Source organism: Pempheris klunzingeri, chromosome 11, assembly GCF_042242105.1.
Source record: "Pempheris klunzingeri isolate RE-2024b chromosome 11, fPemKlu1.hap1, whole genome shotgun sequence".
NCBI lineage: Eukaryota > Metazoa > Chordata > Actinopteri > Acropomatiformes > Pempheridae > Pempheris > Pempheris klunzingeri.
Genome location: NC_092022.1, coordinates 24424134 through 24496222, shown reverse-complemented (window position 1 = coordinate 24496222; position 72089 = coordinate 24424134). Strand labels below are relative to the sequence as shown.

Sequence of the window (72089 nt, the reverse complement as noted above, 5' to 3'; positions counted from 1 at the left end):
CCTTGCACAGCTAACATTGTGATCGGTGTTGTGTCCTTGGACTTAGCTGGTGTGTTAGCTAGCAGGCGTCACAGAGGTCACTGAGGGTAAATAAGGGAATGCAGAGATGGCATGGAGAGAGTTCAGGGATCTCTTGGGAACACAAGTTAATATACTTAAACAACTGTTGCTGTTTCGGTGCAGTTTTCCCACTCGTGCTGTCCCTTTTTTCACGTCGAAGTTTGTGACCCTGTTGTCAAGAGTTTGTTGAGTTCAGGTTGACAGGTAGTGCTGGTTCTAGGAAGCCTGAGTGTGTGGCGTAAACACTGCCCAGCCCCCCACCTCTCTCTACCCTGGGGGTTGTGTGTGTTTCTGTGTTTTCCCAAGGATTACAGGAGCCTTATCCAGTTTCATAACAAGTACATACATGTACACATATTAACACACACAAAGCTGTCTTTGTGCACCACGCTGTCATCTGAAGACACACATGATGAGGGATGAGACTGTGTAATTACTTTCTGTCTCCACGTATGGTTATACAAGTTTAGGTAGTGTGGTGTGGCTATGATTGAGAATCATCATTCGCATAACAGTTTTTGCTAATCCTTTGCAGTTCCTGTCGTGTCCGTCAGGCTTGTCGTTCAGCTCCCCCTATTGAGCTCAGAGGAAAATTGCTCTAAACTGGAATTTGCAAGTGACATATTATGATTCAACTCAAGCCTGTTGAATTATGGACACGCTTGGATTCTCAAGTTGTAGTCTAGCACAACAATAATAATAATAATAATAATAATAATTATGCATAATGCAATATTGTCAAAGCTTTAAACTAAAAGGAATCTTTTTCTCAACTTACCTTTATATTTATCGTGTTTGCTCTCTCCTTGCAGGACAGTAAAAATGCAAAGCAGCCTTTCCCACTCACCGCCAACCATAGCTGTTGGGACTGGGTGAGGAGGAGAGAACAAGAGAGTGACAGAGAGGAGCAACTGAAGAAGAGAGTGAGAGAAGGAAGGAAAGTGCAGAGACAAAAGAAAGTAGAAAGTAGGATCATAACAGGTAAAAATTAGGCTTGAATAAAAAAAAATATGTTCAGCATCACCACAAACTTGAAAGAGTGCTTCAAAGATTATACCCTCTATCTCACCACAGATTTTGGAGGATCGTCTGCCTTTCCTGTCAGCTGTCGGTCACCTTCTTTTTCGGCAACTCCTCCCCGAAACTTCCCACGTTGAGCCTGCAGGGCAGGGGAGCCAAAGGTGAATTTTCATGGCAGCGGCACTCTAGGGCTGCCATGGCAGCTGCTGCCGCCGATGCCTCACACCATATTACCGCACTGACACCGGAGGAAGAGGGACGACGGGCTGCCGCCAAGCTGTTTGGTAGCACCGCCCCGCTGCCACGGACAGAGAGAGAGAGAGAGCGAGAGAGGGGGAAAGAGAGAGAGAGGGAGAGGGAAGAAGAAGGAGAGGACGTAGGGAGAGCAAGTGGGAACGAGTGTTTGGTGTGCGGGGCCCTGTTCGCCTCACAGGATAAGCTCCAGCTCCACGCCTTAAGTCACACAGGAGAGAAACCCTTCCATTGCTCACAGCCACACTGTCTCAAGGCCTTCAGCTCCAAATACAAACTCTTCAGGTACTGCACATGAATCACTTCACATCCTTTTAAATGCAGAATGATGCATGGCTTCTTTAGGTTTCCCAGACTCCCCAAATGAGCCACTTCAGAAAGGATATCATTTGTACTTTTGCTCAGAATGTGTGACCCAGAAAAAGTAGTAACTTGACCTTTATGACTGAAGCGTGTCCAACATTTTTATATTAAGAATGGATCACATTACTACTTGTGTGTGATTGGCATTGCTGGTAGTAACCACTCACAAACAACCATCACAGTCTTAGATTTAGTGTCTTTCAGTCCATGGTTTTCGTTTTACAGCCTGCAGCTTTTCTAGTTTACTGACGCTACCCTCATTAGCATCATTTACAGACAGCGGCATCCATCAGGAGGCCAAGAACCCGACTCCAAATGAATTCTAATGTCGCTCCAGAACTGCTGGACGCTAACGCATTTACTACAACAGCTTTACAAAGTGATAAAAGGCCTCAAGTAGCCAAAAATCAGTCAGGGCAGGCTCAAGTTACTAAATTTCACTTATCAACATACTTGGGTCTTTGGAATCTAGTGAATCACAGGAAGTGGTTACAAAATACATTTTGGGTCCTGACTGGAAACCCTTGTGAGTCATGTATATAAGGACACAAGGGATTTGACTGAAAGGAATTCATGCCTCACCTAAACAGGCACACTACTGACACACTGCATAACAAACATGACAATGAGAAAAGGAATGTGTAACTTCTCCCAAATCACCTTTCACCTAAATCACCCTTACCATGTTTCTCTTTTTCTTGTGTTCCTTTGCAGGCATATGGCCACACACTCTCCGCAGAAGACCCATCAGTGCTCGTTCTGTGAGAAAATGTTCCACCGCAAAGACCACCTGAAGAACCACCTACAGACCCATGACCCCAACAAGGAGGCCTTCAAGTGCGAGGAGTGTGGGAAGCACTACAACACCAAGCTGGGATATAAGCGCCATGTGGCCATGCACTCTGCCACAGCAGGGGATCTCACCTGTAAAGTGTGCATGCAGACCTACGAGAGCACACCTGTGCTCTTGGAACACCTCAAGAGCCACTCCGGGAAGTCCTCTGGTGGCACCAAGGAGAAAAAACACCCATGCGACCACTGTGATCGACGTTTCTACACGCGGAAGGATGTGAGACGGCACATGGTGGTCCACACGGGCCGAAAGGACTTCCTGTGCCAGTACTGTGCCCAGCGCTTCGGCAGGAAGGACCATCTGACACGCCACGTGAAGAAGAGCCACTCGCAGGAGCTGCTCAAGATCAAGACGGAGCCTCCTGATATGTTAGGCCTTTTAGCGTCAGGGTCTCCACCCTGCCCTGTCAAGGAGGAGCTCAGCCCCATGATGTGCGGCATGGGTCCCAACAAAGACCCCATGATGGGCAAACCCTTCCCCAGTGGGGCTCCTTTCCCGATGAGCATGTACAACCCCCACCATCTCCAGGCCATGTCTAATTCTGGTGTGGGTCACCCACACCCGTCCCTGATGCCCAGTTCCTTGTCTGCAGCTATGGGCATGGGTTGTCACATGGAAACCCCTGGACCTCTTCACCCACACTCCCATCACCACCACCATCACCACCACCATCACCACCACCACCATTCCCCTCCGCTGCCCACACACCACCAGCCTCCGGCTCCCCAGCAGCAGCACCAGCCCCAGCCAGGCCCCAAATACCAGCTGGGATCTACCTCATACCTGCTGGACAAGCCCTTGAAAGTGGAGATGGAGAGCTTCCTCATGGATCTGCAGAGTGGCTCACCAGGCCCGGTTCCCTCTGCAGAGCCCCACGCTGCTGCCTCGCCCCCAAAGGACGGACTGGAGCCCACCTCGGGCCTGGCGGATGAGCTTTGTGGGGATCACCTCCTGTCCAAGAGCCCTGCGGTGATCGCTGAGTCTCTGTGTGCTGCTAACATGGACTTCTCCCATCTGTTGGGGTTCCTGCCCCTCAACCTGCCTCCCTACAGCGCCCCCATGAGCACGGGAGGGCTGGTGATGGGCTACACCTCATCTGCGACCTCCTCCTCTTCTTCCATCTCCTCTTCCTCATCTCTGCATGCTGCCGAGCCCCATGCCGCAGCAGTCGCCGCGGCAGCAGCTGCCGTCGCCATGGCACCTCTTACCTCTTTGCAACCGCAACCTCAGGAGCAGCAGAGCTCTAGCGGGGGTCTGGGCCTCGGACCTCTGCACCCACTCCCATCAGTGTTCAGCTCCAGCCTTAGTACCACCACACTGCCTCGCTTCCACCAGGCCTTCCAGTGAGAGAGCCAGCCTTCGGCCCAGCCCTGCCCGGCCAAGATGGCCTCCACACCAGCTTCAGCTCAACTCGGCTCAGCATGGATATTCTGGGCTGTGGTTCTTTACAGGGCCTGATTAGAACGTTGGAGAATTAGAGTAAATACATACACAGATGAACACTTAGAAGCCTTAAATGAAAGCGCACAAAAGCTTTTGATTGAGCCTTAAAAGGAAGTTAAACCCCTTTGAGCAAAAAGGAAAAGGTGAGAAAACAAGTTGAAGCAGCTTTTATTTGGGCTTTTTGTTTCTCCTATCCTATAGTTATAATGATGTATTAACCCACCTTTTTTTATTTCTATTTACTTCACCTTTTATCCCCCCTCCATCCCCTATTTAGTAGTATAGCGGGCAGGATCAGTAGGCCAAAAGGCGTGGTACTGCATACTTTCTAAAGTAATAATATTAAAAAAAATCAAAGATAATTTAGTGAAGATTATCTGTCTTGTTGTGACCCAGAAAGAATATAGTTTGAAGTGGATATTTTGTTTTACTTTATTTTTCTTTTCCAAATGTAAGAAAATGGTAGAATGTGTCCCATCTTGAGTTTTGAACCACCCACTCTAATAACCTAAGCTGCCATTACTGATATGTGGAGGAGAGAGCTCAGTGAAGGATTGAAGCAAATGCAGACATTGAACCTTAACTCCCTCTAGATGGCTAGGCTAGAGCCGCAAAAGCAACCCTGCCTCGAAAAAAAAAGTGCTCTACAAACAAGAAAAAGAATTAGACGGATGTCCCTTTTATTTTCTTTGAACTCTTAACTGATGTGCTCCTAGAGTTCGCTCAGTTTGAGTGGAAATAGCTCATGAAGTAAAAAAAAACAAACTCGTAATATTATATGATTGACAAGAACACGTTTGCTGCCAAACAAAGACCAGTCACACACACATTTTAAAGACAAGAAAAGCCAGAAAGAAATGTGAAAGTGTGTGAGTTGGTTGGAGATGACGTTATATCACCCCTTTTGTTAACTGTTCCTCAAGAGAAGCACTTTTTTTTTTTTTTTTTAGCAGAAGGCACTTGACCTTTAGGAATCTCCTCGGAAACCTTTTGTCTCCTTCCTTCTAGAGACAGAGACTTTCTCCTCACTCTCCCTTCCTTCACCTGTCTTCCTTCTAACAGTGATCTTTAAAAGCTCCCATGCTAACGATAACTGCAGCTGTTCCATGGCTGCCCAACACACCTAAATATATATATTTTTGGAATAAAATACAGACACAACTTTAGGCAGTCTTTTAAAAAGATGCATCATCATGGTAATGATGAACCCTGACATATGTGAATGGCAAAGAACAAGAATTACAGTGACAGATGAGGAAAATGTGTTAAAGAATGTTATTGCAGTGTACGAAATATCTCAAAAATGAATATTATTATTATTGCTTTTATCTCAGTAAGGTGTATTTTAGGTAGACGTATTAAAAATAAGTGATGATGTTTTTGATGTCTGGCAGGTTTACATTTGTGTGTATCTTGCATTTTTGATCAAACAAATGGATGAAGTATTAGCTTTTTCCCTTAAGCTTTCTCTGTCATATCCGATCTTTACTTTTACATGTACTTGAGTTAGTATAGCAAGATCAGAACTGTGGATGGGAAATATCTATAGAAGGCTGTTAGTGGCTTAATAATCTATTAGGATTTAAACTAGATAGATTGTGTCGTAGGGATGCTGACATGGATGGCCTATGGAGCTAAGACTGTAGGTCTTAATCCAGTGGAATATGTAACCCCTGCGCTGTGGTGGAATCCAGGCCCATTTCACTCCGAGCTCAGTGCTTTTGGATGTTTTAGAGTTTAGATCCTTTCTAATCTTTCACCACCAGCCTATAAAACCTGAGCCCAAAGTTAACCTAAGCCTCAAAGTGAAATAGGTGCTCTTTATCTAATGTTCTGTCTGTGGCATGACCAACACAACCGGCATATCCGTAACTTCACACAGGGCTGAGCTCCTGCATCATCTGTCACAGCCCATTTAGTGCATAAATGTCGTCCCGGTCCCACAGAAGAAGACCCGTTCACTTTGATTATAGCAGTCGTCATGCCACGGGTGGCCCCTACCACCATTAAATGTTGAGTGAAAAAAAAAACAACAAAAAAACAGGAAAAACATAGCACATAAAAATGAAAAATAAATGAAAATAAAGTACATATTGCTGCTTTTAGCTACGGTTGCTGATGGACAACAACTGTAGACCACTAGAACATTTCAATTTTTTTGCAAGATGGAACGCGATCTCAAAACATGCACAAACCGAACCGACAAAGTGTTCATCATCCCCGGGCCCCTTCCCCTCTGTACTCCTCCTCCTCCTCTCTCAGCTGCTTTGTAGAGTCAAAGGAAAAGGGTCTGAAAATATGGCGATATCCAGAAGAACGCAGTCACCGAGTTCCCGGGCTTTGACATTCAAAGCACACATGGGGATGCATGAATGACTGCACAGATTGGGGTATTGCTCATAGTCATATATTTGTTTTGTTTGTTGTCATATGATATATTATTTTCTGTTTGTATAAAACAGGACCTCGAAAAACAACACAACACATCACCTCATTTTTATTTGTTTTTATTTTTCTTACCAAAACCTGGGGAGAAGAAACTACATTTTTGCACAATTGCTTGTTACAAAGTGCTACAACTGCAAGTGTGATTTTCGATACTGTAGGATATGAAACCCCCGACGATGAGCAGCTGATGGCCCCTGTTTGTCAGACAGGTGAATATTCCCCTTGGAGGGTAGGAGCAGCTGAAAATTCAGAATCAGCCAGCACTGACACAGAAAAAGCTTTCCTACAGTCTGACTGTTAAATCACAATTTAACAACTATTATCCAAGTTCTGAACTAATTTGATAAATATTTTACACGTATCAGTGCCCCCCCCTTCCCAGAAAGTTATTTTTTAATGATAACTCTTGTAAAATGATCAAACTTTTTATTGATCCTAAATAAATTAGCTGTCAGCACCTTTGTGAGAATTTACAGGATTTATTAAAAAAAAGGCAAATTGGCAAATTTGATCTTTATTATGACCTTAAAATAAGGTAGTTTTTAAGAAAAACCCTTTTGGCTCTAGCCAAATTTGTAGCAATCAAATTGAGCATTTATATTTTTATAACAAATATTCATTTAGTTCTAAAAAAAAAAAACAGAGTTATGAAAAAGCTTTTGGCATGTATTAAGTTTGTCCTCCCTGGGTTTCTGTGAGCTAATCTGAATTCTAGCACTTTCAACCTTTAAAAAAAAGAGTATTTTTTTCTTTTAAATTTCAGCTTATATGTTCTTATGTTTTTAATTTTGTATTGATCCTGTATATGTATGTGCCATTAGTTTGGTGTGTAGACTTTATCAACCTTTGTGTATTTCTCTTCTCCAAAAGAATAACAGTATTTTTGATAGACTTTTCACTAATATCCTTCTACATAAGAGCCTCCTGCCCCTTATCGTTTCACACCCTTTTGTTTTTGGGTAACCAGCTCGCCTTCTCTCGCAGAAACCGATCTAATCAAACTCTATAGCCAAGCGCTTGAAGTGAACAGCAACAACATATCTGTTATTCTGAGGCGGCGAGAGACGAGGCCGTTGTCAGTCGAGTGTCAAAGCCACAACCCGACCACAGCCTGCAGATGAAACGCTGCTGCGTCAGAAAAGCGTCTGCAGGCCGTTTTTAAACCATGTAACTGAACAAAAAAGATGTCAGGAGTGACCCCAAGATATAGCACTTATCGCCATGGTTACTGAACTGTTTGTCCCTGGCAAAAGGAACATCAGTAACTCTTGTGTAGGAGTAGTGACTCAGTATTACGGCTTCTGTTTCCCATAGTGATGGTGGCATTTGACTATCAAATATGAATTAAAGTTACTAAACATTCAAGCGGTTGAAAAAGAGTGTAGAGTAGTTCAGCTGCTCTGTGACGGAGGTCTTAGTTGTTGAAGGAGGAAACGTGGTCAGGCCTCAGAGAGCTTCACTCATTATTCATCCGTCATCATTCATAGTGGGATGATTCTGGACTAATCTGACGTAGTAGAAATGTTGAATTAAATATTCCAACTGACTACACAGTGATTACTTAAAACAGTAAGTGGAAGTTTGATTTACCGTCTCTTCTGACTTCCTGTAGTACATGAAAATCCTTATTTACTACCACGAGTCTGACTTACTACAGCATCACATCACTTTAACTCACTATTGCTTTTCTTCTTCGGAGAAAATGGGCTTCCGTAGTCTGAGCTGACACAAAAAGCTGATGCAGAATCAGTGTGACTCTGAACCACTTGATGTGTGAAGGCCCCTCCGCTGACCTCCGACAGTCATGTTGTTGCGCTCCCTGGACTGGCTGTAGCTCCATTACCTCGACCTGCACCTACTAGGGATGCACTTATCCTCCCCCTCTCCTCTTTACTACTAGGTGTACAACACAAACATTTTAAGGGAATTTGTTCATCAGTTTCAGCCTGATGAAAACTGATTTGATTTAATAACGCTCTCTCTCTCTCTCTCTCTCTCTCTCTCTCTCCCTCTCTTTTTTTTTTGCTTTTAGTAAGAAACTGGGTACTGTCTGATGCAGGCAACATCCACATGTAGTTTTATATATTTCTAGCTTAATGTAAGTCTTGCATTCCAACCTCTTTGTGTATCTCGTTTAGTGACATAGCCCATTTTATTTTTTATCACTTGCTATTACAGCCACCTCTGGAATAAAAAAGGTGAAAAAGGTGAACGAAAATAGAATATTTGCATTCACTTACACTATTTTATATAGCATGGAGTTTATCAACTACAGGGAGAATTATATAAATGATGTGCTTCAGAGAAAGAAAGAAAATGAGAAGTCTTGCTTTTTTTGTTACATATCTCACATGCAATCAGTTGCTGCAATGTAAAAGTGACAGATTTGTATATTGGTTGATCCAAAGAGATGATGAACACAACAACAGAACTATTGACTTATTGTACAGTACAGTGTATCTTTGAGTTGTCTTGTGTTATGTTGAAATGATTAAAAGACGAACCATCGGTTTCATACCCTCCTTGCATTCTTTTTTCATTTTGTAAAATGTAAAAATCCATTTCAAAAGAGCAGTATGAACATAAAAGTCATTATTCAGGACTATTTAAACTGTTACATGGCCTAAGCAGGTGTGGAGTATTTCCATTTTATGCAACTGATTTTTCATCGTATTCCTTTTCTCTGATCTGACTTTTCAGATTACAGAGAAAATCCAGTGAACCCTGCATATCTCTGAATTTGGTTTTGGTGATTTGGGATGTTTCTGTTAAACTAAAGGATGAAGTTTTTCCTGTACGGGCTGAGAAAATGATCTTCCTTCCCAAACAAAATGAACAAATTTGAAGCCTTGGATCAGCTGGAAAACGTATCGTCACAACTTGTAAAAAGTTGATTTGATCTTTTTTGCAACAGAGCTGTAGAGGAAACTACCCAACAGTCTGTGAAGCAGTTAAATATCTACAGTATGATACTGAGGACTTTTACTCGTGGTGGAGTACGTTCACAGTTTTAGATTCGTACTTCTACTTAAGTAAAGGATGGAAATAGCGCTTCCATCACCGGGCCTAAGCCCTTACCAGGCCATAACTACCACGGAGCACACTGTGGTCGGGTCTTCTCTGTTTTCTTCCGGCCATTCGGGGGCTTTAAAAATGCAGGAGTGAAAAATGTAATGTTCAGGTGGATCTGAGGGTTGAAGGTGTCTCGGTGGAACTGTAGTGTTGGTTTCAGTGACCGTTGATTTAAGTTGGCTTTGGCCTTAAAAGGTTCCTTCAGAGAACAAAGTAATCTGCTAGTTAATGTGGAGAAAACAGAGACACAGTTTCCTTAATACAGCTTCTATTTAACTGCATTGTATTAAAATGCTCCTAATGTATAGCAGTTGTAACGTCGGCCATTTTCACCATCTTGGGTCAGTTTAACGCGGACGGTTAGCTCTGAAGTACAGCTGATCCAAATGACTGTGAGCATAATCCTGCTCACACACTTAACTGTAGGAGTCATTTGTGTTTTCAAAGCACCGATCAAATGAAGCTGCTGCGCTGGCTGTTTGGAGAGTGATCCAGTAGGAGCTGGTAGGAGCAGCCCACGTTGTTTTCCTCCTTCCTCCACTCCATCCATCACATCTCATGCTCCCTCTGTAGGCAGTCACCACATGACAGGACACATGATCACAAACATGCTCAGAGTGAGACTGAGCAGCAAACAAGGGCTGGATTATTATCACTATGATTCTCATCAGATTGAGACCGGATGATGACTGAAGACAGATGGAACAGCAATAAGATTTGAAGTGAATCACGCTCAAAAAACCCCTTAAAAATGCCATCCAAGAATATCTCGGGACTATCTGACGGCTGGGTGCCGCTGTGTGTCTAACCCTAACACCGGACCAGGGTCTGGATTATGTCTCAGAGGGCTGCACCAGTAAGCCTGCCCGCATAGCTGAGTGTCAAGACTGCCCTAATTATAGTAGTATAGAGCTAACCTATACTTACATCAACTGAGTGGACTCTCACATATACACTTACGGGATGCCAACTGTGCCATAACACAAGAATAGAAACTCTTTTGGTTTTGTAGAATTTTCTTCGGAGGAAGCAGGAAGGCTCTTAAAAGGATTTGAGAGGATGGAGACACCACAACAGAGACTTTGTAATGTGATCACAGCTTTCCAGACACTGAACTTTCTGGAAACACGGGAATTAACACCTTGACAGACGCACATCAGACATCCCAGTTATAAAGGGCGCTTCAGTGTTGGGATATTTCAGAACAGACACCACTCTGGTTAAAATGTGTCAAGAACACGGCTCAGAGGCTGATTTTCATATTCAACTTGTCTTCACTTTATTGTTTTGTCATTGTACATGTTGTAACTGGACATTCTGTAAAAGAAACCGAGAGAAAAGTAACAGAAACGAGTTCCTTTGAGTCATCGTGAGCATCATGCTTTTGGCTAAAACGATGACAGGATCATGACAGAGAGCGCCACCAACAGCCAAACGCAACAAATACAAAGCTGTTTTTTTCTTTTATTTACATTGTAAACCCCTCCGTCATACATACGCACGCATGACTCGGGCCTCTTAAAAGTCCGTCTGTAAAAAAATCTGCCCTGCCATGTGCACTCCAGCAGCAGGAGAGGAGTGTCTGTCTGTCTGTCCTGACGTGAGACAGCAGCCAAGTGTCAAAGCTCAGGGACTCTGACTGATACAGAGGGCAGAGGGTGGGACAGTGAAAAGGAAATCAGATCAGTGTCGTAGAAATAAGTTAAAGAGCAACGGTGATAAAAGAGTACTGCGTGAGCACGCTAATGAACTGGGACGACCTCTGAGGCTTTACTAGTGTACTAGCTACTATGTTTTCTCACTCTCTTCCAGCAGCTCATAGCAGCGTTGGGGTTCACGTGGTTATAATGACGGAAGGAGAGGTTCATTCAGCTGTTCTGCCCCCCTGGATCCTTCCAGGCACCCATCCCTTCTCTGTGCGGTCCCACGCTCACAAGTCACCTTCACTTCTGTGCAAAAATGCCACCCACTAAAAACAAAAGTCGCTTCAGTTGTCCACTAGAACCCTAACACCTCCAGGAGATAGTAACCTGAAGGGCTGCATGGATCTACTTTAGTGTCCTTTAATCTTTGTTTACAAGGAGCTTCATGTATTTTTGGGTCTCTGCTGCTTGTTGGAATTCAGTGTTTCAAATAATCGCTTTGGACTCAAACGTGTCCCCCAACAATCACCCGTACGGTCATCACGCCCCAGCGCTCTGCTGGACTTATAACATACAACAGGGTTCGAGTGATGTTCGCCCGCCTGTGCTGGTCTGGGAAAGAATCAGCAGTTTGTCACTTGGTGAAATGCACTCGTTCACTTTCTTGTTAACCGTGAATGGAATCTTCTCATCAAACTCTTGGTAAGGAAGCAATCAAGTGCATTTCACAAAATGCCAAACCGTCCGTTTAATGTTGTGATTATGATGTATTGTGACTGCTGTACTGTGTCTCATACAGTGGTTGTCTATGGGAAGCCCTTAGATTGAGTTGCTTGTCAGGGTTCCGCCCATGTTCTATATGCATTTTTAGTTTTAGCTGAAAAACAAAACCACATTTCTGTGACCCCCTAAAACGCCGTTTGAAAAGAAGGGGAAAAAACATGAGCTGTAATTAAACAAAAAGAAAAAAAAAAAAGGGCATCAGTCCACACAAAACATTGACTGTACAGATCTAATAAGAACACTGTGGATTACATTTCAATGCTCTGCACTGTCATCATGGTATCTACCACCGTCTGTAGAAACACACAGGTGATCTTGCTGGCTTCCAAAAGTCAATTTTCATATTATACACAAAAACGTAGCATACATTAGATTCACTCATATCTCAACAAAAATGGTCCTTTGAAATAACCTTCACAAAACAGCAACTTTGCACTTTCTTTCCATTACTGCATAGTTCAGCAGGCGTCCAGCACTGCTAAGGCTACACTGACGGCAAGTTAATGAGCAGAAAAATGTCTACTTTTTGTAAGATTCTACTGGAAAAAGCTTCTAACACAGATTTGTGTTGCAGACTTCCAATACAAGGTCTCCCCCTCCTTGTCATTTCAGTCTTGACAGTAACTTTTCCTTTTGTCCAACTCCAGTGGCTTCACCCAGCAGCCCACTGCAGTGGGGCAGGGGGTTCACGGTCCCGTTCAGAGCCGTTCTGTATCGTTTAGAGCAAGTGGACCAATGTTTTGACATTAATAAGACACCCCTTGTTTTAGTAGGAGAAGCTAATATTTTGATTACAGTTGTGGTTAACATGGTCACACCAGGACATGGAAACTGGAGTAAAAAATAATACAACATTTAATTTATCCTTTCTTGTGTTACAATGTAGAACTTCCCCACATAATTTCCATTCATATCAGTTCAACACAACAACGTTAACCCCATGACCACAGTTACACTCCCCCAATCCTTCCCTGATCTCCAAAGTCTCTGAAATGAAGCCAAAGTGACATTTGAAGACAGAGACAATGGAAAGAGTAAAGACAGACCTTATGTAAGGAGGTCAGATGAAAACAGCTTCCCAGACGATGATTGAGAGAAAGTAAGTCAAAGACAAATCCTGTGATGACAAAAATAAAAACCTGGATAAGTTAGGCTCACAAAATGTAGAGACAAAACAAAAATGTACAGGAACTATTGTTTGACAAGCTTTGGCCCACTGTGTTGTGTGCAAGGTGAAACAGCAGGAGACGTTAACTGTCCCATCAGAGGAGCATTCCCTCTGTGTCTCTGTCCCGGAAACAGGAGGGGAGGTGGAAGCAAAGGGGAGGGAGAGAGAGAGAGGGAAACAGCTGGTTTAGCTCTGCCACCTCGCTGTTCGTCCCCATGAGGCCAGTGGGTGGGGCTGTCGCACCGTAAAAAGCACCCCTCTCGCTTCCCTCCACACACAAGTCAGTGCTTGTTGGGCATGAAGAATAAAAAATATATACATTAAAAAACTGAATGTGACGAAAGAAAAACAAAAGAAAACCAAGGAGAGCAGCAGCGACAGTGACGACTCAGTCGATCTTGACCGCGGCGTAGATTTTCCTGATGAACATGTAGGCTGCATAGAAGCCAATCGTGCCCGTCAGCAGCCAGAAGGACAGGACCATCAGGGCCGTGTAGCCGAAGTACAGGAGGGAGGGGATGAACTCCACAATGTCCAGCTGGAGACAAACGAAGAGAAGAGGAATCACTTTCAACATGCTGCCCGTTTTCCATCATGTGTTTCTGCTCTTATTAAGTCCTGCAGTGACGTATTCACTTCCATTACACTGGCAACCAACCTGCAAGAGGTGGCCTTTTAAAAACAAGTCACTTAACAGAACATTCATGGACACATGCACTCACATTATAAGCTGGTCTACGAGATGGAAAGATGGAATGATATAAGTTTTCTGTTCTCACTGAGTCACTGAGCAGAACACTTCTTTGTTTTCATATTCGTCCGCTGGAGCGAGAAACTTCCTCTGCTCACAATCAATCTGATCTTAACACGATGAGGTGCCAGCAGGAGTTGAGACATCACTACTAGTTTGGAGCCAACCGTGGTCGTCTGTGCTGCTTACACGTGTACGGTGTGGAAACCTGAAGCCTTTTGGGCCACGGACACCGAATGAATTATTCACTGAACATCTTGTGTTCAGTGGTTAAACTTTTGAAATGAAAAATATTTACATGCTCATAGATTCTGGATGTTTCAGTGGCTTTCTTGTGACATTTAGAAGAGATGAGAATTTAGTGATATGTTTATAGAGAGCTCTTAATAAGACAAACTACATTTCTCTGTGCAGGCTTTACATTGTGCTGCTGCTGCCTTTACATCAATCTGATAGACTTTGTTAAAAGTGTCTCAGGTTCAAACTCGTAAGATTGCTGTTGTAACTTTATGTAAAAGTGAGTCAGGTGTATGACACAAGACAAGGTTCATGTTATAAAACAAATAGCAGAGGTCTTGGGCCTAACTCAAAATAACCCTGATGACGTGAAATATTCTATATTACTATAGGATAAACTCATTACTGACAACATGCATCATTACTCCAAGGATGTGATAACAGTATGGCCAATTAAAAACATTCATGTCTTCAGCTGCAGGGGAATCAAACAGGAGTTTGTCGTGGACATATGAAACGTCTGAAACAGCCTCGGGGCTTTTACCTTGTTGACAAAGTAGAAGATGGCGTAAATGAGGACGTAGAACGCAGAGCCACCTGACACCAGGAAAGTCCTCCACCACCAGCGGTAGTCCTGATCGTGAGGAGAAACAAAACCCAGTGTTCAGATGATACGACACACGGTTCAGGTAGAGGCAGTCTGCCTGGAAATGTCAGGGTTTGGATGCTGGAACTAATGCCTCTATTTTTTGTTAACAAATCATCGACAAATGCTTCATAAAGTAGTGATCATAGCTTGGATTTTCAGGATTAATTGGCCATCAGTTTGAACGCTACAACACAGTGACTCTGTCAAAGGGCCATAAAGGCACCACTAGTGACCGTCACAGTACTCCCTGTCTATGAGTGTTAAATGACAGTCGACAGTATTCACAGTGAATGAACGTACCTCTGCACAGAGCTGGAAATAAACCATTACAATGCTGATCTGAGAGCAGGAGACTACCAAGATGATGAAGACTAGAAACAGGAAGCCAAACAGGTAATAGAACTGATTCTCCCAGATGGCCTGCAAGTGAACACACACACACACACACACACACAAATACAAACACTGGTGTCAACATACTGTGATCAAGCGACTGATCAGTTATCCCTTGAATATACTGCAATTACTGAACAATTTCAACTGAACAAACAACTGACGATTTCACGGCATCTTTATCTGTATTAAGTTACAGACATGACAATACACACACAATGAACATTTCTACAGCACTGAAAGAAGAAGGGGGTTGATGGGCTGACGACAAAGCATTTAGGGTGGAGCCGTTTGTACTCACACTGAAAATGAAGAACAGCTCGATGAACATGGCACCAAAAGGCAGGATTCCAGCCATCAGGATTCTGGTGGAAAGTAAAGGAAACGTTTTATTACAAGAAATCCTGCCTAGACTAAAGCCATCAGCCATCGCATCTTAATTAGGAATGTGAGTTAGATATGTCTCACCCTACAAACTTGTTCATGTACCAACGCTGCTCTGGGACCTGCCGTGGAATCTGGTTGGTGCGCACTGGGTTATCGTAAGGCTGTTTGCGGAAGCCAAAGTAGTAGCCCAGGTAGACTAAGGGCATGGAGATACCAAACCACATACACAGCAGGGCCAACATAGTGGTGAAGGGAACCTGAAGTGGTGACAGAGGAGAACAGGATTCATACCGATAATCTTAAAATAAGAATATGACGTTAACCTGCACACCTACGTGCTCTTTCGTTTTGATAAAGTGTACTTGTAGTGTACGGTTATTTATTCACATGGAACTGAGAGTATGTAACCAAGACTTTTGTGAAAAAGCCACTGAAACGTTTGTAAAATGCTGAAATGTGTCAGCAGCACAACTGAAAACTGAAAGTAATGTCACAGAGCATCTATCTAACGGTAGCTAACATTAGCCACCATTAGCTACTAGTCATACCAGACCAAGTGAGGCTGAAGCAGAAAACTCAATGTTTCTTCTCTCAGAAGTTACATGGCGTCTCTGTTATGAATGATTTAGGGAGACCCTTCCAGTAAGCAAAGCATTGCAAGTGATCTGCTGTAACGTTTATATAAACCTCACTATTACAATAAGGGAATTAGCCTTCTAGCTCACTGTTTTCTAATTTGCCATGAATGTATGTTGTTGTGACAAACATTTTAGATTATGTGCCATAGTACTCACTGCTCCAGATGAGTGTTCTCCCCAGATGAAACAGTTGAGGATGAAGCAGATTCCAAAAACCACTGCAGGATACAAAGTTGCTGTCTACAGAAGACAAAACAAATAAAACCTGAGCCTGCGTGTTCACAGCAACATGTTTTACACATAAAAAAAGAAGGTAGCCTTGTTTACAGAGCTCTAAACCAACACTAGGAATGAAGGAATGTTTTCCCACAGATGATTGAACTTATTGACTTACACAAAATGCTCCCTTCCTCCACCGATGGCCCTTCAGTGTGCGGTACAGTCTGCCGGCAAAGTAGCCACCAAATACACTGGAGGAGAAACGTTCACAGCAAAAAGCAGCATAAAATCAAAGAAATGCAAAGAAAACAGGCGACCCTTAAACTGACCCGTTGCTAAGCCCCCCCCCCACCTTGTGGTTGGCTACTACTACTCCATCAAGCCAGGTTACAGGTTAAAACGATTATGGGATACTTTAGCTGGTTTAAAGTCGGCAAAGTTTCCCTTCAAGATGCAACAAAAAAAGCACGAGCAGCATGTGTCTACACACAGTATACCTTCAGCAGCTAGCTTAGCATACATGTTCCAACGTTCGTTATGCTCTCCAGGTAACAAGTGACACTATTATACATGGCAAAGGCACAACGTTTTACCGGGACTAACTCGAAATCCACCAAACCAGCTTGAAAATGACAAGCACGGCGTATAGTTGTTGGGTCCTGGATGGAGCTGACAGATGCTACACTCTGATTGGCCAGTGTGCATTCGAGGGGCAGGACTTAGCAAAGGGGCAGTTCCTGAGATCTCTGGGATTTTCTTAATGAAAAGGTCAGTGAATGAATCTTACCCCATGAACATGAAGAGGAAGCAAGCAGTAGTCATCAAGGCTCCTCTGCTGGATGGAGACAGCATGCCCAACATGGCGACAACTACGACGCAGACACACACACACACACACAGAACGTTGTGACAACAATGTGATAACAAGATGCCAGGAAGTCTCTGTGCTGGCCATGAAATAGAGAATTAGGCAAAATTCCTCCAAGTTAAAAACAATAAACACCAGTAACATTCATTCTGCAGTGTAAAGTGTCCTTGGGTCTTTCAGAATACCACACGCTCCTGCAGACATTAGATTATACCAAGTTAACTGGTAACTGGGGTCATCTGGTTAATATGTACCTTCAAATGTCTTAATCAAAGTATTATCTTGAGTTTGAAATCAAGAGATCTCAAACATGTTTGCGTGCATGTTAACCTTAGGACCTTTACACTCGGTAAGACAAAAAACACGTAACTACTGTTCGTGTGCTGCAGACACATTTCAGTTACTGTGAATAATGATAGGGAAAGAAAGAAAGGCTAAATGTACACTGTCAGGATCTACAGGGAATAGATGACAGAGAAAACAAACTCACAGATGACAATGAGGACCATGCAAAAGAGCTGGATCCCTGAGCCTAGCAGAGAGCTAAGGATCATGGGATATTGAGGCGGCCTGAAGACGTCACCATGTACATTCTTCCATCCTGACTCCTCCATGGTGTCCTCCTGGTTAGGGAGGAGAAAAATGCAGTCAGGTGTTTGGGTTATACTGATTTAATAAACACGCAAAGAACTCAAAGCTGTTCAGTAACTCTAAAATCAGATCATTCTGATCTACACGATGATCTGATCCAGGCATTCTTTTCCCAGACACTTGCTGAGGCAGAATGTCCTTCGTCAGATGTGTGTTTACTTACTATGTCATCCTCTCTGTTGTAGTTAGCAATGTCTTTCCTCAAGGTCCTGATAATGATCATACTCAGAATACCTTAGAGAGGGAAGGCGGGGGAAGAGGGATAGATTTACATCACACCCACAAGCTTTAGAAGTTTTTAAACAAACCAAGCTACATGTACAATTTCACAAACTGACACTTTTAAACATATTAAACATTTGAACATTAATGTGCCTTTCCTCCGTGGACAAGAAGAAGACAAGACGTACCAGACAAGAAGAAGACGACCACCACGGAGTTGACGATGGAAAACCAGTGAATCTGGACATCGCTCATGGTCAGGTACGTGTCCCACCGAGACGCCCACTTCACCTCGCTCTCCTGCACAGAGGAGACAAGAGGCTCAGCGGTCCTTCCTCTACGCCTTCCTAACTTTGTTTAACCCCATCTAAACTTGTTACAAGATGTCTCCATGAGAATCCATGCAGCAGTCACTGACCTCCCAGTGGACGGAGTAGGTGAAGAGGACCTCGTTCTCTTTGGTCGTGTCAATCTCTTGAGGGGCAGAGCCACTGGCCTCGGGCAACGTGCAAGTCTTGTCGCTCTCCACAGCCTTCAGGTCTGAGAATAAATACAGAGAAGTCATTTTATACTTTACTGGCCATGATGGGGGCAGCACTTGTGTGTCTGCCTTCTACTCATGCAGTTTTTAATCACCATAGGTCAGAAACATAACACAGCCATAAGCCATTGAAAAAAGAGTGTGTTGACACCTACCGTCCACTTTTACACTTTGTGGTAAGACCTCAAATCGCACCACCCTGTAGTTGTGAACTTCCCCCTCCTCCACTTTCTCCTTGTGGAAGTACAGGATGAAGGACAGGTGGTTGTGGAGATAAAACTGTGAGGGAGAAAGAGGCAAGACAGAAATTAGTATCCTTCAAAAAGACACGAGCAGACTTAAGTTCTGGTGTATGAGTATACGTCATCCAGGAAGCTGACGTGTGCTGTATCTCTAGTACTGCAGGTATAAAGTGCTTGCTTCAGGGTTTCCCACATCATTCAAGACATGAAAATAACTGACTTTTAATTCATTTTGCTCCAGAACTGACGGAGATTTCTCTCCATGGATGTTTTATTTCAAATAATTACAGCGAGGTTAGTTAGTTAGTTGGTTATGTCCTTCGATACGTAGACATTATAACCAATCTCAGACACAAACATACATCTACAGATGGCCAGCAAGTCCACACATTAGTGTTCCAATTTTAGTTGGACCCTGATGGTGACACTGCGACAGATACTGTTTACAACTCACGAAAAGCAAGAAGGCAGCAATTAATTTCAAGGAAGTAAACTTTTTCAATGGCATTCCACATTTCTTCCATTTCCATAATTTTAATCACCAGTGGATGAATCACAAGACGAACTTTTAAAAAGTCCTTTCAGTTGTGAAGAGTGATTGACAGTCGCTTGGCAACACAAAGAATGACATGTACCTTGTTGTTGTCAACAAAGCCCAGTCTGTAGCCATGTTCAAACTGGATATCTTTCACCACGTCCTTCTTCTGCTCCTCCTCTCCCTCTCTGTTGGGGTAAAACTCTAACCTGGTGGCAACTGGTAGGTTGTCTGCAATACTAACAGGTGCAAAGAGAAGTTCAATTACTTTTGGTTTGCATATTGGACATTAAAAATCAAAATGCTAGAGAACAGGGTTATAGTAGAGAGAGAGAGTCACTGATTAAACATTTTTACTTCATTAAAATAAAGTAATGTGTTGTATTCCTCATGGCAACAGGTTAATATTAGCATTCTAGAGGCTCACAGGTGGACATAATACTCCTCCTGGATTCGCTCAGCGACCAGCTTGCTCTCTTCAATGCTGAGCTTCTTCTTGTTGCATGCCATCTCACATTTCTTGTGCTTGTTCATCTCAACATTGAAGGGCGTATTCACAATACGGTCCCCGCGTAATACCTCACCTACAAAAGATTTAGATGTGCAAATGAACAAAATATCCATAAAAAACATTGCATTTAAATAACAAAATGTTGAGATAACACATCCAATAAAATAGGATGATGAGTAATACATTTAGAAGTAACTAACTAAACTTTAACTTCCCAGGCCACATTCCACATAACCGCAGCGGACCACTTCACTTACCCAGGTTCTCTCCTTTGTAGAAAACAGAGTCTGGCTTACAGAAGGGCAGGGAGTAGTATTCATAAGGAAGCTGGGTGCGGGAGCTGGTCAGCTTCACCGCCTGAAAAACAAATGATCCGAGTGGTTGGGTCACATATGAACCACATTCACAACAACTTGGTCTGAATGGCAGTGGAATCTGTACTGAGGGTATATTTACTTATTATATGTACATGTACTTATTCAGTGCAAGGTTTATCCCAGAGCTGCTGACTGTGCTGCCTTTCAAACAAACTCTAGTGTGATTAACCATTGGGTTTGGTTTGTTTAACTACACTGAGACCCACCGTTTCAGGTCGTACAAGTCCGACCACAGTTTCACCAGTTGGACGGTGGTGTGGTTCATTATTGGTGTGAAAGTAAAAAAAGACCAACGACGGGATTTGGTGATAACAGATATTTGATTACCAGCCACGACAGTGTCTGCTGTCATTGTTTTCAGCTTGTGAGTCTGCGTGAGTGTTTCTGAGGACTATGACAGCGTCTCAACTGTGCAAAACGCAGTTACGAAATTTTACAGGTGTAGTTGAGATCAAAATGAAGGCAGAGTTTAAAAATGGGTGTGGTCGGAGGAAGGGTAGGTGGGTAGTGAGTAGGAAAAGGGCCCGCCATTAATTGCCCCTGGCCCACGTTTGTTATAAGACACGTATAACTGTTTCCCAGTTTCAATTACTCATTTTTAGCCACTGATGCAGCGCATTCCTTCACATGGATATGGAAAGATAGGAAAAACCCCACAAAAAGGTAATGATGCAAGACAATTGGCCAAACTACTGAACAATGTCTCTGTTAATCTGTGAAATGCTGATCGACTCAACTTTAGTCTTACCTTAATATCTACTGTGTCACCCTCATGGAAGTCTCGGGGAGCGACTCCAGGAACATAGAAGGGCCGGATGACAGGCAACAAGGACAACAGCAGCAAGGCCCACCACGTCTCCTGCAACACAGACACCACTGCATGTTTAACCACACGGACACAGTCTTTCAAGAAATGTTTTCAGGCAGATCACACTACCTCAGAAGAACTGAAACTACTTCTTTAATATTACAACAACAATATTCAATATTACAACATAAAACATCAAAGTCTATCTGGAACAACTTTAAACTTCACCTGCAGGGTGGAAGATAATATCACATCAAAATGCATCATGAATTCTAGCATTCAAAGCCCAATTCAGAGGAAGGTTTCACAACGAGAAGAGGTGAAGCTTCTAAGTATTTGCAAAGGGAAGTGTTCTGAAACCTGCCAGTTTACATCTGTGGGGCGGGACAGTGTATTGTCACCATAGCAGTGGTTCTCTACATTTCCGCTTTGCTGCCTTTTTGTTGTTGCATATAATTTTTAGCATCTTAATGTATGAATGATGACAGTGAAAGTGAGTTACTTTGTGACCGCAAAACATAAAAACTGGCAAATGTGCAATGTGACAAAGAGCAGTTTGTTGATCTTATTTGACTACATTTTAAGTTGTGTGTCATACAGATACGGCTGTTCCTGAAACAAACTGATGAGGTGACCCTCTCTTTCCAAAACACTGCCATTTTGACTACATTGCTGACAACTGACCTCCCTACATGCTGATTCCCTGTTGGAATAGGTGAGTTCTTACGCTGTAAAACCAGCCACTGGTGACTTGACAAGCTGAGTTGCATGTGACGCCATCAGTCACTAACATGGAGCTGAGACAGGCCTGTTGACACCACTTCAGCTTTTCCCAAGAATATGTTTACATACTGTAATCTTCATACTGTGCATACTGCTCTTTTTGCCCTCTTTCTGAACACTCCATTTTAGCTCCTGTCTCTTTAAGGCACCCCCTCCCAGGAAGCCCACTGAGCTTGCACCGCCCTACAACTCCTGCATCAGCGCTGCCTTCTCCGAAGGAGAAATACTTTAGCCAATCAACATACTAGTGCTGAACAAGGTCATATGATCAACGGATCTCTGCATGTGACATCACAAGTGGGGCAAAAACTAAACACAGTGTTTCTACACACATTTACTGAAAGATGGAGCAAGACAAAAGAGAAACGACTGTCTTTTCTCATAGTTTGAGGGTTTGTAGATGCACCAGGGACACATATTTATTATGAAAAGACATTGCATTTTGCATAATATGTTCCCTTTAAAAGCCATTGGGAAAAACTGAGTGTCCCTGTGAAGAAAAATCTGTGAAGATTGTCCAACATGCAGGTCATGGCCTGTGGACAGTGAGGGGGCGCAACGGGTTCCAGAGCTGAGGTGAGGGACACTGTGCATACAGCTGTTGCCCAGGTGATTCAGTAGTGGCAGCTTAAGTCAGAGCCTCACATAAGAGAAAGACCTCACATGACGTTGTGTGGGTTCTTCACAAGCCTTCTGAGAAACTGGCTTTATGCAGCACAAGAACTGATACTAGGGAGAAAATGTATTTTCCAGCAGGACAACAATCCCAAACACAATGCCACATTAACAGAAACTGTGAAATGGTCAGAGTTAACCCTTAAATCCAATCCAAAACTTAAAACAGACCATGAAACGGTAAATAAGCTGCACTGAATTGACAAACTGTTTTAATCTTACTCACTTTATAATTTACCCTCATTCATCCTTTCACATACACCAATGCAAGAGTGCTACCATGCAACGAACTGGCCCAAACACAGGGAGCTACTTGTGGTTCAGTGTCTGACTCAGAGACACTGCAACATGTGGACAGAAGCAGCTGAGTAGAGAACTCAGTGAATGTCCCCTTATACTAGCTAAGCCACAGCCGCCATTATTTGTGACAGAATCTGAAGTGCTGTGCTCTCACAGTCCTCATGCTACTGACACAGTTCTGTGGAGATGGATGATGGTGATGGGTTGTAGTCAAAGGTGCCTCTACTACATTCTGACTCAAGAGGTGAGATCCGTCTTTGAGAAACTTAAGTTTCATTTGATATTACAGAGTTATTTATTATTGTTTAATGCAAGAAAGACTAGCTGAGATTGTGTGACATGAAGTGATGAACAAGGGGAGGGGAGACCATGTCTTATCGCCACTGGGAGTTATGGTATGGCAGAGAAGGAAGTTAGCAAGCATGCCTTGTGACTTTAAGGCGTTAAGGTTATCATACAGCACCAGCCCAGGTAAAGAACATCGTCAGTCTTGGTTCACGTTAATTGTGTAGTTTATAGCTGATCTGCTGCTGGTTTGACATGTTCAGCTCTGTCAACTCCACCGAGAGCTGCCTGAAACTACCGCTGCCAGAGGTGCTAACGGCTAACGTTAAGCCAAAGTTCAGCCAGCTGATTTCTCCTGACTGTGCAACAAATGACAGTCTAACAACAAGCGACATGGCTTTTTATCCTCTGTCAGCACCGCTTAACGCACCAGACAAATGATATAAATCTGTTTTTTGAGCCACAGCTGACTGAGAATTAAGCTAGGTGACGGTAGCTAGCTAACTCCAGCAAGCACTTAGCCAAATCGTCAACACTCAAACAGCAGCGAACTGCAGTAAATCCGGACCTAGTTGATATTAAAACGTTGTTTATCGGCCCAGGCAGACCTCCACTCTGCCTCGACTACTGGGTTGTGTCTGAGTTAATTGGGGAAGACATTATGAGCGATGTACATTTAGAAGAAAAAGAGTTCGCTTTTTCACTTACCATAGCCGCGGCCGCCATTTTGAATACGTGTCATTAGTGACGTTGCGGAAGTACTGAGGTTTTTGATTAATTCATTTCGATTTTTATTTGACACACCCAGAAATGTACTGACTGATGTGATAACCAAAACCACTGCTTATATAGATCAATAGTAATATATAAGATATTTCCCCATCTTCCTTTTAAATAAGGTGAATTACTTGTTTGTTAGCTGTAGTATTATTTTAAATCATAAAGATTTGCCTCCACCATCTTTAATAAAACTCTCTGTCTACAATCTATCAAAACTTTAGACATCAAAACTTGATTTGTAAAAAAGAAAACATTAAACACTGCTTGCTGCTACACAAATACACATTTAGGTAGTTTCTAAAAGAATTTATTTTGAAAATTTTTCACCACACTGGCATTAAACCAAGCATCTAACAAAATATGCAGAGGGTTATATATTGTTACAGAAAAACACAATGACATTCATAATCTTCAGAATATATTTACAGTGCTGGGCATTGATTCAGTAATTGTCACATATCACCTGTTTATATAAGCGTCTGCCAGATGCTGTTCCTCACATTTCTCTCTGAATTAACGATACCAAATCATGAAATTACAAAATAATGAGAGTAATCGCTTTGAAATTTTTAGGATCTTGGTCCACAAAACACATCATCATTTCCAACAATATGAGAGACACATTATCTAAACAATGTTGAAAAAAATTATTTAAAAAAAACGTTTGTTTCGAAAGATCACTCCATTCAAGCAGTACTATTTGCACCAATAAATATTTTTTTCCACTCAACAAAAAGAAGGCCAAAAGATGTGAAAATCTGTTTGCACTGATTTTTCATGTAGTTCCCAAATACAGAACAAAAATGTAATGAAGCGAAAGGATCAACAAGCATTGTTAGTTAATATGGCTTCACATTAAAGACTCTGTTCCTAAATAAATGTATTTATTTGTGTGCGTGAGAGTATAAATACAGAGTGTATGGAATATATTAGAAATGTTAAGACAGAAAGAAGAAACAACCACCGAAAAGGCACAATGAAGTAGTAATGCTGTACAAACAAGCCACAGCATAATGGAACATTTCTACGGAATATAAATTAAGATTTAAGTATTATCAGCCATATATATCTCAAACTTTGTAAAGTCCACAGTACCTTCTGTCCTTTCACTATGAAAAACACTGCAATTAACAGGAGGAGGATGGACAATGGCAGCCCTGCTTATTGAAATGTTAACGTCAACACAGTCATATCAGAGCTGAGCATTGCACATAGCCGACTGTGAACATCTGTGTTGTGATTGTACCTTCCTTTGATGGATGCACAATGTGTGCTGAAGCATGACAACTAAATCCAGTCTTTTCCATGTGACCGCTTTCAGGTGGCCTACAATTGTCTATTTGTAAATAAGGTCATGTATCTATATTTTGTACAAGACAAGCATGCTTTTACAACAGCATGTACTGTACAGTAAGGCCTCCTACATCCTGTACATGTTATGTAGAACACCTTCACAGGTATTTGCATGTTAGGGACTGTACAAAAATTATAAGGGGACGAAGGTAGAAAAGTGTAATGTCTATTTCTTTTTCTTACTTTTCTTTCACTTTAGAAAAACAGTGTTTCACAGCACAGTGGAGGTCTGTTTTCCCTGGATTTATATTATTTCAGCCTTCTCTTCTCTTCCAACCGACCCCTTACCTGTAATTATCTCTGGATAGAGATATGTATTATAGTTTCCGTGAATAATGATGTGCAGCTTTATCTCACAATACAGTGATCCACGTAATATATGTGCAATCAGTGGTAAAACAAAACAAGTACAATCAATGTAAAAATACATTATGTGCATCACTTTTCATACTAAAGATATAACTAACAAAGATATCTGTCTGCACATATCATTTACTGTATATGTCCAGATTATTAATTGTCAGTTCTGTGAAGAGGTCATGTTAGCCTATAACCCTTTAACCCTCAGTCATGATCAGACAGCATCTGTTGTCTCTGATCTACTGTAAGTATGAGGTAGGACTACTTTGCCATCATTAACGGTAATAATAATTAATTAATAGTACTAGTTACTGTATATATTGTTTTCATATTTTGTTTGTCTTCATTTCTCTGCTGTGGTTTTATTATTTTGAGTGATGATATTAAAGTTTCAACCCCCATAATTTTTGAACAGTCCCTTGGCACTATATATTATGTGTGTGAACGAGAAAGAGAGACAGAGAGAGAGAGTGAAGGAGAGAGAGAGAGAGTGTGTGTGTGTGCATGCATGCTGAACTGCTGAACTGTAAAGTGAAAGTCTCATGGCTGCTGCTGATACTGGCTCTCTGTGGCTGTGTAGAAGTCCTCCAGGACGCTCTGCAGGTAATCAAAGGTGGGACGGTCCTCAGGCTTGTTCTTCCAGCACTCAAGCATGATTTCATAGAGTTCTGTGGGACAGCTCTCTAAGCGCTGCATTCGGTAGCCCTTCTCCAGGGAACGGATCACTTCTGGATTGGTCATCCCTGAAAGCAAGAGCACATGACTGGGTTAAGAGAGGGTTAAAAAAGGAGCTTGCTTCTACTTTGGGTGTAGAAATGGGACAAAACCTTTGTTTCAAGGTCCAGAGATGTTTAGAGTACACCAGAAGTTGAAAATCATACCTGGGTATGGTGTGCGCCCGTAGCTGATAATCTCAGTCAGCAAGATGCCGAAGGACCAGACGTCAGATTTGATGGTGAAGGAGCCGTAGTTGATGGCTTCAGGGGCCGTCCATTTGATGGGGAATTTGGCTCCTGGTTATTGTAGAAAATTGAAAACTAGTCAAGATTTTAACCAGTGTGGTTGAGACAATAGTTGGCTCCTAATGACACTGCAGAGAAGCGTCCTGCTGGTCACACATCCTCTATAACTCTATTACATCTTCTGCCCATACAGTCTTTTCCTTACTATTTATGTCACTTTTGTTGTAATCTGACTGCTCGCTGACACAAAGCTATTTCCCCTGAACTGATGAAATCCTGGCTGCTCCCATTTCATCAGTTCAGGGGACTAAGTCCCTCAGTGTCTTAATCACTTCTCATGACACCTGGTTACAAAACATGTGACAGTGAGTATTGCGTCATACCTTCCCTGGCTGTGTACTCGTTATCTTCAATGATTCGAGCGAGGCCAAAGTCAGCAATTTTACACACTAAAGCCTTATTGACCAGGATGTTGGCAGCTCTCAGGTCTCTGTGGATGTAGTTCCTCTGCTCGATGTAGGCCATGCCCTCTGCAGTCTAGGGACAAATAGGTCGGTGTATAAGAGTCAAAACATGTAGTGTTTCTCAATGGTAACCGTTACTAGCAATTAAATGTACAAGGTGCTCTGTTTCTTACAGTAAATTGCCGTGCTGGTAATAATTTATTCACACGTGCACGCTCTTCCTTTAGTTCCTTGATAAGGCCAATATCTCTTACTATCTGTTGAATACTTTGTAACATGACAAAATCAGTCATAAGAGGATTTAATCAAAACAGGCAGATATAGCCCTCTTCCTCTTCCCCTCCCTCGCTGTTCTTTGTATTAGAGGTGAAGCACCTCATGCAGCATGGTGCTAACTCCCTCATAAACTCGCAAACTCATAAACTCACAAGGGTGAGTAATAGTGGCAAAGGTTTACACCTGGACATGTAGTCGTGTCAATATTGCTACCAGCCGGCACAGAAAATTATAGCAGCAGCAAATTTAAAAATGACACCACATGCAGTAGTACAACTTGTGTTTTTCATGGGAATTTAGATCCATCGATTCATCCTCGGAGGACATTCATGGTCCTTCTCTAGCACCACTAAGGACAGTGTACACAGCAATAATGTTTGTAGTAGTATGTGCAAAACCAATAATATTCCCATCAGCCGCACCTGTACTTTGGGTTTAGTGCTTCCTGTAAAACATCAGCATGTTAGCACTGCTAGCACGCTGACGTTACACTTTTAATTCATTGTTTTTTAGCTTTTGCCAACTTTCTTTGAATAGATAAAATTCTCTCTCCTCCATCGTAGCTATGAGGGCACTCAGTGGAGGACACACTCCAAGGACTATGAACACTTTCCCCCAGTCTTAAGATAAAATTCCTCTCATCAAGACTATTACATTTTGCAGGTTTGATACACTCAGGAGCAGCAGGCACACATCTGTAGCTCTAAACTGCTGCTGTTACTTTCCAATAGGTGGTGCAGGTTGGACTGGAACTGCAAGTCTGAAAGCACAGGCGCTCTGGCTCTGCAGCTGGAACATATCGGCTGGGTGTGGTTTATAGTGCTTCACATCTACGTTTCCCTATTCAGTGAATCATTATTGTCTATTATTCTCCGAGCCGCTATACACACAAAGAATTCAGCTCTTCTCTTCTTACTGGTGTAGACAGCCAGGCACGCACGAACAAAAATATAGTATTACCAATAGCCCTCGGTCAAAAAACTCGCAATTCATTTTAAATGTTCCACACTAGATAGTTATTCAAATATTTCAACACAATCCCCATGAAAAGAACAACAGACTCAGGAGATGTTTGTGAATATATGTGTGTTGTATGTATTACAGACAAACAAAGGATTCATTGATCTAAAACAAGCAAACAACCAGAGGATCTGGTTTGGCAAGCTGTCCTGTGTGGAAGGGAAGACTGACTCTGAATGGGACTGAATGAATCTCACCTGGGCAGAGAAGTCAATGAGCTTGGGGAGCTGGACACGGTTGCCCTCATCACTCTTTATGAAGTCTAATAAACTACCTGTAGACACACACACACATTCATAAACACATGTAAGGCTCATATCTGTGAGCTGGTGGTGAGATATTCTTGTATCATACATATATTGACAAAGGTTTGACAAATATCTTTACATTTAAACATTAAATAAATGTCATGTTACCTCCTAATATTAAGAAGTTTTCCCTTCAATCACACAAGCTTTTAGTGTAATAGGATGTTTTATAGGCAGTCAGCACAATGAAGGGTATCACTGATAGCCCTGCACTGAACGCAGCAGCTGTGCACAAGCGTTTTTCACATATTTGGCACACACCCACACACACACACACACACCTTTCTCCATATACTCAGTGATGATATAGATAGGCTCCTCCTTGGTGACCACAGCGTGGAGGCGGACCAGTTTGTCGTGCTGTAGGCTCTTCATCAGGTTGGCCTCACCCATGAAGGCTTCAACTGACATGCTGCCAGGCTTCATGGTCTTCACTGCTACCTTGGTGTGCTTATTGTATGTAGCTAAAGACAAAACAGTAATTACAATTAGAAAATGTAGGAATTTAACCACTGGCCTCCCATCTTCGTCAATAACTAGATTCTAAAATCTATCTCACCCATCCAGACTTCCCCAAACTGGCCGGCACCGAGCCTCTTTTCCAGTTTGAGTGATGACCTTGGGATTTCCCAAGCGTCTTTCTCCCACGGCTTCTCAGGTTTGGGACTCAAACACGGGTTGGTCAGGGATTGGCAGAGGCCGTCTCCCTGCTCTGGGATAAACAGAACAAGTATTTCATGATTTCATTTTGTTTTCTATTTATGTCTAGTGGTCAGAGTCTCAAGGTTTTATACAATGAAGACCAGTTATCAACTATGTTGCTCTTATTTGTAGAGAAAGTGGTATAATGTCACAAACCATTTGAATATAAGTTTAATAAATAAAACACTTTCATGCTGATGGTAAAAACTAATTAAAGAACAATACATCACTGCAGTAATGACCCTGAAAATGTTTCCCATTGGTTGATGAATTCAATTGCCCAGCAGAGTGTGCTGTGCATCACTATAGACATCACGTTTGATACTGGAACACAGACTGACCTGAAGTTTAATCTCACCATTAAACAGGAAAGCATCAGAGGAAAGCTCCTCATTTACTTCTTGCAGCATCATTTTAATGACAACAAACAATCAACTCACCTATACCGCTGAGACACACAGCTGTGGGGAGAGAAACTCACTCAGGGACAAAGAGCTTGTGGTAGTGAACTCACTCTTGTAATGGCTGACCAGCTCCTGCAGAGTGACGAAGGTGTTGCGGGGAGAGATGTAGAATCCTCCGTTATCCAGCGTACGAATCTTATAATGTTTCACGGTGTCACTGGACTGAGCATCGCCATCCCTGACAGACAGAGAGTAACTGCCTGTGGTGAAGAGAAAGAAAACAGAAGTTACTATGTAACCACAAGGGGATTTTTTAATGCTGATGCATTGTTTTTTCACCGATGAGAGTTCATATTTTTAGATGATTCAACAGTTTAACCTCTTAAGACCCGAGCTCTTGCTTGATATACATTTTTTTATTTCTCCTTGCTATTTGGGCTTATTGAACCCTGATAAGTATAAAACCTAAGCATCATCTTTTTACATGGTGTAGTTTTAGAGAAAAATCGGTCTTAATTTCCAGAAAACACAATAAAGTCACCTTTGTGCAAAACTCTTTATTTCCACCCTGAACATAGCAGTTTTTTTTCCTGACTGCTTTTGCATGTATTTCTAACACATACAAAACATATTTTGAACATGTTTTGAAAATCACGGTGCAAAAAACAATATGAAATATCAACAATTTTGCCCATACGGCCCCAGCTAAGCAGAATTAACTACTATGGTAATATAACCCAAAATGTGATGTCCACGCATGTGTACGCCAGGTCTTTAGAGGGTAACATCTGAGAAGTTTTATGTTAGAAATACACAGATATCCAGCTTTTCTCAAAGGCATCTATCATTCTGCGGATAGAAAAGCTTCTGGGACTGCCTGCAGACCGACATGGCATGCTTAGCGGGCACTGTGGTGATTTAGTATTGTACTTCCATAAATCTGAGAGGCTCATAAGGCCAGATTATTGGTCAAGCTCAAAAAGCACTATATCCTATTTCCCATAATGCAACTCAATAGCATCTTTCATTTCTCCAAATTGCCGACTTCCCTTGAGCCAGTTTGTAATACAGAACTGCTACCAGTGAGAACAGTCGTGCTTGCCTGTTAAAAACACAATTTCTTTTACAACAGTTTTGCAGGTTTTTTTTTTTTGTTGCTGTCAATAAATCCCCTGGAAGACCACTAAAGAACAAACAGTCTGTTTCAGGGTCTTACTCACCCTTGGTGGTCTCACTGTCTCGGATCATGAAGGACCCCACTTTGTTCCCAGGGGCCAGCAGCTGCCTCTCAGCATCTTTCCTGCTGACGCCCTTAAAGAACCACCTCAACAACAGGAAACAGATCAGTTAGTGTACAGAAACCTCCTAACGGCTCTTCCTGTACAAACCTTCATTTTCCATTCATAGCATGTGGTTTGTGTCCTTGTTCATTTCCACTGTGTGAACAACTACAAAGAAGTGCTATCTGAATAGGGTTCATGATACTACTACTCTGTGTAATACGGCAAATTATACTATTGTAGCTACTGATGATAAAATACTTAATACTAGTTAATATTATTATTATTATTATTATTATTATTATTACCAATATGATTACACTTACTCCTCTGCCTCCAGGGTATCTTTGGCTACATAGTTACTGGGGATGTAACCTTCCTGGCCTGTACTGATTGACATAGCTCTCCACCACTCCCCTGATCTGCAGAAACACAGAGAGAGAGAGAGATGAGGAGGGGCAGAGATACACAAGTGTGACTATTTCTTGTGAAGATATGCTTGTGGTTAATCAAGTGTGCTCAGAAACAACATTTTGAACACACAGTGAACATATCATATAATCGCAGCGACAGAGAATGAATGATCTCTCACTGGACTGAAACTGTACTCACTCCTCTAAGATTTTGAGCTTATCGCCCTTCTTGAAGCCAAGGTCTCCTTCATGAATGGCCTCATAGTCGTACAGCGCCATGACAATATTCTCTCCTACAGCAGCCACAAAAACAAAAGCAGGCCTCATGTTCACACATTGTGGCCATGATGTGCCATGTAAAATATGTCCCTTGTGTGGTGTCATGTGGAAGCTACCAGTGTTTGTGCTGAAACCATGTCTGCTTTTCTCAGCTGGTGAAAAATTAACACTTTGAAGGAGGTTTTTCAACACTTTGCTGATATGTGAGAGAGTGCATGTGAGAGTGAGTGTGTGCACAAGACACAAGTATCTGTGCATGCTGTTTTTTTTTTTAGTGAACTCACTGAATTTAGGTCTGAACCAAGTCTATCTCTATCACTAACGTTGGATTCCTCTTACTTTGACTGAGGAACTGACTTCCTTGTATGCTTGATGATAATAATAGCCATTGGTCTTCATTGTATTGGAGGCCCGTGTGGTGTGGGGAGGCGGTGAGAGGGGCTATCACTTTGCACTCTCACTCTCCTTCCTCTCTCTCACAAGTTGTGTTGAGCCTCTGATAGTGTTTCTGTGTGCCTAACCAACAATGACCCAGATGACGCTCTTTGAAGTGACTACCTTGCTGGCATACATTGGTGGAGGTTTCGATGGTACAAGTTAGCAGTAAACATGAAATTGATTGACCTAAGCGGTTCATTAGTGGGTGACTTTAATGTAAGGTGTACAGTCTGTGCTTAAGGTTTGCAATACATACCGTGAAAGGTGAGTTGTAAAGTGTAAAGTGTGATAAATGTGACTCACCCTCCGAGGAGTTTGCATTGGATGGCATTTTGCTCTGTAAAGACACAGGGAGACTTTTGTTAAAGTCAAAGTGAGAAGAAAAACTTTCTTAAAGCCACATTAATTATTTTTGACCTACTTAGAGGAAGCGCAACATCCTGTTAATACAACACTGTCGCCATATAGTGTCATTAGGACAAACTTGTTAACTCATTTAGACTTCCAGTAAACATGGAGCAACACTAGGATGTATTTGGAGTCATCTTTTCAGCCGCCTGGTGAAGTCCAGTATTTTTTTCTTCTTTTAGCTCTGTTTTGGTCTCCACTGACATTTAACTCTTTAGCTGCTAAATGTTCTAAACATTCTTCTATTAGCTGAAAGAGGTTAAAATGTGATGATTCATCACATTGAGCAATCCTTTTCACACTACATGTATTCATTTTTTCCATTCTTAATATAAAAATAATTAATGCAGCTTTAAACAACCTGATTCAAAACTTTGTATGAGCCACATGGAAATTACAATATAAATACACAAGTACAGAATTGTCTTAAACTCTACTTTGTTTATTGTAGCATCAAAGATTGGCAAACAAAGGACTTTCCTATATTCTCTCTTAGTAAATTAAAGCAATTTAAGATTAGATTTGAATAAAGTAATCAGTTATTTCCATATAAAGTCCACACTTCACCACTCAAGTTAAGACTCAACTTCAGCTAGGTAAAAGAATTGCAAAGAAAAGAAGCATTTGAAAGGAAGGAAGGACTCTGATCAACTTGAAAAATGATGATGACGGTTTGTCGTGGGTTTTCTCTGTATCAGAAAGAGTTTGTACAAAGGTACAATAAGCTGTGTAGAGACCAGACAGACTGTCTATAAATTTAGACGTATGTGAGAAAGTATAGTACATTATGCGTGTGAGACCTCTTGTGACGTTCAGGTTTGATCACAGGCCTTCTGCCTGAACACTCTGGTTCTGCTTCTGTCACTTCCTCTTTCTTCATTTAGAGTGAAAGGGATGTTACAGTCAGCACACAGGAAGTAGCCATAGGAACCACACGTACATGCAACAGCACTGCTACTTTACACATGGCACAGATCAAAGTCTGGCCAGCACGAGAGCAGAGTCGGCACACAATTATCTTGTCTTATTTGTAACCACTGAAACTGTATTATCACACTTTCACTATTTCTAAATTCTTAGTCAGTGGTGGAAAAAATTCTACTTAAGTAGAGTACTAAATCAAGTATTGTATCTAAGTAGAAGTTTTCAGTTTCCACTATTTCATATTAATCCTACATTTAAGAGTGAAAATACTGTATTTTTCTTTCTTTTAGCCCATTAATCAAACCCTCAGATTCATTTTGTGAGCCTTTGGAGGGGATCTGAGTGTTAATGAACCCTTTATTCTGTTGTTGTACAGTTTACGCTGTTTATTGGTATTTAAACTGAAGTAAAGGATCTGCATGCTTGTTATAGTTGTAGAAGTTGTGTCAGGATGAGACACTTTTAAGCCAGTTGTTGCTTCCCATGTGATGAACACTGTTCTCAGAATTGTATCCGTCACAACATTTCTGCTTACAGCTTTGCTCCCAAAGTTTCCTGCTGTGGGATCTTTGACGTAGTGGGCTGCCTGTGCGCGGTTCTGTAGCTCGTCGTTCCCCGGCCCTTTGCCGAAAGGCTCCTGCTCCTTCTTTGAGCCCACGCAGCCCATGGTGCCTTCTGTAGAAGAGAAACAGCAAAACTTGAAGCAGGATAAACACCATTGGAATGTATAATGTCATAAAGGAAGTTCTCCTAACAAACGCTAGTGTGACGTGTGCCTACATTACTTAGAGAAGAGGAATGTATTGGAGGTCACACGCATTTCGGCAACAATGCTGTTTAATCTGATGTTAAAAGGAAACTTCTTTGACACCGACTTTGTTTATGATCCAAGTGCCGTTACACTGTATTTTTCTATGAGAATTACCATCCTGTTGTCTTTGCAAACGTGTGGACCTGTAAAACCCTCCAAGATGATATACTGTGATTTGAGGCTCTAACGTTTGCAGGTGTCAGCTACATAAACATGAAGTGGAATTAGCTGCAGCCTTTGTCTACTAGCTATTAGCCAATGGCTACTTGGCTACTTGGCTATCAGCAGAACATTCAAGCCACTGCAACATATTCAGACATTAAAGGAAAACAAAGTTAGCAGCTTCAATCATCCTGATTGTGATTGTGATCCCGACGTCGTTATAGAACATGCTGTGAGCCTTTGGCTAACATTGTGGTTATCAGGAGGCTAAACTATGAGCGCCTGCTTTCATGTTAAATCTTGGTGCACACCTGTGTTTGCACAACGTCCAATAGGAACACTCTCTCTCTGAGTGGACCTGTGATTGGCCAAAGTCTCCCATCATGGGCTCGATTACCTCCAGCCTGAAAGTCCAGAAGAGGTGCGGAAGACTAGACTTCTCCTTCACCACTTGAATTACAACATGCTGGAAGGTTATTATGGAACTTTTCCCCAATTACACCAAAAACAAACTGCTTTAAATCGCTTTTACCTGAACATTAGCATGGCCTTTTATGCTAATTTATACATTATCTTTATCTATGTGCATATATAAATAACATATCATATCTGTTTGGAAACTGAGACGCATGTTAAGCTCTGTGACAAACAGAGGAGACATAATCTCTCTCGCATCTGGCTGTAACTGCAAATTTATTTCAAAAGGTCTGTAATCTTGGATGTAGAAGGCGTGAAAATGTCATATCACATGATTTTGTCAAATATTCATCACCACAGGAGGGAGACTGCGAAGACAAAGATGCCTTATGGTGTACTCAGTCAGACAGCTTACTGGACGAGCATGACTGTATGATTTTTGCATGCTGTACTTCTTCTTCTGCAATCTTTATATTACTGCTGTTTATTCTCAGTAGTTTTGACAAAGTGCTGCAATGCTGTTTTTACTCTCATGTATCAGTAAGTGCTTTCTATATACTGTGGCCCTCTTATTTATCTGTAACATTTTCTTTTCTCTCTGTGGCACACTGTATCTACTTGTGTTTATCTACATGCAAATATGTATGTAGTTTTATGGAATAAGGTTTAACAGCAGCAAGAACAAAGAGGGAGTCTGTGAGAGGAGAAACAGTAGAAGCTGTGTTTTAGAGTGCATGTTGGCTCACATAAACAGATGGAGACAGAAGAAAGACACTTATTCTGTCTAACGTAGCTCCTTTCAGCTCAGAGAAGAAGATTATTGCTCAGAACGGGAAAAAAAAATAGCCATATTCTTCATGAGCAAAAAAAACAGCCGGGCCCTCTAACCACATTAACAGATCTACAATGATTTTAGATGTCACATGTCACCATCTAATGACCAATACTGTGATAGGACACTGACAGAGGACACTGATATCTTCAACTGATACACTTTTGAATATCAAGCGGCAGGAAATAAGAGCACTTTACATGTTGCCACACCTCTTGATTTGTTCTTCAATAAATAACTGCAGTCTGCACCACAAACATTACAGTACCACTGATACTGCGGTAAGCAATGGAAAATATTTCATTTGAACACGAGGACACAGGAAGTTCTGTCGTTCTTGTTTTTTTTATTCCAAACCATGTTCCTCTTTACATTTTGAATCAAAGGAGGGTCTGGCTTCTATTTTTTAAACTCTTACTAGTGCAATTCTTCTGCTAAATATAAACCAGACGTAGCTCCCTGTCATTTTTGTACTGATACAAAACTGTGAAAGTGCCCTGTGAAAACGGAGCTATCATTTAATCATTCCATGTGCAAAGCAGCAGCTACATTACGTGACAAAGGCAATGGCCGGCTCACATGGCAGCTTTGCATGACAGAGCAAAAAATGTTCAGCCGAAACGGAGGGTGAAGTTGGGTGGATGCTTCAGAACGCTGCAGTGTGGGAACCCTTCACGTTACAACTTAAAAAAGGACGGTCGGTCAATATATTGTTGACTTTTTAAACTGCTAAATATTGACATCAGTATCAGCCTGAAAACTCCAGTATCTGCAGAATCAGAGCTATAATGTGTTCTTTGACAATATGTAAGCAAGGCTCCACCTGCTAATGGGACTTAAAAGTTCAAGGGTAAAAAATCCCAGTGACTCAACAAATGCAGTGTCAATGACTAGAAAACAAAATATTAAAGGAATAATTTGTTATTTTCTATCTTGCAGAGAGCTCGATGAGAAGATTCACACCACTGTCATGTCTGTATGGTAAATATGACGCTAGAGCCAGCTGACATTAAGCAGCTGACTGCCTCTGTGTAGAAGGTGATGGGCAGCATAGCCAGAATTCGGTGATCTGAAAGTCCGTCATCGCTGTAAGCTGCTTCCCCAACACCTCTCTCACACCCACAGCCTCAGAACTGAGCAGAAGAGCACAACCTGCCCCTGAAGTGTAACTCATTGTGCAGTTAAACCGAAGGTGGTGGGGGGAGGGGGATGTAAACCTTTAACTACTTGACAACTCTCACACGCAGATTTCTTCTGAAGCACAGACCAAAGTGGAAACAAAGCATCAGACAGTGGGTGGGGGGGGCTAGGCTGTGCCTGAGGTCACACATGGGTCTTTTCTGGCTTTTACACTTAACTTTCCCGAAAAACAGAGTGATTCTTGTGTTTTACTGTGGAAGCCGACATGAAATGAGCTGTGTCATCCTGATGCATCCAGATGAACTATTTTGGCTTTTTAATATTTTGGCATATCAAAACTACACGATTTTCAGAAAAAGAATGCCAAGTTGGTAAAAGAATGTTTTTAATGCCAACTTCAGCGTATTTTTGTCCTTGTTGAGGATATGAAAGATAAATCTATGAAAAATTGCTCGTGTTTTGACGACGCTGACAGATTCAGTTCTGTGCTTCTGTGGTTACGTGTTACTGCCCAGACCACATCATCCTTCCAAAATAGACTTTTAATCTCAGTGAGATTCACATGAATAACGATTACGTGACATGAAATCAATTACTTTCAAGTTACTTTCAGTGCCATCTCTTGCCTCTTGCTCCATACTACCGGTGTGCGGAGTCAAGGCTGTTGGTGTCACAATCATGTCAAAAGAAAGGTCGCGTCTAATGTTGGAAATTCCAAATCAGTATCATCACCATCTCAGCTGTTCCTCTGAGACAAAGTCAGAACTTCTGAATTCTATCAACAGATCCAACACGTTATAAAACTCAAACTCTCTTGTATAAGTTCAGACTAACGATGTGAGTTCTCATACCTCTACCTTACAGATCACACAACATGTGCTTCAACATGGTCAAACGACTCAAAACCTGCTAGGGACGTTATCAGCCCGTTAAATGGTAGTGCACCAACCAGTTAACATTATTAACACATCGACGCAGCTATGCCTTCTGTAAAAATAACTACTGTACTTCATGAAGTGAAGTTACACTACATATGTGACATAATTTACACAAGTCAGCATAAACTTTTTTCCCACTGGACACAAACCCCAGTCCTATGTTTTTGTCTTGTTTGTTCAAGCTGCAACAATGCCGTTTTATGGAGGATTATGTTTTGCATTATTATTTGGTCAGCGGCAGCGGCTCGTTGTGACCTGGATTATAACAACAAATCACATGCTCGTGAAGAAAGTGAAGTGAATACGCGTATTAATAAGCTATGGTTCTGCACCCTAAAAGATTCCTGATTCTGTGGCTGTCCTTATGACCACAAAAAAAAAAAAAGACAGAGAAGTTTGGATTCTAAAACACACACTTAATTCCCCACTCAGGCCATTACTCCCCTGTATCTTTACACAGCAAATGGTATATTAACGTTGTATAGAGAACCTTTTCTGTAAATCTTTCATTTGAAAGAGGAAAAATGTATTAATCTTCTTTCAAAAGTTACATGGCCATAGCTTTACTCTATTCAAGAGCATTTAGAAACATGGAATAACATCACTGCAGGCTACTTTTAGAACAGCAGTGTAACCTCTCAGCCTTGGTCACTATTTTTTATCTAAGGTAGCAGTTAACCTCTACTGTACATAGGTCTGTGCACTACTTTAATTTCAGAATTTCACTGAAGAATTTCCATAATTTCATTATTGTTGAGAGTTTAGCCTAACCCTAATCCAAGTCTCCAAAATATTACTCCAAATGTAGACTTTAGACTTTAGACTTTTCTTTATTTGATCCCCCATAGGGGGAAATTTTCATGTTACAGCAGCAACAATTGAACAGGGAGAGTGAAAAGAAGCAATAGTAAAAGAAAAAATAGCAGTAGCAAAATAAATATAAATATAAATATATGGCTGTGATGAAATAAATATTTACACTATGGGATATTTACACTTGGTTCGGAAATGTACAGGTAATGTACATGTAATGTTACTGTCTGCAACTCTACAGTTAGCATTTGCACAAAGGCCCAGTTCAGGTTTATCATACATCTAACCATGCAAATGACTACTACTGAAAACATCAGGCTGTGCAATCATCAATCTACACGACCATAAGACAGGCAGCCCCATTCGGCACAAGCTGTCAGGATGTGTGGATAACTACAGATGCTATGAGTGCACCAAAATGTCTATTTATGCACTTCAACGTTACTGACTCACAACTATGTCATCTGCATCCAGGTTCTAAAAGCTGCCCACTGTGCCCATCTGCACCGTGTACATGGCCAAGCAGGAAGCAGGTACCTCAAAGTTCAGCAGTTCACCATAATTAGACTATTTCCTCGTTTTTTGGAGGTCCCCATGTATTTTCTACTGAAGTTTATAACAGCGACATCTAAAAGCTACGGCTCTCAACAGACAGAGGACAGGAATAATTCATGTGTGTTCTGTTATGGGGGATGATTTAAATTTGTGGGCTGTGAAAGGCTGGCTGGCTGTGAGTGTACCTGTTTGGGACTGCCTCGGGCCATAACAACATCACCTGGCAGCCTGGCATGCAACCAACACAACATTAGACAGATATAACACAAGAAAGACGGAAATAAAGAAAGAAAGAATATCTTCTCAGAGCATTATCATTAGCCTATTTAGAGAATCTCATATGAAAAAAGAAGATATATCAAATATAATGTGTGCTGTATCATGTAAGATCAGTGTTGAAACGATTGTTGATTGGCAGGAAATGAATGAGCAACTAATATGACAATTATTCACGCTTCTCAAAATGTGAGGAGTCATTGCTCTTCTCTCTTTTACATCATTGTAGACTGAATATGTTTGAGTTTGGACTGTTTTCGGAACAAATAAGACATTTGAAAATGTCCAGGAACCCAGGCTCAATCAATAACTTGAGAAAATAATCAGCAGATGAGTCGATGGTGAAAACAATCATTAGTCTTTGCCCTAACCAAGAATAAGACTGCAAGGATAAGACTGGGAGAATCATTAAGGATCCCAACCACCTGGATGATGGCCTTTTGTCCCTGCTGCAGTCGGGAAGAAGGTACCAGATCCACCTGGCCCGCTCAGGAAGAGCTTCTACCCTACCTTAGTTACTACTCTAATTCTTTTAAACTCTTTTTAATGCACACATTGTATTTAAGTAATTGTACCTCATACACATACATAAATGCTTATGTTTTTATTGTACATTTTGTATCATACACCATATTATTCTTACAAAGTTTTGTTTCTCTTAAAGGAAGTTGGTTATGACTCTGAAAAATTCAAATTCTGCTTCTATGTTAAGCACGAAACACTCCACCAACCAACCATGAATGTTGTGCCATTTGAAAAAGTTTGGGTTGCAATTACCCTTTTACCCTTTAGATGCTAGATGGGGAATTTAACAGTGACCACCGGTGTGATGTAATACTGGCATTTCTACACACTAATGTTTTCTGTACTGAGAGTACAGATTAATATGATGAGCACTATTCAGAGCACAAGCCCTTATCTTCAGACACTGCGACGTAGAGTATAGTCACAGTATGTCTGGTGTCAGCTGTCTGTCTGACTTTAAGGCCATTCAGCATGTAAACTGAAACTCTGTGTAGTTCTAATGACACTGGAAAAAACAGAAGAGAACAGAAACTAGTCAAGCTTCTGGTTTAGTCTAGATGGACAGTCTAAAAATAGCACACACACACACACACACACACACACACACACATACACACACACAAAGCTGAACAAAAATGAAGCACTAAATTAAGTAGAGATCCTCTCTTCATTGTATATCAGAGCATATCATTGCACTTTAACACTCAGCAGGTCCTCTACATACCTCTCAGTGACTTCTGTAGGCGGTGGTTGTTTCAGCTCAAAGAGCTTGAAGTTCCTCTTTTGGAACAGAGCATCCTTGTTGTAAAAATGTGTGTTAATCTATTTGTTATTTGTCAATAAAGCTTAACCTTCTTATTCTTCTCTACACTAGCCAGAGACACAAACATCATTTTTATCCTCCAGTCATCTCTCAGAGAGTTTGGGTACACCCTCTCCACACAAAGCAAAGACACAGGGGAAGAGGACACTCACCGCTTCGACCTAACACTTGGAGAGTTACTTCTGCGGTTGGATATGATTTTCTAGATTCGGATGATTCGGATGTAAAGTTTATTCCTCATGTCTTCCGCGTGGGTTCCATCTCTGAACAGCGTTTCTGTCTCGGAGTCAGGCTGGAGATGCGGACGGGGCGACAGAGCGCAGCGCAATGGGGTCGTACGAGGAAGTTTGAGCCTTGTGCGTCTGACTGAGTGGTTGAAAAAGAGGAACAAGCTCACACTGATCGTGCTCTTAGTTTCACTGGCTGAAAAAGCTGTGCCTTTTTTTTTTTTTTCTCCAGCTGCTTGCTCAGTGAAGGAATAGAGAGGAAACAGGCTGCCTTGTGCGTAAAAACGCAGAATAAAATTAAAAAAAGTAATAACATTAAAGATGTGTTACTTAACTGTCGTTTTAAACATTTTTCATCTATTTCATCACCATCTGTTTTTCAATAGATGTTGTTGTATTAAGTCATTGTTGTAAATCTTTGGATGTTATTACTACACAGTGGACATTTCTTTTCTAATCCAAAGCATGTAATGGTGAAGCATGTATGTCTCTGCTGGTATCATGTTAAATGAAGGAGTGGATGGACAGAGGGAAGAATGGATAAAAGGAAGGGTGGACAGATGAGGAGGACATATTTGCATGGTGTGCAGCACGGCTCTAACATGTATTCAAATGATAGTTTGACAGCTATCATGCACAGTTTATCCTCTGGGTGGAGGCAGGCAGGCAGGCAGGCAGGCAGGCTGCAGAGGGGAGGCGTAGGCGGGGGCCACAACAGCAGCTCTAATCACAGAAAGCCCCCGGCTCTTCAGCTGTAATCCTTAATCAGCAGTCAGGATTAGAAACCAAGTTCCCTCTGAAACCCAGGCTGCTGTGCAGGAGAGAGGGAGGGGGGTGTGGAGAGATGAGGATAAGATGCAAATGAATGAAATCAGAAAAAACAGAGAAAGGTAGAATTTAGTTTAAAAAATGGTGATGGATAATACAAGAGGAAGAAATCCCAGCATGAGGGATTGAAAAAGGGAATTGGTGTTTAGCAGCTGCTCAAAGCTGCAGATGACCGGACTTTGCCTGGGGTGGGTGCAGCACAGTGAGCCTTTAACTCTGATAAACAGGCTTCAATTTGTGGCTCTTTATATTCAAACTTCAGGGGGAAGTGAGTTTCTCATTTACCAGGTTGAAGATCATCACATAGATTAATTATTACACAGCGAATTACAGCACATGTGGGTGACAGACTCCATACAAACCCAATGGCAGGTGTATTTTCCCCTTATGTTTGCACACGTTCATGTTAAATCTGTGATGCTTTATGCAAATAAGAATAGCAGAGACTGGTGGAGAGTGACGGATCAGACATTGATGAGGCCAATTTTAGTTTTTTGCTCACTTCCTGCATTTTGTGACTGTTTCTCATAATTGTAGATCATTTCCTGGTGCTTTGATCTTGTTGTATTTCCTCTTGTATGAATTACTTTTTGAATTAATGTAAGATACGTAACAAGTGTCACTATATAAGCAAATATAAAAAAAGCAATAAGCAAATTTTAGTGTTTAATGTTTGGATTTTACACAATGTGACTGCTGAGGTTTTGGCAGAACTTTAAAATATCTTTTTTTTTCTTTTACTTTTTGTCCACACAGGTATGAAATGTCACAGGTGGAGATGTGGCCATACAATCAGTTTTCATCTGAACCACCAGAGCAAATCTACGATATCTTGAATACCATTTATCTGAATTGCAAACTGCTGCATTGCAAACATTCTTTTATTAGTTATTTAGAAAATCTTTCCCAGTATAAATTTCATCGGTGAATAGAATAGGTTTTACAGGAAGGAGGCCATGGAGCAGATTTCCTCTAACACTGAATCACACCACAAGGCTACTACATGACAGAACTTATGGTTTTATCCACATCCTGATCAGCACACCACAACTGTTTTGCATAATGTCTTGAACAAAATGTCAGACATAATGTTACTTGTGTTTCCCAGAACACTCATCATTATTCACGGGGGGGGATTATGTGTACACCACCAAGAGGCATGTAGCAGATGTGTTATGGTACCAAATATGAGAGCCGAACCATATATGGTAGGACGAATCGGAGCAACATTCAAGAACGGAAATTTTATTTCAGCATCAGAAGTAGTGCATTCATACAACAGTTTCCAACGGTCTGTCGTTCTAATACAGACTCAATATGTGTAAAAGTCAAAGCGCAGCAGTCTACTTACAGTGGCACAGTCAATCACATTTTCATTAACAGACAGATACAAATGGCAGGGAGAGGCTATTTGTCCACTGACCATTGACCAAGTACTGTACTCAATAGGTTCTAATGGCATTAGAGAGACATGATGGAAACAGTAGGAATCAATATAATATAACAGCATAGTGCACGTTTTTGACATGATTTTAAAAAAGAACACAAGGAAAAATAACAGCAATCTCATATTTAGAATAAATGTTGGCTGTTTCTCCCTTTTGGTTTGAGCAAACAATCTACATTTTATGTACAGTACACTGACTGTACAGGGCTGCATAGTTTCTCTAATAAGTGACAGTGTCACTGCGTTTTTATCGCCACCATCCACCCGGCTTACCACAGACTGTCACAGCTGTTAGCGGAAAGTTAATACTTGCAAAATATGTGCATTCTAAACATGAAAAAGAGGAAGAGGAACAAGTTTTTTTGTTCTTTTTTGTCTTTATTGGTCAGTTATGACAAGGTGACGAGGTTGGTGGGTGGCTCTGTGACAGAAATAGCCAGGCAGTGACAGCAATGCCAGGAAAGTGGTAAATGTTATGAAACTAGACTAATGTGTGTTTTAAGCATTAGCAGGTCACAGCCAAACACTGCTGGGCTGCAAGAAAAGGAAGAAAAAGAGCAAATTTGATAGTTAATTTTAACACTTTTCTGTTAGAAGGCTTCAGTTATTACACGCGTCTTCCTTTGGTCATGTTCAGGGGCTGGTATGTTTTGTAAAATAAAATTGTAACTGGTTGATTACGGGTCTTAACCAATCCAAATAATCAATAGAATAGGGTTTACATGACAGAAGCTACTGGTTAATATTCGACTGTCCCAGTTGTGTTGGAGAAATACCAGTTATTGCAAATGCTACGTGGAGAAAGGAGTGTTTAATATTCATGTAAAAGAAGTGAAAAGAGTTTCTTAGCCTCTGAAAATGTCCCCCCTCCCCCAGAACCACCAGAGCTGAACCAGAGAGTACTACTGGGACGGCTAACATATGACAAAACTAAACAAAACAAACGATAAATGCCCCCCAAACTTGAGTGAGAGGCTTGTATTAGTAACTACAGAGGTTAAAGGTTATGTGGGTGGTAGTAGATTATGATAAGCAACACAAAGTCATCATTGAGAGTCTCTACTGATCTCTGCATTGTGTAATGTGTGGTATCTACCTCTATATGGTGTATAATACTAAAGAAGTCAATAGTTTTCTGGTTTAAAAAGAGATTGCTGGCACACACAGCGCTGTGTCTTACTGTTGATTGGCAGATAATGATTTAGCTAACCGCTAAACACTCATCATTGTCTCAACCACATTTGAATTTGTTTACAGATGTAATTTATTTTTCTGCCTTCATCTTTTATAGTGACTGACTCCTGCTAAGAGGAAGCTGGAGCCTCACAGAGAGCTCTGGAGCAAAGGCAGGGAACAACCCTGATGTGTAGAAGTGCTACATGGAACCTTTTACGGCGGCTTTTTATCAAAATCTTTATATTAACGGATGGATCAACGACCTGCTCAGCACCAAACCGCAGACAGACAAAGACTAGCTGCGAACAGAGGGGAGCATTTAGCAGGATCAGATTCTTCCATCAGGAGGAGGTGGAGAGCACAAGACAGAGTTAAAAGGAAAGTGAACATTGGACTTACATTTCTCAGGTGGCAAGACTCCAAATGAATGCTAACGTAGCTCTGTGACCTGCTAAGATGATGGTCTGTCAGTATTGTGTTTACAGAATATTGTGCTTCCCCCAAGTGGCCAAAACAATCAGTTAATGCAGCTTTGATAGCCACTGTGATATCTTGCTCTTTAGCTTGGGCTCTTCTCCTCCGCTCTCAGTGTGATCTTGATCTGCCTCTCCTGCTGGATGTCTGCAGGGGGGAAGGGTAGAGGAGTAACAGGAGTCAGTCCACAGCATAAACACTTTGGATGGATTTTACACGGGCGGACATCAGTAATTGCACGAGTCCCAAACAGTGTCTTCTTCTGTGTTTGCAGCATATTTCTGTATTGTGTTGTGCTGTCTGAACTTGCAGTGGATTTATCTATTTCCAGCATGCTATTTCTAAATACTGTGCATGTTTTGTCAAATTCATGAAGCAAAAATCCATAAAGCTTTAGAAATGTGATGTGATCAGGCCAGGGGAAAAAGGAAGAAAGACACGCAAGTACTAGAAATGTGAACAAATGCCTACTGTCTGTGTCCGAGTCTCTGTCGGTTTCCGTCTCCACAGACGCCCTCTTCCTCTTGCAGCCTTGGTTGCTCCCTTGTCCCGACTCACTCCCCTCCTCGTCCTGCCCCTCTGAACTGCTTCCCGTCTCGGTGCCTGGTGACGATGACTGTGATGCGGCAGAAGGATGGAGTGAAAACAAACCAGAAACAGATAATACTTTCACAGGCACAGCCTTCACTGAATCTGCCCTGTTGGCTTAAATTACCGTACTTTGCCATTTGATGATAAGGATTCTTGCTTTTGCAGAGCAGTATTCAGAGTCTCCAGCACTACTACTGTTAGAGAAACATAACGCAAGTGTATCATTCACCTGTGCACAGTAAATGTATGGGTGCGAACATACAGACACATGAATCTAAGCTCACCTGGACGCAGAGATATAGTGAGGACCGGCACCTTCTTCCCGTTGCTTTGGTCTGTCTTTCCATTCACCTCCTCTCTCTGGTCCTGCTCTTTAATTCCCTGCTGTGACAACACCATCACACCATCGGTCCTGTTAGTCCCACCATCTCTGCTCTCACCCCATGTTGTTCTCTCTAATTTTGCTGCTGAAAGGCCTTAATTTACCTTGTGGTTATGGTCACTGGTAGACTCTTCCTCTTGTTTGACCGGTGGTGTGGAGGAGGAGGATGGAGAGATGACATGAGGAGGGGATGGTACAGGTCTGTCTGCAGATGGATTTGACTTCTCATCCTTGTCAGGGCTGCTCTGTGCTCTCTCTCTTCCTAGTAAGGCTATGGTCGAATAATCTCGTGGTGTTTGACTGGATTTTGACTTTCCTCGTTCCGATAAGTCCAGAGGCCCCTCGTACACCTCTCTAAGCTCTTCTCCAGAGACCTTCTCAGCCTTGGATGGGGGGATTTCCTTTTTCTCCTGGGGCTTAGCTTGACTCTCCACATCCTCTGACATACTCCTCAACCTGAACAACACAGTTGGCTCTTTAGTGGGGGTCTTAAGGGCGCTCTGCTTGTGCCAGAGAGGCCCCAAACCCTGCCTTCTGGGGCTGGCATGTTGGCCAGGTGGGATCAGGTTGGGAAAGCGTGGCAGGCTTAGTCTGGAAGAAGGTTGTGCCTGTAGGCTGGTTCTTAGAGCAGGACCCCAGTCAGCAGATTCAGATAAGGACCACGGGAAAGTAACAGGGCCGCTCTTGATTGGCTGAGGACGGCAGGGGACAGGAGCGTGAAGCACATGTCTGCTGGGGTTCACTTCTCCGCTGGCTGATAGAGAAGAGGTCTTAAGAAGGAGAGCTTGAGGAGGGATGGAGGGTCGCTGGCTCAGTCCTTCAACACTCTGAGCTCTGAGGTTTGAAAAACAGAGGTGATGAGATAGGGAGAGGCTAAATGTTCGTACTTACAGTTAAGTTAAATCTTAAATCTTTAATGTGGGCGACTGAAGCCGAGTGCTGACCTTTTTTGGCTCGAAAACAATAGATTCAGTTTTTACCTTTAAATTAAACTTAGGCACGCCCAACCATATTATTATTCCATGCACTCACACTCTCTCATAGTCTCACCTTCTTTCTCCAACACGGGTTGCACAGTGGTCCGCCTTCCAGGACGGTGATGCACAAAGCTTGACTGTCTCCTGTGAGAGTGGAGAGGGGCAGCAACAGACAGAAATGACCATACAAAAAAAACAACCTCTCATTCAGAGAGTTAGACGAGAAGCTTGACCCTCATCAGTGTAGACTAAATATGAAGCTGGCTCTGTTTTTACACCTGTAGAGGTGAGCTAAGAAGTGCTTTTGGACAGAGCCAGGCTGGCTGTTTCCCCTGTTTTCACTCTTTATGTTAAGCTGAGCCAGCTGCCTCCAGGCTACAGCTCCACATGTAGAGGACAAGTGTTGATCTTATTATGTAACTCCAGACTGTTTCTTTGACATGCATGTAGATCGGGAAACTTACAAAGGCTCCTCTGACTGTCGGTCTCCATTGTCTGTGCTCAGTTTCTGATAAACATGAAACAGAAACATGAACTTAGCCCCAATAATCACAAACAACAAACTCTGCGGGCTCACCCCACTTCTTCTCATCCTCCTCACCCTCAGTTCTTTGCTCTGCCTCACTTTTCCCTGCAACGTCGCCATCTGCTGGCTGGTTGCTGGCCCTGCTGGTTGCCGTGGTGACGAGGGCCATGGGTCCAGAAGAGGGTGAAAGGTCAGGGGAGCTGTTTGGTTTGACCTCTGTGGTGCTGGTGCTGCTGCTGGAGGAGGAGTGGTCACTGTGACCTCTTCTATAGGCACACACACACACACACACACACACACACACAAAATTTGAAAATTTGCTTTACTTTACTTTTCAAATGGTAACATTATACTATGGTATTGGTCATACAAGCAAGATGTGTCGATGCAAAATTGCTATGAAAGCACATTTGCTGCATTGACTACTACTATGAGTCATAACAACAGTGAAGGGGTACTGGGGGGAAGCCTTCCTCTAGAGAGAAGATAGAAGATGACTCATCTCTAAAGCTTTACAAACAAACACCATACTCACTCAAGTACTTTTAAGTTCCTGATATCATCCCTGAGCCTCTTGTTCTCCTTTTTCAGGTTGTTCATCTCTCCCGCTACAACACAGAACCACGAGTCGTGATCAGAACGCTTAACGACAAACTTGTCTTTGTAATGTATGTTTAGTGGAAAGGAAGAGCACGGACAAGAGGTTGGAAGAAAGTTGCCAGAAGGGAGACAAGAGATTCAGGAAAATCATTTAAAAAGAGAATGTTGAAATGTGACACGAAGGATGGACGATGAGTGGATGGAGGGTTGGAGACAGTTTACAGACGTAAACAGAATACCCAGTAGAGAGATGTGCTGGAGGCTCTGTATCTGCGAGGCTTCAAATTCCTGCTGTCGTCTCTTGGCTACCTCCTGGGTTACTGTACATCTGTCACACAGCCCCGCTCTCAGCCTACAAGAGCAGCAGAGAACCAAGAAACATCACAAACACGCTAAATAAATCACCCTGTGAACTTGTGGCCACGGTGACCCCTTTCACGTCTGGTTAGACAAGTTAGACAAGATGTATCCACACCCGTTTAAAGTGTTTCACATTGAACGAGAAATTTGCGTGATGCTGTGTCATGAAAGCATCACTCCTGAGATTCTCCTGACATGGAAGACAAACCTACTGTGCCAGTCTGTGGGCTCAAGCTCTGCCATTCAACATCATTACTGCACAGAGGCAGAAGGAAAAAGTCAGCAGAACCATCAGATTTCATGGAACGTTTGGAGCGTTTGCTACTTGTGCACTTGTGTTGGCAGTTAGTTAGTTAAAGTAACAAATTTAGATTCAGTTCATGTTCATGTGTGTTTTCTTCTTAGAGGAGAGATGCTGCAGGAAATGGAAAGGCCAGTGGTTGTCAAGGGGTGACTATTAATAGTCCAGTGGATGAATTTGCATTAAAAGATTTTGCTTTTGCACCTGGTCTGAACAAACCTTTATGTTAATAACGAAGCATAAGATTATTAAAGTGTTAGCTGCCCCTTATTCTGTGATGGCAAATGGTAATTTCATGTTGAGGCCTTGACTCCCCTGCTACACAGTAAACTATAGGGTGTACACACATGCACATGCACGTGTTATAATCCAAATGCAAAACAAAAGCACACCGTAACATCGTTACCTGTTTTCCAGTGTCTTTATATTGTCTGTGAGTAATCTCTGCTGTTCTTTCATCTGCTGGTTTTTGGTGAACAGCTCCTCCATTCGCTTTGTATCACTGTTTGCATGCATGAACACACACGCACACAATGACACACACACACACACACACACACAAAGACAAGAAGAGTCTACTCAAAACTTAATCAGACAGCATGTCTATCTACACTCCATGAGATACTGAACAAAACATCATTGGCAGTGACAGGCAGTGAAGTAAAACAAACCCTTCTAATTTACAGAAGTCAAATTAGACCCAGAATTAAAAAAACAGCCATATCTAAAGTCTGCGATGCTGAACTGTCTCATATGTCTTTGAACGCACCAACAATGAGGCCTATGTAAGGTGGCCAGGGATTTGGTGCAATAAGATCCACTTACGTCAGGCTTTTTGTTACTTGACTGGCTGTTTACCTGGGCATCAGTACAAGACCTAGACAGATAAATCAGCCAGACCAAAATACCAGCCAGTATCAGTTTATTGCTGCTGGACCAGGCCGATCCATCTTAGTGAGTGAATTGATCAGGAATTGAGTTAGGTGGAAGCTTGTTTTGATGGTGATGACATGATTTTATTTGTTGCTGCCTCAAAGACTTTCTTGAACTAACTTCCAGTCGTATGAGGACTCTAAAATGATCCCATGCCTTTTCTTTCTAAAGTTCTACAGAGAAACGAAACAAAGATTTTGGGACTCAATACCAGACTGAATGACTTGTTAAAACATGAACTTCCTCACAAACAAAACAGGGCATGGACGAACACAACCAGCACGCCTGCTTGCCTGGTCCAAAAACACTTCTGACTGAACTTGTGTATCACTAAACTTGAATATCTTGTCAGCGTTGTCTAAACATGATCATCTAGAGACCTCAGGGAGGTGAAGAGCCCACTCACCAGCCCTTCTTGTTGGACAGCTCTTGGATTTTCACCTGCCATCCTAGAAGTAAAAAACACAACACGCCTGGTTAAGGTGTGGTTAAGGTTCTCTTGCCAATATCTGCTGCATTCAAGGCCTCCACTTACCCTCCACTTCTCGCTCGTGGACCTCCTGGAGTTTGTGGAGTAGGCTGTTGAAACACTCCATTGCAGGTGATCTCCTTTGATCTTGAGTCTGACTGTACAAAAAAAAAGATAAAAAGGTTTTTCCATATTTTCGATGGGCAGAACGAAATTGCATTAAATGTGTTTACTCATGTTTACTCACTCTCTACTTATGTTCCTTTTAGCTGTATTAGACATTAGGACCCTTTACGCACCCTAAATCCAATGCTTTTACTAAACATTGAAAACTTCGGACTACTAATGGAGCTGAAGCACAATAAATCAGTCAGAGTTACTGCGGCTCGGGCGTTATAGCCCGGGGACTGTGACGTGCTTCTGGATGCACAGCACCGCACACTTTGCTGGCACTGCACTTTCATAAGCCGTCCCTCTCACACAAATGTGGGAGCAAATTTCGTTGTTATATCAACGATGATTGAAAGCGGCTAGACTGGTCCTGCAAGATCATGCAAGATCTGCAGTTTGCGTTTCAAGCACAAGAAACTCAGCTGTGACAGCTTTGCACATGTGTATGTGTATGTGTAACCACATGTATGCATCACATGATGTCAAGTTAAAACTGTGCATCAGATATATCAGTAACATAACGAGTAACAGAACAAGACCACTTCCTGATTGCAAGTCTCAAAGCCAACAGCTGACGTTTGCCTGCAAACTTAAATACACACACACACACACACACACACACACCTTCATACAGAGCGTCATGTCAAGATTTGTGGTGTTGCACCATAAGACCCTGAGGACACATTGACCCTATAAAATACACACTGTCACACACACACTGTCATTAACTCTTTCTTCTTCTGTGTCACTTGACAAAAATCTTCCTCACAAACAACACACACACACACACACACACACACACACACACACACACACACACACACACACACACACACAACCACTTACCGGCTCACAAACGTGCACTGAATACTATTTAGCATTTTGATCAGAGTGGAACAGGCTCTCTCGGCATGTCAGGATATGTCAGGCAACTGTTCAGATCATCTCGGCAGAGCAAGAAAAGACCTGTCTGCCTTTATGTGCCTGCTCTGCAGTCTCTAGATCATTATTCACACACACACACACACACACACACACACACACACACACACACACACACACAATGTCACTGTGGCTAACTTTTATACTACATTTCCAGTAAATTCATCCTTAAATCCTATAACTATTGACACTACTGTATCACATCATTTAAAGAAGCATTACCACATTTTGTGCACATAGTAGCGCTGGATGCCACGCACCTATAGAGGCTTGTAGATAACAGCCTGGCTGCATATCTCAGCGCTCTAAGCCTTCCTCAAACACCTCCCATCGGCTGGGAGGTTTGCTGTTTGGTCGAAACTAGACTTGAGTTGTGAGTGGATATTTTAGTGTTCAGGCCTCTCTTAGATGCTTTCAGGCGATGTAGTTCTCAACAAATGGAGCAGCAACAAATGCCATTGGCAGCTATACTCGGAGCTGCTTTCCTTTCACTACTCCTGATTTCTCCCTGTCGGCTTGTCTGACTGAAAAGACCATCAAGTGGAGAGTGAGTGTCATTTACACACACACACACACAAGCTCATGAATATAACTGTTATCTATAATGTCCTCAGTATGATCCCTGAACATATGTTAAAGTGGTTTGCCAACTGTTGCTCACTGTGTTTGCTTAATTAAAGTCATCCATATACCTTATTATTGAAAAACAGCATTATATGTATCCATGCTGTATTGTAAGTGTACGTCAGAGTAGGAAGAAATGTTAACTGACCTTAAAACTCACACTCACACTCACCCGAACACACACACACACACTTTATAATAAGCATAAAAGGCCTGATAAGGCCATGATCATTGCTGTATGCCAGCTCGGTCCTTGCCCTTACTCCCTGCCGCACATACTTGCACCTACTCTACCCATCTGTCAGCCAATCTATTCTGGCCCTCAGGCAACAACTTAGAGCTTAATCAATGGCAACTCACCTCATACAGCCGAGGACTCCTTCGGGCGTCCACTGCCAGGCACTTTTGTCGCTGAGATGGACTGAGTGATACAGAGACACAGAAGCACGATAATGAAGAGAAAGAGAGGAGAATGAGGTGAGGGAGAATGCCCCACACCCTCCCTTCTCTCATCTCTCCACCCCAGAAAACCGGTTGGAGCAGTCGTCCCCTTGAGGAACACAAACACCGAGGCCTGGGCAAGTTCTCCCTTGATATTCCTGTTCTGCTGAAATCTCACATAACTGGCTAAACCGGCCCCATAAAGCCCTGCAGGGATAGAGGGACAAACTGATCCAATGCAGAAGGCTGCAATGGTGCAATGAGATAAGAAGCTAGGGAAACAGAGAAAATGATTTATATCCGATCAAATGATATTCATAAATAAACCTCTAATATATAATCACACTGGCATGATTGATAACCCTCAGAGCATGACGCTGTAATGACTCACTACGGTCCAAACTTTAACCTCCCCACTGAACAACTTTATGGATGTTTGACAAACTCCTCTTGTGTGATAATAACTGTAGTGTACATTGTTCTGCTTTGCAATAAAGAAATGATATCGATGAATGCTGTCTTTGTACACACAGTACCTATAGGCAGCCATGTGTGTGAACCGAGCCATGAATAGGCGACAGGGTGCGGTGAGCCCGATGACAGTGGTGCTGGTATGTAAATGTCTGAACCATAGACATAATGCATACTTGATGTGGAAAACGCCATTTCCTGATTCCTGATCCAGATTCCTTATAACCAGCCTGACCAGGCTGAAGCAGCATCTTCACCGTCATCGTCTGCCTTCGCCCGCCACTCCCTCCTGCCACAGGTACCATCGATACTGTATCAACACCTCACAGACAATTAACAGTATGAACATACAGTTGTGTGTTTTTATTGGCAGAATTCACTGGCGTACACTGAACGGGGGGACGGTCCCTCTTCCAGGCCAGACCAAAATAAAACAAGTACAATCACAGTATGGCAATTCAAAATGATAATAAAGAGTGAGACTGAATCTCCTTGAGGAAGGAGGTCAGCTGTGCAGTACAGAAAGCCTACTGAACAGGGAGAACAGAGGAGAAGGAAACAGGGAAAGAGGGAGATGAGAGAGGAAGAGACATAAGCACACAGTCTGGACACTCATGTGCTCAGCAAACAGAAGGCTAGAGAGATGGTAAGCTATATTCTTGTAGGTAGGACGGACATGTACTTTAATTGAGGCTCCATAGATACACTGAGACCTTGGATGGATTATTGAGTGGGCCTACTGGGCGCAGGCCCAGAGGCCCAAAGGGTCAGGAGGCCCCAAGAGAGACTGTCAACATTTCTTGTTGAAACAACTACAAAGACTAAAAGGACAAAAGGGAGCTGGACGTGGGATAGAATATATCTTCGGAGGAGAGCGCACAGATAAGAGACGTGTCCGGCTACCATTCTATAAATGGTGCGTTAAAGTTTGATCCGAGGTTAACATGGAACCGACGAAGGGGAGTTAATTCTATTGTTAGTCAAAGTGTCTGCACCTCTCTCTCACTGATGCATTGAACGTCCTAATAGTGTACTGTTTGCTTTAATCCACAAGAGGGCCCAGTTGAACCTTGAAGCAGAGGAAGGATCAGCACGGGTCTGATGAGATGAGAACAGATTCTTAAAGGCCTTTCAGTGCACAGCGACCCAAAATGAAAGCAGCGGCTGTATTGAAAGAGTCTTTGGTGAGGGGACGTCACATGTAGAGGGGTGAGGCAGTTTGGGGAACTGAACCGGTGACTATGAGTGGAGTGTATGCACAGTGATCCAGGGGTGAATGGTCAAGGCTGCAATTTCTCTTTTTCCTCCTCTGCAAATTCTAACCTAACAAATTCAGTCGGATAAAATGGGAGAAAATTTATATGAGGTTTGCAATGCCTAAGAAATGTCAGGAACAGTTATTCCCCTCAGAATGTTATGGACACTAACAGCTGGTTATGCTTGTGCACTGTTCAGGTTCCAAGTTAATGGAAAGTGCAATATTTATTTTCTCTCCAGTTTTAGGCTGTGCAGTCATAAACTGATAATGGTAATACGTGCAGTCTATTTCAGTATAGCTGGTCCTCTGTTCAACATGGCCACTCCAAGAGGAACATGAGTAACATGAGCAAACAGAAAGCTGCAACTACACAATCCTATCAGAATATGTGTGTGTTTTACAGGGTGAGTCTGTCTCAAGGGCTTTCGGGTACAACAACACAGACCTTAGCTAAGTCTGTGAGTGTGTGAGTGTGGGTGTGAGAGTATGTAAAGTTTGTTTGGCTGTCTGGGTTGATGCATTCAGTTTAAATCTGTTCATGGAATAATTTGTTTTTTATGGTTGCTGGCATTTAACAAGCTACTCTGCAAATTTAAGTGGAAACATTTAAGATATGAGCTTTATTTTGCTTGAGACAAGTACATTTGATTAGATTAGTGCTATTCTTGTATGACACAAAGCTTAACACGGGGAATTGCCCAAAACCAGATTCAGAACTATGGCTCTCTCCATGGTCATGTCGTCCAGTGGTGCACTGCTGTCATCGAGACCGGAAGATCTCAGTAACCGTTGAATCACTATAAAACTTTGTATATGGACAGTAAAGGTTCTCTGGCTTTTCCTGATTTCCCCCCAGCACCACCAGCTGGCCAAAGTTTTCACCTCTCTAGTGAAATATCTTGAAATCTACTGGAGGTAAATTTGGTGCAGACTTTCATGACCACAAGAGGATGAATGTAAAGTCCCCCGAGGCAACATGTGATTTTGAGCTATATAAATAAAGTTAACTAACTAACTACTCATCCTAAAAGGTCATGACTGTGTTAAAAGTTCCTGCTGCCACCAATTCATCTCTGTATGTTAATGTCGGGCTTTGTTTTATTTATGCATGCATGCATGACGACATCCTTCTGATTCTTCTCATTTTTAAACTGATCTCCTCATAAGTGGTCTGTGAGATCCAACGTGTTTTAATTGAGTGCCAGTTGAACGTATAAGCAGGTGGTGCCGCCGGCTCCTACAAAACAAGCACTTCAGATTCAATAATAATCTTTTTTCAACAGATTATTCCATAAAATGTCACTGGGAGACGGTGCTGTCTGAGTTTTTGCAGACGGTTCCACTGTAATGTCAACAATTTCTAAGTTGCCATCCAGCCACTTTCACAGCTCACTTTTTGGGTCAACATAGGGTGCTGTAAGTTACGACACCCATGAGCTGAAGGAATTTGAACCCGTCCTTAGACTTGTTATGATGTTCATCCCGCCTCTCTTACTTGTTCTTTCTCCCCCCCACCCTCCTCTCCTGCACCTCTTATTTATGATCATTACCTTGACCTGCACCAGCCATCACTAAAACACTCACAGGCTTGTAAATCACTGAAGTCTCTCGCTCTCTGTTACATAAACAGCGTTTAACAAATGTGTTGAGGAGGTGATAGGCCTGAGGGCCACTAATCAGACAGACAGTGTCACTCTTCCTCTGGGAATATTAAGAAAATGTTTGCTTGTTCGTTTGGCCTCAATGCTTCAGTTTATTGACTCATTTAATCTATTTCCTACCCAAGAGGAAACGGACTACAAGAGCAATGCTTTAATTCATCTGTAGTTTTCACAAAAGTGCGTCTCAGTAAACTCTTCAGTTAATGTATTGACTCTGGACTCGGGCACAGTTGTGCTGGCTTGTTCTGACCCTGTAGACTGAAGTATAATTCACAGTTCTGCTTGTGAGGAGTGACATGCAGAGCAGCAGCGTAAATCATACTCAGTGACGAAATAACTAATGGTAGGTAGGAAGGTCAGTGTCTCACTCAAGGGCTCTCTAAAAGGATGCATTACTGTTGATGGACTTATCAATGATGAACTATGATTTAACCTGCATTTTGTCGCTTGTAAATACATGTAAATACATAGTCTGTATAAAGAAAAAACACTTTTAATCACTGGAATGAGGAATTCTGTAAACAATTAACTGGATAAAAATTATTATTTATTTCTGTTAAAAATTAATTTTTGCTTTCATAAAGGTTTGAATTGCAATTATTTCTATTGTGGGTGGAAATGTATGAAATTCTGATTAGATTGATGATGAACGGCAAGAAGTGTACACTGAAAGTGTCCATGCATACCTAAGCAATAGACACACACACACACACACACACACACACACACACTCACACAGCAGATAAGACATCAAAGCAGTCGGCAGATTTATAAGACACTGCAGAGGGTCTTTAAAAAATACTGCTGCATAAATGTTTATGCAGCTCCGTCCATGTCAGGCACTAGGGGGAGGAGAGCATGGCGGAGCAGCGCAAGACCAGACACTTCAGGAATTAATGGCTGCCTATGAAACTGACGAATCCTTTGCATTTCTGTGCGGGAGGCACTGTAATAGCTTTAAATGGTTGACGGTATAAATCTGTCCTGCTTAGTGGCTTTGACAGGTGCACTCTGGAGATCTTCTGAATACAGAGGCGGAGTGGTGAGTGTGGTGCACAGAGCCTGTATGAGCCACGTACTATATAAGATATGCACAGCTGCTATTGGACACACAGCTCAGAGGCAATGCAGGTGGCTTTTGCAGGAGTGTCCATCAAATTGCTTATACGATTACACAGTGGCTCTTAAGAGGCTCTGTTTCTGTTATATTGTACATGTACTGACATCTGTGCATTCAGCCTGTTACTGTACAAGCACAGTTTACACCACAGCCCACAAATCAGCTAAATACATTCTGCTTGAACATGGCAGCCGACCATGCGGGCACCAACATGTGTCAGCTCCATCTCTGGCTGTAGTGAATGACCTCATCAAATAAGGGTGCGAAAAGTTACTCTGCCAACCAGACAGCCAGTCCTCTTGCTGATCTCCAGATAAGGTGTGTGTGTGTGTGTGTCCACCACCCTCATATGTCCCACCCTGTGTGTGCCCATATGTACCCAGTGCATGTGTCTGAGTGGTGTTTGTGTGCATGCCACTGAACCTCGGCCATTGGACTCAGACACGGCCTGGGCGTGGGAGACTAAAGCAGAGCTTTGATGAGTGGGTGGAGCATCGGTGCTGTGTGGCTACTTCAGTATGTCTGCTGGACCCATGCCCATGTTTAGACACACACTGAAGGGTAGCCCAGGAGACACACACATATGCAAGTGCACTTTGAGAGACAAAGGTCCAAAATTTCACCTTTGAACACTTAAGAACTGTTATTGAAGTGCAGCACTGTGAACAGGTGGAGAAATAAAACGTGACTTTACTTTCAGTCTAACTTAGAAAATATGAGGCGTAGAGGAAGACTTAACACTTAAGAGTGAACTTTATCACCTGTATAAACATTATATATCCACTACATTTATCATATGCCTCATAAGTTCTGAAATTATTTTACAACTTGTGATGCTGCAGTAAGTTCCTGTGTACGTAGTTGATTGCATTTGATGTGACAGGGCTGCAGACGTCTGCTGTCTGCTGTCCTGCCTGCTGCCGTTGGAAATGATGATGATGATGATGATGATGATGATGATGATGATGATGATGATGATGATGATGATGATGATGATCATAAGAGCAGTGAGACAAACTGTAAAATCAAAACAATGAGCTGAAAGATACTTCAGGTCACAAGAAGTCATGCTTTGTCTGATATTGTTTAGCCTGGAGATTTCAAGTGGAAATGTATTGATTCCACTCAATTTGTTTGAGATGCCTGATGATGAGTGGAATGAACCCTACTAAAGAATAGGTCACTAAAGACTTGGTTATGGTTATACAGAGCACACTACTAAGTTAGGACTGGACATAAACAGAGAGGTATAGATAAGTATAGTGTATATAAGAAGTTGACTAACCACCGTGACCACCCGTTGGTTTGTGGACTGCCATTTTAAAGCCTCGAGTTAGGCTTCAAGGACTCCGCCCTAAAGCGTGCCCAGCTTTATCATCTGTTTTCCTCCAAATGGGACCAAAATGTATAAAACAAACATCACGCTGTGTTGAAGAAGATTTAAAACTAGCAGTTGAGACCATAGAGTCATTAGGAGAATGTCTACTGAGCTAATAAATCAAGTGAGAAGTAAACGCTAAAGTAAAAGTAAAAAGTAAAAGTAAAGTAAAGCTCTTAGTATTGACTTTACTTTTCAGACCCAGAAGTTACGCTCACTTCTTTGACACTGTCAATGATGTAGTCCAGGGGGGTCCAAACTTTTTTGAACCACGGGCTGCAGTTGGCCCGCAGGCCGTAGTTTAGACACCCCTGATGTAGACATAATTCTGGATGGTGGGCTCCAGTCAGCTAATGACACATCAGCTGAAGACAAAATTGCAAAGAAGACATAAATGACAAATAAATGAGTTTGCAACAACGCCAGGAGTAAAGGTGAGCTCTGGATGAGAAAGATGTCATCAGCAGAGTGCTCTTGTTGCTTTGTGTCTTGTGAGGCAACACACCGACCATAAAAATGTCATCACCCCGCTGTATATCAAAAAACACGGTTGATGTGATCATCAGGATTGGGAGTGACTCTCAGTTGTAAAACCAAAGTCAAAGGAACAGCTTCATCTTCCTGCATCTGAGTAATAGGAACGTCCACCCTGCTGTCAGCTGCAAGGTTACTACTTGACTGAACAAAACACAAATATCACAAGAAGTTTCAGTCCCTTTGTACAGCTTGCTGGACGGTAAAAAAAAACCCTGATGTAGGTGTACATATTAGTGTGAGTGAGAATAACATAGTGTCCTCTCTATAGCTGAGCCGGAGAGCATCGGGAGCTGGCAGTGCCGTGCAGGCCACCCAGAGCGATGAATAAACCAGGGACGTCAAACAAGCAGAGAGGTAGGATAAATATTTCAAAGAGAGGAGAGACCCAACAGGCTGAGGTGAGAGGGACAGTATGTGATTATAGGACGGAAGAATCAAAGGAAACAGAAGGAGAAAGTGTCAATGACTGCGTTTGTGTGGTGAATGTGTGTCTGTGAATGTGTGTGTGTGTGTCTCTTATGGTACAGTACCACAAATCTTGACATTGACCTTCTGTTTGAAGGTGTGTGTGTGTGTGTGTGTGTGTGTGTGTGAGGGGGATTTTGGTTTTTATCATATGTGGCTATCAAATTAGAGTCAGTGTGTACAGTAACAATACAGGAAAGAACCGAAGAGTTTGAGGATGTCTCAAGGTCTCTTCTTGTGTGCCCTTTGTTGCACACACACACACATACAGGAACCACGACCTGACCTGGGACCCCAGCAGAACGTCTCATGGCTCCTATCCAATGTTCAGCTAAATCTGGCAGAAAATGTGTTCAAGCCCAATACATACCATTTATCTAACACAGACTACTATCCCTGTTTATGTGGATGTGAAGGGAACGCACTGATCGATTGCATGCAGCGAAAAGTGACTTACCAATTAGAAAATGTATACACAGATTTTCCTCAACGTTGTACAAGTGAAAAGCCCTCTCATCAGTATTATAGTACAATTTATGGAAATATCTAGATCATATATACAAGTCTTTCCTCAAGGATTGTTGATGTTCTCTATGCTTTTACATCTAAACTGTCTGCAGAGAATGTCCCCAAAAGCATGCAGGGCCTGGATTAGAGGGTGGATAAAGTGCTGCTTTGTCAGCTTACCAAGGAAGCATAACTTTCATTGGTACTGATCTTCTGGACACAATTTTTCCAGAAATGTTATTAACTAAAATGCTCCCGTAAATCCGTCATGATTCTACTCTTATTTGGGGTGTTGTACAGCACTGTGCAGATTTAGGCCGGTGTGAAAAGATGCTGTAAAGTAAGAATGGTTTCAAAAACTATAAAATGTATCAGAAAATATAAAATTTAAACTTGATGATGTTGAGATCAGGGCTCTGTGGGGGCCACACCATCACCTCCAGGACTCCTTGTTCTTCTTTACGCTGAAGATAGTTCCTGATGACACTGGCTGTATGTTTGGGGTCGTTGTCCTGCTGCAGAATAAACTTGGGGCCAATCAGACGCCTCCCTGATGAAGTATCTGCTTGTATTTCTCAGCACTGAGAACACCATTAACATAAAATGACTAAAATCCCAACTCCATTTACAGAAATGCAGCCCCAAACTTAGAAGGAACCTCCACCACCACTGCTGCCTGCAGACACTCATTATTCTTCAGCTCTCCAGCCCTTCAGAGAACAAACTGCCTTCTGCTGCAGCCAAACACTTCAGATTTTCACTCATCCATCTTGAGCACCTGCTGCCATGTTTCTGCACCACAGTTCCTATGTTTTTGTACATAGTTGAGTTGCTTGGCCATGTTTCCACGTCTGAGGTTTGGCTTTTTGGCCGTGATTCTCCCATGAAGACCACTTCTGGCCAGACTTCTCCAGACAGTAGATGGTGCTCCTGGTCCCACTGGTTTCTGCTGCTTCTGAGCTGCTGGCTGCTGAACATCTTCTTGTTTCTAAGGGGAGTAAACATAACGTGATTCATCTGCTGCACTAAGCTTCCTTGGCCGATCACTGCGTCTACGGTCCCCAAAGTTGCCTGTGTCTTTGTTCTTCTTCAAAAGAGCTTGAGCAGCACATCTGAAACCCCGGTCTGCTCTGAAGTCTCTGCCTGGGGGAGACCTTGCTGATGCAGTAGAAGTGCAGTGAACATGATGACCTGTGACATCAAACTGTCTTCACCAGCCTCACCTTGGTAGCAGAGTTTGGTTGTTCCTCACCCAGTTTCTGTTTCAGCTAATGACTGTGTTTCAACCTACATATGCAACTGATGATCATTAGTTTGGTATAACTGGTTAATCAAACACCTGACTATGATCCTACAAAATCCCTGACTTCGTGCAAGTGTATCTAGAAGAATTGATGCTGTTCTGAAGGCAAAGGGAGGTCATCGATAAAATGAGTTCAAATCGATAAAAGATAAACAATTATTTTTTTAAAGCAGCAGCGTCTCTTCACACCTTCCTAAGACCTTTGCGCGGGACTGTATATTAATATTTGAGGTTATATTATTGTGTTTTGGGGACTTATATAGGATGTGAACTTTTTTGCACCTGAAGAACTGAATTATTCTGTCAGTAAAGGTCTTATGATGATTGATAACCGATAGAATCCTGAATACTGCATGTCCACCTATACATCCAGCCAGTAATGCCTGCTGCTTGTATGCATTATTTATGAATGAATGCATTATTCATGAATGCATTTATCACACTTTATGGTATGTGTGTTCCAATGATAAGTCTTCTAAGTGAATGTCGCTGACACAAAATTGAATCTTTAGTGAATTGAAGTGCCTTCTCCTGTGTGACCTCTGGCCCAGTGGAGATGTTTACCTGTGGTTATGTGTCACTGCCCCACTCCTACTCCAGTCACCAGAACTGCTACCTCTGTACTGTACACAATACACATCCATATACCCACAGACAGACAGGCAGACAGACAGGCAGACACATCTGTCTTTGAGTTGACTTGTTTGTTTGTGTATCAGTAGTTCACAATAAGCAGCCGTCGTTGCAGGACCGTGTGAGCTTTGTTGTCGTGTTGCCACCAGCTTCCTGTATGTACCAACCTGTTTCCTGTGTACGTTTGCCTCCATGACAGGACGCCTACAGGCTTCCTCCCCTGGATAAGTGTGGCTCCGCTGATAAAAGCGTGTAGTGATACTGTGTTTTTCGCTCTCGCAATCTATTCCTGTCTTACATTTTCTCTTCTTTGTCACTACTTGACTCCATTAATGGTTCTGCACACTTGCACACCACCGCCGGTGGAATGGTCTGAAACTGATGACTATGTGAACATATACACTTATTACATCTATCTTCATTCAAGCTAATAGAGATGGACAGAGGACAGAGGGTGTGAGAGAGACAGAGACTATCTGTCAGATGGGGGTTTCTTGCCAGATGTATGGACTGAAGACAGAGGTGGTGAGGTGGGGATGGGTGTTGGGGTGGGGGAGCATTTTGAGATGGCCAGTATCAGGCATTCTTCCCTCAAATGCTTCTTCCTCTTAATATAGCAAGCTCCTCTCTGCCTCAGCAGACAGATTGCTTGGCCTTGGATGGAATGAGTGTGCTTGAGTAGAGGGAGCGTTGGAGGAGCGAGATAGAGAGAAGCAGAGACTTTGCCCTGATTTATGCTCTGTTTCTAGGCCATGGCCTTCATGTAACACCCTACAACTACCAATCTCCCTATGTCCTGTGAAGTTTGAGGAGTAAGTGTTACATAAAATACCTCAAAAAGTCTCAGATGCTTTACAAATGTGCTTACAAAGAGCTCAGATCTTGCTGCTGCTACCATTAATCGTTAACTATCATACCGTTGAGTTACAATTCTGAACGCCTTTAGATCTCCTGGGAACCACAACTGGAAACATTACTTGGAATTCCCAACAAAGAGAGTCCTGCATGTCCTGACTCCAGAAAAATGCTGTTTACTCTCTTACTCACCCTTCTCACCCTGCTGTGGCCCCATTGGCTGTCAGCGGGGCCATTCATTCTGGGAGGAGCCAATGAGCAATAGGTCCTGGCTCTGACTTAAGCCAATCAAACTGCACAAAATGGTGACATTGAGGGAGAGGCTGGGAATAGCTGGCCGGTGTTTATGGGCTCCTGCCTGCCTGACAGAAAGCAGAACCCCCCGACGGGAGAAAAAAAGCAATTAGGCAATTACACCATCTAGTCCTATAAGGATCCCACATCACACTGTTTTCTTAGCCTCTTCGTGGGCCGATAAGGGACAGCCGCCGCCACGGCTGAAGCAGAGCTGAAAAATGATCAGTGGAAGGACCCGTGGAGAATGGCAGAGAAGAGGAATGGGAAGCAAAGAGGGATGGGGACAGGCTGGATGGTGGAGTGGGATGAGAAGGGGAGCAAGAGTAGGAGAGGGGCAGGAGGGAAAGGAGAGGGAAGAGGTATAAAGAAGAGGGGAAAGTGAAGGATAGAGTTCACAGAGGGGATGACAGGGAAAAGTCAAGGAAGACGGATATTCAGGGATGAAGAATGAGAATAAGAATATGAGGCAACAAGCTGAAGACCTGGTGAAGATTTATTTCGTCCGACAGATTAAACGTGTTTAACTTTGAACCTTGAGTGGATCATTTGAATGGTGGCTCACCTCGTGTATATTACACCAAGCTCAAGTCAATCATGATGCCTGATTGATCAGCTGATGACAAGGGCAATAGCAATTTACTGTAAATGTATCCACTATACTCTTCATCACATTTTATTACACATAAGGTCCTGCACACCCATGGTCCACCAAGTGTTTTCACTTATTTTGCGTCCGCGCACACACACACACACACACACACACACACACACTGTGTTTGATTGACATCACTAGCTTTGCTGCACCTGTAAGGGTGGGGCAACGTACACCTTGATCATTCTTATTGCTACACATAATGTGGTTTTTCTCCACCCAGCTTTAAGCAGAGCAGAGATTTAATCAGCCAGAATATGTGGAAACACCTGTGTGGGTGTGCCGGGTCTTTAAGTTCACCGTCCTCATTTATGACTCCCCGTCCATATAGTATATATGATTCCTCTATATTGTTTTAAATTGTTGCAGAATTAAATGTACTATTATTACTCCACTTATTACTTATCACCAGTGGTGGAAATGTCCATGTTTACTAGGGTAACCATACTTGCGGGGAACCATGATTGCAGAAAAAAGAAAAAAGATCCATAAGCTAGTATCACTACTGTTTGTGACTGTTAGGCACTTATTCCTCGTGTTTCTCAGCTGTGTGTAAACAGAGAGTGAGAGAGATAACACACACACACACACACATGCACAGAGGTGTGGTGGGTACTTTATGTTAGAAATGCACGAGGTTATTGATAAAGCTCAGCTCCACGTGTGATTAGAAAAGAACAGAAGAGCAGAATCGCTTCTTTACTGGAGCGGAGAAATGCACAGTCAGACAGCTACGTGCCCACAAATCATCAAATCGTGGTGCTTCATTGCACTTATGGCTCCTGTGTGTGTCCCCATATACAGGAAATACAAACTGTACTCCACATAGTTAGGAATAAAATATTTTTCAATGCTTGTGGTTTGCAAAGCTCCTCCTAAAGCATGTGCACAAGTAATGATTGACACTGTGTTACACACTCCTCCTGCTCGGACTGGCTGTTTTCATTCAAGATTCTTGCAAATACCAATAGCAGCACTAGACCGAACCTGATTTTTTCACACATTACCTGCCTCATTTACTGCTGTCAGGTTCTTGTGACAGTTTCAGCAAACAGGCCTTTTTCCCAGCGGACATCTTGACTTGTCCTGGTAGGAAAAGCGCAGGCGTTACAATTAACATTAATGATGGCTCTTTCCCAGTAAGCTGTGCCAGTGAGCCAGCATGCACAATACCATCATCCTGAAACTAAAGCAGCTGAATGGAATTCATTCATTCATTTGCTTCTTTACACCTGTGCTTTTCCTACAGAGACAAAGCTAAATATCTTCTGTGAAAAAGGACTACATGATATAAAGCTATTTCTATGAAAGTGCCTTGCTGTAAGTACTTGTCGGTGCATGGACAGACAAAAGCTGCTGGCATGGCATTGTCAGCGAGCACGGATGCTCAAAACAGCTGACACTTGTTATAAGTGACGTCCTGACCTCCACAACTTTACTTTCCACCTTGCAATATGTAGGCTGCAGTCATTTTTGCATACTTGTCAAGACAAGATAAAACTGTTAATAAAAATGTTCATTGGCTGGTCAGGTAGGAAATGCGTGGAAGTGGGACCCTCCTTTGTTTTATGTTGATAACTCTAACTTCAGATGGAGCTTATTCCAGCTTGCTGGACTTCTATGAAGCATCTTTTAATCGCAGCTGCTGTTCAAGACTCTGCATATTTGAGGGTTAGAACAATGAAGAGAAGACGTGCAGACACTGTGCTCCATCAAAGAGACACAATGTGCAGGCTAACCCTCAGATCCAGGTTAGATATGCAGAGTCCAGTGCTGTGGATGCTGAGTCACAGGATCAAACCTGAGGCAGGCAGTGAACCAAGCAGAAACCAATCTGTCTTGCTGCAGTGAGGAGCAGGACACCTGGGTGGTCTGGCATCTCCCTCACTCTTTCTCTCCTTGTATGTCTTTCTTTTCCTCTGCTGTTCATTGCTGCTCCTTCTCTCTTTCACACTCTTACACTGGGTTTTCTACATTCTCTCTTCTCTTTCCCTCCATGCCTCCTTTTTAGCCATCCATTTGTCAAGCATGCCTATCCAACGAGCAAAATGTACCATAATAACCCAGATAAAAGTCATAAACAGTTTTCTGCAGTGCTCCTTCATTTTTGCCTCTCCTCCACTTCCTATCATTGGATTCTCTCTTTGTTTCAAAGCCAGTTATTCTCTCTTTAAGTATGCCATTGAGAGACACATGAGGTCCTCTAAGACCATTTCAAAACTAATAAACAATTGTCAAGTAAGAGGGAAAGCAGAGAGAGCATGGGCCACTTTAAAAGCACATCAAAGGCCAGAGGAAGAGGAGCCATGAGGATGGGAAACGTGGCTGGATGAGGGAAAACACACACACACACACACACACATGGGCTCAAATAAGGGTCAACAAGGTTTTAAGCATGTGTAATGATGTCCAGAAACTTTTTCAAAGCCTTTGATTGTGATTTACCCAATGTAAAGCTGTAAGAAATAGAAAGTTTTATATAAAATGTTTGATGTCATCTGTAGTGAAGATCTATTTTTTTTTAAAGTTTCTAATCCCTAAGAGTTTCATGAAACCACACCCTATTTTTCATACTCTTTATGGTCTGCAAAAGTCATTTGATTTTATCTAATTATTAAAAATGTTTATATCATTTTAATTTTATCTACATTCTGAAATCACCTCGCTATGTAGTTGTTTTCACTCGTGGTAGCGCATGCCATTCTGCCATTCTTGCGCTGGATTCAGATTGCCTACATAAATATGGGAACTGCAATGCATTCAAGTCAAATTTCATTCATATTGCCCAAAATCACAAATCACAATTTGCCTCAGCAAGCTTTACGTTCTGTAGTGTTTGATACTCTGACCTTAGACCCTTGATTCAGATAAGAGAAAACACAATAGATGTAGAGAACAGCTCAACAACAAAAAAAAAAAAAAAAACAGTCAAAAACAAATTAAAACAAAAAATCTTATACATTTAGATTAAAAAAATATTTGTGAAGAATGTGGAAACACAGAATGTGGCACCGCCAAACAGGCCCTGAGCCACATAACCTCCTCTACAACATGAAGAAAGAAAGAAAGAAAGAGAAGCTCGATTGATTACTTGTGGAACAGAGGGTTACAGAAAAGCAGCAATTAGTAGAAAGTTTACAGCTTTATTCCTGGCAGGACAAACATGGACTATAAGTGCTGGGGTTAACGGATTCATTGTGACTGAGACCAACCCATCAAAAGGGTAATTAACATTTCTACCCCTGCTTTGCATTGAAAGCATTTAACTGGTAAACACAGACTGGCATTTATTGCAACCACATAACCACATAATCGCAATGCATTTGTCACCGTGGTTAGCGCTGCCCGTAATCATTTATCAGAAATGCTTCTGCAAAGCAAGACAACAGCCATTTTACACAAAGTAATGGAAAAGTCAGGAGCAACCAGAGTGAGATGCTAGATTAAAGTCTGCAGGCAACAGGCTTCACACGTTTGACTCCTCAGGACGATAACGAACTTTACTGGGTGCTGTTGCGTGGAAATTCATATTGTGGGTGCAATTAGTGACTGATTCTTTTCTTTTATCAGAACAGAGTGAATTTGTTTAGCTGCACTGTAAACTGCTGTAACCACGGTAACCATGTTACATGTGGTCATCAAATCAACTGGGACGGAAATTTCGTGGTACCAGAATAGCGATATCATCCTTTATATTCCATGCATTCTTCTGTCGACGTCCATATTTGCAGAGATTCCAGATTTTCAAAGTTTCAAACTTGTTGTCTTCAGCCACAACCAATGCTGACTCAACTGACATCACTTGAGGTCATTTGTCAGCTCCCTCTGGAGCCGCAAAAGGCTTTATACAACTTTTTTCAACAGAGCTCCCAGAGGCTGTGAAAATGCTCATATTTTACAGGACAGGTGGATCTCTGGAAAGGAATTCCTCTCACACCTCCACTGTTTCACAACTCCCTCCACCCGAACCTCTCCTCCTTGTCCCTGCCGGAGGAGCCAGGCTGGCTGAGATGGAGGGAGCCAACTCTCTGTAGGGTGGCGGAGGAGGTGGGGAGGGTGGAAGAGGAGAGGGGGAGAGAACTGGGAGAGGAGGGAGATAAGTCGACTTCACAGCCGTGACATAAATCACATCAAGACATGACAGTAGGACATTGACCAGGACCGCTGATAAAGCCCAGCAGGGAGGGAGAGAGAGGGAGAGACAGACAGAGAGAGAGAGAGCAAAGTAAAAGAGAGAGGAGGAGGGCAAGGAGGAGGGGCCCTCTGTAGTTATTATTACCCCTACAAACTCCAATCTCCAGTGATCAGTGGTCACTAATGAGCGAGTCCACGGAGGTTCCACAGTGAGTGGAAGCAGTGTATAATACAGCTGTGGGCTTTGCTTCTGCTGGTTGTGTTACTGTGATGGGGGAAACATCATGAGCTCATAGTCTGAGAAGAAAGATCGTCTGTGAGGTGATTAGATGGTCTGGGGAAACGGGTGTCGATTGATGCCGATGCTTTGTGTTATTAGGTAGGACGACTGAGGCCGCTTCTGCAGCAACGCTTTAACAATAATTTATAATCAGAAAGTCATCCGCAGGTTTCCGTAACACTTTATTGAAAATATCTGCACAACTTTGCAAAATATATGATTCCTGGTGATGTAGATTCTACATACTAGTTGGTCATCTACTATAGCTTGTGAGCTAACTGCTGAATATGCTAGCACTTATCAGTCACACTAGCTGAGGTCAATATTGTCAAGACAATTCAGAGGTCAAAATTCATTCACAATTCAAGATGAACTCAAATTTAATGACCTAATAGCTAGTAAGTCCATGTCCTCTGTTTTCTGATCTTACACCACTATTCACACATGGCAATGCTATAGTGGCGGCTTGGTTAGGTTTAGGCACAAAAACAACTTGGTTAGATTTAGCGTGATCATGATTAAAATAAGCACTTAATTAAGGTTAATTTGGCTTAAAATGACCACAACAAAAAAGATAAAGGTAAAACTGTGGTCATGCCATAAAAAACAGCCCTGCCTGATGAAACGCTATCTTCTGGGTTAACGTTCACTGTTTTGTTGACCCACTCATCCACCTCATGCCGGTGTCACACGAACTTTGTCAGTCTGTAATGTTGTCTGACTTCCTCCTTTACTTTCATCATCATTAATACAGCTGCTGAAGGACTTTGTCACCTGATTGTAAACACATGTTGTCTTGTGGCACTGCCTCTTTCAGTAGTCTCTGAGTTTCTTTCACTGGGAGAACAAATCCAATGATCACAGCAACTCCAATTGATTTCTCTGTTTTAAATGCTGATGTAGACAGGCATCAACCCAAGTAGCTGTTGGGTTAGCTGTTCCTAATTTCATTGTACACACGCAATGATAATAAATTTTATTCTGTTAACCACATTGGACAATAATATAACTGTCATAAAAAATACACATCAGGGCAAAAATGTAAGCTTTATATTCTATTCTGAGATCAACAACTATTTAATTCCACCTAAATATTCTGATAATTTAAGGAAATTTAATCAAATTTTACCCAGTTTGGCTCAGGACAAACAGCTCCTTTTTCAGTGTTCTCTATGCCTGCGAGGATTGTTCCCTCAGCTTCTGTTCTCTCACTCGTGGGCACAGTGAAAGAATGGGGATTCGTAAACTGTTTGACGGCTCTACATATCTGCCGTGGGGCTTAAATTAACTGTTTACTCGAACGGCTAATTTGTTACAAAAACGAAACGTCTCTCTGTTTACCGAAATGACCTCCTTGGTTGGAGAAGGCCTGTAGATCACTGCGACAGCCACTAAAAGCCAAGCAAAGTGTGACGATGATGAATGGACAGTCCATCATTCTGAGGCCCGTATCTCATACGTCCAGGCAATGATTTCATAGTTTTGGTTTCCAATTCTCTGAAAGCCCATTTCCTCCAACAAATGGAAAAAAAAAACCAAACATTCATTCATGCACTACTTATTTTTACCATTTATAATTTTGAAGTTTTTTTTCTTTTCCTGGCAGAAATGGGCTACCAGACTATTCAGTAACCAGAGAAAATAAAAAAAAAAGTACCCCCTGAGTTCAATCATCAGTCATCGAGCCTGTAAGAAATGACACTAAAACATGCACACTCTAGCAGACGCTTTGCAAACTCATCTAAATGTTTATTCCAATTCATTGAGGTTGGTGGGTACATTCAGGGCCGGATTAACATGCCACAGGGCACTGGGGCAAAAATAACCTATGGGCAGACTCTGTTCCTTGCACATGTGTGCACTGTGTATGTATCGTGTTCCCTTTAAGTACACATCAGGTACAGTGCACCCTGCAGACCAGAAAGTGCAACATGTTTTACCCAGTGCCCCACAAACACACTGAATTACTAAAAATACTATTGTTTACTGAACATAGATTCCATAGCATGTACAGTACTCTGCTAACAATCCATGTACACGAATAAAGTGGCCACAAGACATGTGTTTAACAGACATATTAGCTGACAGTTGAAGCTCTGCCAAGGCTTTTTTGGACATGAGACTCTCCCAAATGAATCATCAGTGCGTAGGATGAACTGAGTAACAAAATATTAGCATTTAGAGTCATGCACCACACCAAACTGAGGAAGAAAAGTCTCAGAGCTGAACAAAGAATAGATGGATATTTCTCAAACTGCTTCAAGACATCAAAGTTGAATTGACTGTAAGCCCACATCCCCCTGTTGTAGGCATTATCAGAGAGGTGATGTAAGGCTGAGGCCCAAACTCTTACACCCTCACCAGTAGGACATGGAAAACAGAGCTGAGTACATTGTGTTTGCTGCTGGAGATAAAAATAAATAAATAAGTGGCCTCTACCTTCCCAACACTTTCATCAAGTTCAAGCCTGGAGCTGCTGGTTTGTGTGGTGCTGCACATCAAACGTCAAACACTCACTGGGTGATTTAGTGGGTGAAGAGAAAATGGTGTGGTGTGAGTTAAAGAGAGAGAAAAGGGGGGAAATATTACTGTAATAGTGAATGTGTATTTTCAGTTGAATGTACATACAGTTTGTGTGTGTGTGTGTGTGTGTGTGTGTGATGGGGCCTGCTGCCCCCCCACAGGGCCTGCTGCCTGTCAGAGTGAGTGGCCTTATCTTCCCCAAACATTTACTTAACCCTTTGTCTTACAGGACCCGGGACAATGAGACAGGCTTGAGGAATCCCACCGTGCGTGCGCACACACACACACACACACACACACACACACACACACACACACACATACAGAGGGATGGATAGGTTGCTTGATACCTGACCTCTCTGATTACTGGAATTGTCTCCTGGTCATACCAATACCAATCAATGATCACAAACTGTCTCCTAGTGTATATATATATATATATATATATATATATATATATATATATATATATATATATATACACACACACACACCTCATGTCTCACTTACAGTCAGACACACATCGTCTTCACTATAAAACAATGATAGTACTTTCCTTTGGTATATTTCCCATGTTATAGTTTTTTTTTTTTTTTATGAAGATGAAGCAATGCATTCATCTCCCAGGGTTCCTTTGCACTTCACACTAAAGATTTAGTTTTCATGAAGTGCAAAAATTCTACAAATCAAAGGCGATAAACACATTTTCTTTTTCACAGACCGGTGACAAAATGAAAGGAAAACCCCTGACTTAAAGAACGGAGAGACTTGAGAAATAAAAAAGCAAACGAGTGGCACCAAATGGTGTGAATCATGGGCTCAAGTGAAGAGAAGCATTACACAGCACTCTGCACCGCCATCACTGAAACATTAAAAGAGGGCATATCTCTAAGAAAAGTTCCTCCAGTTGAGAGTCTTAAAGAATCTTTGACCAGAAGTGTGTAGAATTGGGCTAATGCAGACTCCCACGGCTTTTTGCACACATCATTTATTCATTCATGCAACCCATAGAAAGTAAACTTTTCACCTGATGTTACCAAATAAGGACATTTTCTGTTACCGTGTCTAATTTTCATGTATTGAATGAAGTGGGGTCAATTATAGTTGGCATTAAAGTTAGAAACCTGACTCCAGTGACAAATCCTCTGGTCTTGAACTCGCTGCTTGTGAGGCTTTTTTAGGCATAAAACCAATTCAGTGATTAAAAAACGCCGTTTCACATAATCGGGCCGTTGGTTTGATTGCCCCGTCTCTTGTTCTGGCCGAGCTGGCTGGAACTATTTATTTCTTCTTTGCGTCTGAGGCACTTTTCCAAGCTGCTGTAAAGCCAGTTATCTGTACGTTTAGCTGATGTTTGAGAAGAATGCAGCAATCAAGCCTTTGTTTCTGTGTCAGCTGAGAGGAGGTGGGATGCTGGGTTTAAGTAAGTTTGTGTGTGTGTGTGTGTGTGTGTGTGTGTTCACATGAATTTGTGTGCATGTGTTAACTGGTGTGAAGAGGTACCAAAGATACACACATGGAAACAAGAGGTAACAAGGTCAAATTTCTGCTGGTTCCTTTGTTTTTATTTTATGGTCCTTCGCCTCAACTACCACATTACTGAGCAGGGCTTCATCTCTGGTGTCCCTGCATGTGTGTGTGTTTGTGTGTGTGTGTGTGTGTGTACCTAAGGTATTGCAGCAGAGCCAAGTAAAGCCAAATCTATG

At 42.3% G+C, this 72089-nt stretch overlaps 4 protein-coding genes across 4 annotated transcripts; 1 reads left to right on the top strand and 3 right to left on the bottom strand.

The window, feature by feature from the left end:
* Positions 1-1177: 1177 nt before the first annotated feature.
* Positions 1178-3895, top strand: plagl2 (pleiomorphic adenoma gene-like 2). Its single transcript, XM_070839839.1, has 2 exons — positions 1178-1617; positions 2410-3895. Exons 1-2 carry the CDS (start codon positions 1277-1279, stop codon positions 3893-3895), a joined length of 1827 nt encoding a protein of 608 aa, XP_070695940.1. The 5' UTR covers positions 1178-1276.
* Positions 3896-12774: 8879 nt separating this feature from the next.
* tm9sf4 (transmembrane 9 superfamily protein member 4) lies at positions 12775-23923 on the bottom strand. Its single transcript, XM_070839627.1, has 18 exons — positions 23886-23923; positions 21075-21185; positions 20207-20306; positions 19866-20022; positions 19539-19677; positions 18817-18940; positions 18539-18660; positions 18309-18420; positions 18062-18132; positions 17738-17870; positions 17167-17248; positions 16555-16630; positions 16317-16400; positions 15604-15779; positions 15437-15500; positions 15043-15162; positions 14638-14727; positions 12775-13643 (listed from the first exon to the last, which is right to left on the bottom strand). The coding sequence occupies exons 1-18, from the start codon at positions 23901-23903 to the stop codon at positions 13494-13496; spliced, it is 1929 nt and encodes a 642-aa protein (XP_070695728.1). The 5' UTR covers positions 23904-23923; the 3' UTR covers positions 12775-13493.
* A 325-nt stretch (positions 23924-24248) lies between these two features.
* hck (HCK proto-oncogene, Src family tyrosine kinase) lies at positions 24249-41184 on the bottom strand. The gene is made up of 13 exons (XM_070839283.1): positions 40993-41184; positions 34084-34223; positions 32520-32553; positions 31699-31792; positions 31413-31508; positions 31027-31130; positions 29917-30066; positions 29260-29412; positions 28982-29164; positions 28590-28666; positions 27016-27169; positions 26552-26683; positions 24249-26413 (listed from the first exon to the last, which is right to left on the bottom strand). The coding sequence occupies exons 2-13, from the start codon at positions 34213-34215 to the stop codon at positions 26211-26213; spliced, it is 1512 nt and encodes a 503-aa protein (XP_070695384.1). The 5' UTR covers positions 34216-34223; positions 40993-41184; the 3' UTR covers positions 24249-26210.
* A 1940-nt stretch (positions 41185-43124) lies between these two features.
* rbbp8l (retinoblastoma binding protein 8-like) lies at positions 43125-52294 on the bottom strand. Its single transcript, XM_070838987.1, is given in 16 exon segments — positions 43125-43876; positions 44918-45139; positions 45464-45608; positions 45713-45777; positions 45868-45901; positions 45935-45967; positions 46070-46799; positions 47016-47086; positions 47407-47450; positions 47544-47704; positions 47995-48076; positions 48308-48420; positions 49136-49231; positions 50069-50111; positions 50198-50289; positions 52229-52294. Coding segments are annotated over 15 exon segments (1776 nt in total). The 5' UTR covers positions 52234-52294; the 3' UTR covers positions 43125-43876; positions 44918-45077.
* Between the last annotated feature and the right edge of the window lie 19795 nt (positions 52295-72089).

Excerpts from the sequence above, each read along its gene's own strand:
- tm9sf4 (XM_070839627.1), bottom strand. Across the intron at positions 19,678-19,865 it reads GAGGAGTATTATGTCCACCT|TATTGCAGACAACCTACCAG; the intron begins GTGAGCCTCTAG and ends TGCACCTGTTAG. Across the intron at positions 18,421-18,538 it reads CCTACTCCGTCCACTGGGAG|GAGAGCGAGGTGAAGTGGGC; the intron begins GTCAGTGACTGC and ends TCCTCTGTGCAG.
- plagl2 (XM_070839839.1), top strand. The coding sequence starts at position 1,277 with ATGGCAGCTGCTGCCGCCGATGCCTCACACCATATTACCGCACTGACA. Across the intron at positions 1,618-2,409 it reads TCCAAATACAAACTCTTCAG|GCATATGGCCACACACTCTC; the intron begins GTACTGCACATG and ends GTTCCTTTGCAG.
- hck (XM_070839283.1), bottom strand. The coding sequence starts at position 34,215 with ATGGGCTGCGTGGGCTCAAAGAAGGAGCAGGAGCCTTTCGGCAAAGGG. Across the intron at positions 30,067-31,026 it reads AGACAGTGAGACCACCAAGG|GCAGTTACTCTCTGTCTGTC; the intron begins GTGAGTAAGACC and ends TCTTCACCACAG. Across the intron at positions 27,170-28,589 it reads TCATTGACTTCTCTGCCCAG|ACTGCAGAGGGCATGGCCTA; the intron begins GTGAGATTCATT and ends ATTTGTCCCTAG.